This window comes from Myxocyprinus asiaticus, chromosome 34, assembly GCF_019703515.2.
Source record: "Myxocyprinus asiaticus isolate MX2 ecotype Aquarium Trade chromosome 34, UBuf_Myxa_2, whole genome shotgun sequence".
In the NCBI taxonomy this organism is placed as follows: Eukaryota; Metazoa; Chordata; class Actinopteri; order Cypriniformes; family Catostomidae; genus Myxocyprinus; species Myxocyprinus asiaticus.
Window position 1 is genome coordinate 5,819,648 of NC_059377.1, and position 65,355 is coordinate 5,885,002.

At 40.6% G+C, this 65,355-nt stretch overlaps 1 protein-coding gene across 1 annotated transcript; it reads left to right on the forward strand.

The window, feature by feature from the left end:
- Positions 1-48,732: 48,732 nt before the first annotated feature.
- LOC127425713 (uncharacterized) lies at positions 48,733-60,274 on the forward strand. Its single transcript, XM_051671969.1, has 13 exons — positions 48,733-48,861; positions 54,175-54,251; positions 54,340-54,841; positions 56,393-56,854; positions 56,969-57,095; positions 57,213-57,502; positions 57,632-57,839; positions 57,949-58,065; positions 58,144-58,278; positions 58,399-58,599; positions 58,708-58,923; positions 59,041-59,267; positions 59,439-60,274. The coding sequence occupies exons 4-8, from the start codon at positions 56,475-56,477 to the stop codon at positions 57,958-57,960; spliced, it is 1,017 nt and encodes a 338-aa protein (XP_051527929.1). The 5' UTR covers positions 48,733-48,861; positions 54,175-54,251; positions 54,340-54,841; positions 56,393-56,474; the 3' UTR covers positions 57,961-58,065; positions 58,144-58,278; positions 58,399-58,599; positions 58,708-58,923; positions 59,041-59,267; positions 59,439-60,274.
- The last annotated feature ends 5,081 nt before the right edge of the window (positions 60,275-65,355 follow it).

Genomic DNA, 65,355 nt, shown 5'->3' on the forward strand with positions numbered 1-65,355 from the left:
TGAAAAGTCCACAAATTGTGCTAAAACTGTGTTCAATAAGATGAACAAAATTACACAGATCGAACAATGTATGAATACTATAACTGAGTCATAAAGACAAGAAGTACAGGTGAAGGAAAATTTTGAATTTTGAGGGGGGACAGTATTCCGGTTCAAACTGATTACATTTTAAATGAACGAAGAGGATATATATATATATATATATATATATATATATATATTATTTTTTTACTTTTATCCACTGAATAGCCTATACGAAAGCTATGCGAGTTACACACATAAATGTAGTGGGATCTATTGTGTCTTTGGTTGTGTTGACTTTCGTGAATGGATAGAAATTACGAAATGCACGTAGCCAATGGGAATGCGTCTCTGTCAGTGTGCGACTCTGTGTCCTCACATCACCTCAGGCTCAGACTGAGAATTTACTTCAGGTAAGTTGACTGAGTCTAGGGATGCACCGAACGATAATCTGAACAGAATCCGCTACTTTAACAGATCCGATAACAGGAACTATTCACAAACGATTACATCGATAAAGCTGCGTGATCGTACGTAAAATTATCCAGGTGTCTTACCAAAGAGCTAGCGTTTACAGTAGATGAGACATGTATTGAGTGAAAACATAACCTCATAACCTCCCACATATGTGCTCAACAGGTTCATAATTAGCATGGGGATCCACAAGCATGTGACAGATTTACAAATGCATACATACATCAACAAATGCACACAACAAATCCTCACACGCTCAATTGACAAATCTACAAACCAGAAGAATGTACAAACATACTTCACTCACGAGTCACAGTACAATACACAAATAAACTGCAATATGTGTAATTTAGTGCACAAATAAATGCCGTTTGTACACACACGAGTGCTTCATCTTATGCTGGGGGCATGGTTTAGCATGGCTGACACCAGTTAAACAGCATTCATTTATTAAGCAGGAAAAGGAGAAATATCCAGTAGATTTGGCCTTTTATTTATTTTTATTTTTTTTTTAGGAAAGATGTGTTTAGAAGATTTCATTTCGGTGCATCACTACTGAGACTATTTTAAATGTCCTTACTCATTTTACTATTATAGCTTACTAAGCATTATATCCATAGTTATGTTAGCCTAAATGTGTATTGTATATAGAAACTATGTATGTCAATATAGAGATATGTAATCAAGCTTTTTAGCTGTCATTAATGCAGATTACAATGCCACTATGGACTTTTATGTACCATTTAATTTTTTTTAATTTTTTTTTTATTACACTGACCTGTCACAAAGTGTTATGTTTATATTGGGTAGTTTCCTCAATCAGTTTTTCCCAACAGTTTCTTTTTGTGGTCAAGTGTTTGTTCTAATGCTCTCCAGAGCCATAAAGAAAATGCATGGTTGCATCATTTTCATCTTCTGCAGTTTGCAATCTCTGGTGCTCCTTGCAATGCACTGATGATTATATTTTCATATGATTTATGCTACTGTCAATACAGTTCGAAAATAAACTCCTGTCTCCTCTTTCTTTAGTCAGTGTCAACTGCATCCTCCCTCTTCCCTACAACTTTACATGCGTAAAACAATGCACTAAACTGAGAGGTCTAAAACATTCTGCAGTTTCCTTTAACTTTTCTTTAACCTTTAACACATGTATTTAAAAGGTTTGTGTGACTGCACCCCATGTGTAGGTTCCTGCACACTGTATCTTTAATTTGTACCGAATTGCACAGGTAAATTCTGTTGAATGAAAGGTGTCTTATGCACATATAATTCATGAATGTTGTTCAGTGACTTTTCACCCACTCCACCCCATTAAGGTCCTCCCAGTGAATCTTGGCCATTTCCACCATTGGTTACACTCTCTCCTATGATAGAACTGCGGAGGTTATGTCAGTAATTAAAATAATCTCTGGCCTTTTACAACCTCATGAGCAAAGTGCGGATGTGGAAAATCGTGTGTATATTGAGAGAAATTGTACAGTGGGAGGAGTGGTGGAAAAATGGGAGAAACCCGGCAAAACCAGGAGTTTTGGCAGGTATTTGGCAGGCTTTCGCAAAATGTAATTTATGACATAATTGTCGTTTTTAGTTCATTTGTGTTGACAAAGTTATCAAAGACAATATCCCAGACCGTATCTTCCAAGCAGTACCTCAGTCTCTCATTACATGCGTCTGACCACTGTGAGGAGAATTTATAGTAAAAAAGGACTTAAATATTGATCTGTTTTTCACCCACACCTATCATATCACTTCTTAAGACATGGATTTAACCACTGGAGTCTTATGGATTACTTTTATGCTGCCTTTATGTGCATTTTGGACCTTTAAAGTTCTGTCCACCATTCACTTGCACTGTGCGGATCTACAGAGCTGAGATATTCTTCTAAAAATCTTTTTTTGTGTGTTTAGCAGAAGAAAGAAAGTCATACACATCTGGGATGGCATGAGGGTGAGTAAATGATGAGAATTTTCATTTTTGGGTGAACTATCCCTTTAATGTTTACTAATTAATTTAACTGCCATTAACTAATGATCTGTTAAAAAGTATGTACTGTAAATTCAAATATTTTATTAAACTTTTATTTATATATGACCTTGCACTTTTTAACATCTACAGATGATTTATACAAATGCTATATAATGATTAACACATCATTTGTTAATGTTCATTTGAAAGCTTACAAATGTATTAATCTTTTTAATAAATTAATCATAAATGAGTTCATGCAATTTTTTACATTTACAAATGTTTTCAGAAATTATTTGTATTTTTCACCACATCACACACTATTCATGTTTATAAATTATTCATTCATTTCCAGCTAATTCTGTAAAGGCCACACATTTACTGTTTGTTTGTTCATGTGTGCATGCTTTTACCATTTTTTATCTTTACAAAAAAATGTATTAATTGTTTGCTTGTATTTTTGCAATGCGTAACCTAAAGTTGAAACTATTCATCCATTGTAACTTTATAACGGTTTACAAATAATTATTTAGAACCTTAACCTCATGCGACCTCATGTGCACATGCATGGATGTTGTATTTTGGCTTTGCTATATGCAATGCACAATTTAAATTCATTTAAACTGACTGAATACTGTTCACAAGACTCTAGACTGTCATTTAAGGGTTAAACTTCTGGCGAACCGAGTCACATGACACAATAACATGACGCTGATGTCCATAAAGCTCTTCTACTGGCGCAGAGCCAACAAAAGTGCCACTGGTAAGAAGCCTTTAAGTTTTTTCATTGAAACCTGTTTGGGTGTAAAGAGTAGCGTCACTAGTTTCATTTGATATGCCACTTTAAAAAACTGTATTTTCTGTGCGTCACTGCTCTGATAAACATGATGTCCACACACAAGGATTTTGGGACTTTATTCCCTCAAAAGTTGAAAAAACATATGAGTTATTTTGAATAACTTTCAACATTAAGACATCTGTGGCTTTATATGGAGTTAGGATGAAAATAAGGTGCATTTCGAACTGTACTGGGAACAATGCAGACAGACAGCACACTGGAGGTTAAGTCATTCACTAAAAAGGGAGCAAGGGATCAAGGGAGCATCCTATAGCTCAGGGCTACTCAACTTCAGAAAGGTCAGGGGCTGCAAAGCTGTATCCCTGTATCCTCGAGGGCCGCACTCTTAATTTATATGATTATATATACATATATATATATACAGTACATATAAAATTATAAGTTAACATTTTTATAGTAAGAATGTTGGAATGTTAGTTAACGGGATAGTTCACTTAAAAATGAAAATTCTCTCATCATTTACTCACCTTCATGCCATGCAGGTGTGTATAATTTTCTTTCTTCTGCTGAAGACGAATGAAGATTATTTAGAAAAAAATCCTGGTGATGCTGGCTAATGGATAATGGATCATTTCTGATGTAAAGTCTGTAATGTCTCAAAAACATGAATAACCAACACTCCTGGAAACATAAACAATTTGATGAAAAAAATCTGACTTATAACTTGGTATTATTTAAAATTTCACAACATAGTCAAATGTGTCACAAAATGTGGACAACAATTTTTAGGAAAACTATTTGCTCCAGAAAAAGGATTTGTACTTGTTTATTAGGTACTACTAGTTACAAATCAAAAAGGGAAATGGAAAATTATGGGATGAAATTTGCCTCAAAAGGATTAACAAATGTATGCATACTTATCCATCAATTTGATAAATGTTGAAAATACATCTTACAATCCACAGACAAATGCCTTCCAACTTGTGTCTGTGACATTCAAAATTAAATGAATGTGCTGGGATTTGTACAAATAGAGACATACTTGAAAATACAAGTGTTCCCTTTTGTATAAATGTGTCACAATTTGTTTATGCAACCAAAGGAAGATTTTCCAAATCAAACACAAAATGGTCTTGTGAAGTATTGAATGTGCATTTGTGGATCAAGTGACACGCATGCATTCACTGATGTCTATTTGTGTTGATTCTGTTTGATTCATTTTAGACTTTTAGACTATTTGGGTCAACTATCCCTTTAGATATTTAAATACTGTTTTACTAAAGCATTTAAAGTTAGGTTTTAAGAAAGTGTGTCTGTTTTTTGTTTTTTTTAAAAGACTCAAATGCAAGTCAGTTCGCTGAAGAGGCATTTCATTTTATATGCACATACCGTATACAACATATGAAACTCAAGTGTCTTCCACATAATTTCATTGAACAACTAAGAATGTGGTACGTTTAAAAAAAATTTTGGGTACAATTTTATATATATAAAAAAAAATACATTTAAGGATAGTTTACACACATCTAATAAATGCATGTGTACATCTACAATTTAATTTCCATAGAAAAAAGGGAGAAAAATACTTGCACAATGCTAATTTTACAGTTAAATGACAACGTTTCGACTGTGAATGGGTCTTCATCAGGTCAAACAAAATGGAACATTTTGTTTGTTCTGTTTGGGTCACATTTCATTAAACTGGAATGTCAGCAGTGTGCCAGTATTTTTCTCCCTTTCTTCTACACATTTTATATACACACACAAACAATGGAATAGAACATAACAGCTGCTCTGTGGCATTTTGCTTGAGGTTCCCCTTCCTCATTGCCAGTGGCGTCTCAGGGTCATCATTTTTGGTGGAGCACAAACAACCCAATTTTACCGATTTTTGAAACATTGACGGATAATTCCAAATGCTCTCTGTCATTTTGACATTAAAAAGAAACAAGAAAAACATTTTAACCTGTGCATCAGTTTTGACTATAATCTCTGTCTCTCACATTCCCACTGAATGTGTGTGCCATGTTTATTCCCTGGTATTATGAAACGTATTAACAGGCACCATCAACATTAACAACTGAGTTTATGCATCTCGTTTGTGTTTGGATTTTGAGTAGAGTCCTAGAGGGTCTCTGATATCTTGACTGCATACTGTACATCAATGCATGATAATAAAGCACAAAAATGCATAATAACTAAAAGAAAGTGCATCATTTCAGCCAATAATACAGCAATCAGAGCAGAATTGTCAGAATAAGTGCAGTAACTGTATTAACTCAGCTTGAGAGATGTGCTTCTCATGTGGCACTTTATGTTCAAATCAGGGACAATGAAAAAGTTATGTAAACTTGTGCAAGTATGTCTGGTCTTTCACCGGCAAAGATTAAAAACCTCGTTTTAGCGCAGCGACTGATTGACATGGTAGAACCTTCACCCTAGATCGTTCCCTAGAACTCCTTGGTTTCACCACACATAAGCATGTTGAGTCAAAAAATTTATCATATAAGCCTGCTACCATGAATATGCCAATATAATGGATGCTACACCCCTGAATGAAGCTCTAGTTCTTCTAAAATAAAAATATTGAAGGATGAAGGACAAAAATAGATCATGACAGAAATTTCACAGAGAGTGATGGATAAAGATTTGCTTTCTAGCACAACCTGAACATGACGCCACACACAAACATCCCTAAAAATTTCATCTCGGCACAAAACACCACTAAAACATACACATCCTTGTCAAAAAGCTCAAGTGACAGTGAAAGAAAACCATAAATGGGCAAATCATTAAAGGCTGTGCATATTTTATCGTATGAACAGCATAACAAAACTAACCAAAACGAACAGACTCTGAATATTTAGCAGTGATTGTGATCTAATATAAATCAATGCATCAACAACACAACTCCTCAAAGCAATGGCATACAATTCATTGAAATGTTAAGTGGTGTGCTTTAATCCAACCAGCAACAAATTGGAATAAAATTATTTTTTAAAACTTACCACTGAATTTCACTACACAGGTCTGCACTCAAGAGCAGTAACTTCCGAGGCTCATGTCAACAGCTTGACATACATATGATCAAAGCTTTTGATTGGCTCAGGAGCAAAGGCAGACGAGCCCTTCAGGCCATCATTAAAGGCTTATTGCACATGTGCATGACGTTCTCCAGATCTCCATTGAATTGCATTGAGGATGAAGGGCTAGCCCCATGCATAGTAAACGAAAATGATTAGAAGGCTTTAACGCAACAGAACTTAATAATAATAGAATTTCTCGATAGAATTTCTACTTTTTTCTTGTTAAATGGACATAAAACAAGTTTAAGATGTGGAAATTATATTATTTCTTAAAATAAATTCATGATGATGCCATGCATTTTGCACAACAGCGCCACCTCTTGCGGGGCTCAGCCCTGCTTGCCCCAAATGCAGAGACGCTGCTGCTCATTGCTACTGCATGCTGTCATGTCAGTTGTCTGGGACTGATGGATACCTCTAACCAGTTCACCCAAAATGAAAATTCTCTCATGATTTACTCACCCTCCTGGCATCCCAGATGTGTATGACCCTCCGAATCAAAATGAGCCGATAACTGGGAGTAATATGATCCTAGAACTGGTGATATCTGCTTTTTGCCAACTCTTGTTTGCAATGAACCGATCCAACTAGTTCACAAATCAGACCAAATGCTCCAGTCACAATAGTTCTCGAGTCATCAGTACGAGTTGCTCCGACAGTTCTCGAGTCAACAGTACACTCACTGATCTGAGGGCAGCACAGCAGCTTTCGAGTCAACAGTACAATGAGTTGCTCCGACAGTTCTCTAGTCAACAGTACACTGACCTGAGAATCACCTCTTTCGGAGGTGTTCAGCATATTGAGAACCGATGAGCTGCTGACATTGAGCATATGTGTGATTAAGGGGCAAAATGTCTGTTTCTGGTGTATTTTGCTGAACAACAGAAAGTGCAACAAATAAAACACACTGGAAATATGTTTATGACTTGATTGTATTACCATTGTATCAACGTATGAAGATGATCCAGTCTACAGTTCTCGAGTCAACAGTACATTGAGTTGTTCGCAGCAGTTCTCGAGTCAACATTACACTGATCTGAGGACAGCAGTTCTCGAGTCAACAGTACACTGATCCGAGGACAGCAGCTCTTGAATCAACAGTACATTGAGTTGTTCGCAGCAGTTCTCGAGTCAACAATAAACTGATCCGAGGACAGCAGCTCTCACGTCAACAGTACACTGATCCAAGGACAGCAGCTTTCAAGTCAACAGTACACTGATCCGAGGACAGCAGCTCTCACGCAAACAGTACATTGAGTTGATCACAGCAGTTTGCGAGTCACCAGGACATTGAACTGAGAATCGCCTCTTTCGGACATAATAATGATAACTGCTCATCAGCTGATGAGCATGCCTGAACCGAAGACTTGAATGAGGGGGTGAAACGTTTCAGTCGAGAGATGTAAACTAATTTTACTATTGAGTATTGTGCATGCAGATTATATCTGAGGTTGTTATGAGCTGGATCATGGTTTATGTGAAAAAGGGTGAGTTGATTAAGACTTGTTTAATCATTTTATATGCTTTAGACATGTGTGGAACATCCACATTTGTATATCAGTGTCTGATTTATTGGGTGATTTAGGTGCAAAACTTTAATGTAGAATGTGTTCTAAGATCACTGACTGAAACACTGATGACAATAAACACCCTTAATATTATAACTTAATTAAATAAAATGTAATAATCAGCAATATGCGCTTACATATGGCTTTAGTGAATGTGTTTGTGCATGTATTCTACAACACTGGCGTATTTGCATTATGTATAGTGACGTCATTACGCGATGATGTAAATGGTGAATCGTTTTTTTGAACCGGTTCATTGAAACGAACCATCCGAAAGAACCAGTTCACGGAATAGAATCAGACTTCACATCACTAGTTGTTATGGCAGACCAGTTCACTGTTATTCATTAGAAATACAAATGTTATGTTAACCTTTAAAAAGTGGGCCTCATTCATGAAACATGAGCAGAACAAATTTTTCTGTAAACTGTTCTGATGTTAATCATCTCGGTTATATCCGTAACCTTGGTTTCCTGAAGGGTATGGGATGCTGCGTATGATCGCTATGGGACACTGTCCGAGTGTCACATGGTCCGAAGCCCTTATACAATCATCCCAATTTATTGGCTGATGGTGCTTAAGTGACACCCCTAGGGGGCTACGTCACAGGCTCCATAAAGGTGCTTGCTTTCACACCATTGAGCCTATGCAACTGCTAAAGAGTATGGCAAGCTACAATAAGCCAATAAGACATTCTTTGCTTGGACACAGAAACACCTCTGGTGTGGCCACCAAAGCACACAAACAACTGTTCTGACTTACGCCACTGGCTGGTATTTTCAACATAAACTTGCAGTGGCCAAACTGGGCAAAGCATATATAAACTTTCATGCTCCTCCGACTCAAATGGTGGAGGAGAGAAAGCCTGGAAATTAATGGTCTGCGAGCGAAACAAAGCAGAAATAACTTTGGGCAAATAGCCCAAACGAGGTCTTAACTCAACTTTTTAATACCCTGATGCAAAAAATGAACAGGATTTTCACTTCGCGCTGTACACCAAGAAGCAAAAACACGGCACTTAAACAGCCCTCTCTGTGATTGAGCTCTAGCATTTAGAATGGTATCAACCACAGCGGGGGATAACCCATCATTCAAAAGAGTGCCCCGTTGAGGGGCCACACCCATAACTTCTACAAGTCCGGCCAGGGGTGCTAAATGCTGCCCCGTGCCTGAGATAACATGTTCGCTCTGATTGGAATCTCCCATGGCTTCTTTTCCAGGAGAGAGATCAGAGTCGAAAACCATACTTGAGATGGCCAATACGACACCACTAACAGAAGCTGAACACGATCCTCCTGAACCCTCTGCAGAACTGCATGCAGCAGACTGATCAGTGGAAACACATAAAGATGTGCTCTCGGCCACTAATGCACCAGCACATCAATGCCCAGTGGTGCCGGGGGCGACAAAGAAAACCAGAGGGGACAGTGCAACATCTCACTCGAAGCAAACAGGTTCACTTCTGCTCTGCCGAACCTCCTCCAGATTTGTTCCATAATCTGAGGATGTAATGTCCATTCTCTGGGTGTCAGACCCTGTCTGGACAGTAGATCCGCCCCCAAGTTCAACCGGCCTGGAACATGTATGCCTTGTAGAGATAATACATTTTCCCATACCCACAGAAGAATGCGACGTGCCAGCCTGTGCATGGCACGAGAGCACACCCCTCCCTGGCGATTGATGTAGGACACCACCGTTCTGTTGTCTGACTGGATGAGGACATGACTGTCCTGTATCTCCGGAAGGAAAAACCTTAACAGCAGCAGCACCGTGAGCATCTCCAGCCAGTTTATGTGCCAATATTACCGCTGGCCCGTCCAGACTCCATTGGCTGGACGACTTTTGTGTACAGTACCCCAACCCGTGTAGGAGGCGTCTGTCATTATCACCTTGCAGCGACACACCTGTCCCAACGGAATGCCCGACATCAGAAGGTGGGTCTGTTTCCATGGTAGCAGAGTTTGGTAGCACCTATGCATCACTCTGAATGGACAAAGCACTGGTGTCAGTGGTTGAAGTCCTTTTGTGGAGTTCATCAAGCACTGAAAAGGTCTCGCATGCAACATGCCCAGGGGAATTACAGCGGACACCGCAATCATGTGCCCCAAAAGCCTGTGAAATGTTCACGTAGGTAGAACTCGTCCCACTCTGAACATCACTAGACACTGGCATAATGACAGAATTCGAGCTGGAGACAGGTGCGCCTGCATCCCTTGCGAGTCCAGCTCCACACCTAGAAACAGAGTCTGTTGCCCTAGCAACAGGATGCTCTTGTCAAGGTTTACACACAGCCTTAGATTTCTCAAATGGCTGAGATTGACATCTAGATGCTGGGCAGCCAAAGTCTCTGAGTGAGCTAACACCAACCAATCAGTACAGGTTACTTTATTTATACCCATAGGTAGATTTGGTTTGCAGTGGGTGAGTTCATACGTTTTGACACATTTTTTACAAAACAACACAAACAGTGTATGACATAAAAAAAAAAAAAACGACATGATTTAAAAAAAAACTAAACAACACAAACAGTGTACGACATAAAAAATAAAAAACGACATGATAAAAAGTGCTCCACGTTCCAATCAACATTTAAAAACAGTATATAAATAGTTAAATAAAATAGACATTGTGTCTATATCATCATATTAGCAATGTTGCTAGGACTTATTCAACTGAGTAATGGCTGCCGGAACAAAGTTGTTTTTATACCTCTTTGTTCTGCACTTTGGAACTATAAACCTTCATCCAGAAGGAAGAAGCTGAAATTCACTGTGCAAGGGATGGGAGTCATCATTTAATATCGAGCCAGCCAAGCGCCGTACCTGTGTGGTATACAGGGATGCTGGGTTAAGCTGTGACTCCCCAATCAGCCTACTAGACCATTTGACAATTTGACTAAAAAAATTTCTGTTCTTTAAGGATAGATTTCCGAACCATGACACTAAAGAAAAGGATAAAATAGATTCAATAAAAGCACGATAGAATAAGGTCATCATAGTTTTGTCAATGTGAAAATAGGACAGATTCCTTAAGCAAAACAAACGCTGGTGCCCCTTTTTACACGCGGCTTCACAATTTGCTTCAAAGTTTAGTTTTGAGTCTATAATTGTCCCAAGATATTTGTAGGATTGTACACATTCCACTGTCTGACCCTTAATGGATGTGACTTCATGTGTGTTTTTAAGACGGTCCTATTTTCCCACCTACTCTGACACATATTTGTGTAGAGAATAAATAATAGGGGTGAAAGCACACATCCTTGTGGGGAGCCAGTGGAAGTGCACATTTGGTCAGACATTTACCTTCACTCTTTGTATTAGTTAAAAAGTCAAGAATCCAGCCCACCAGATTGTTACTCAATTCAAATTGTTCTAAAAGCCTACTGGTTAAAATGTGGGGTTGAATTGTGTTAAAAGCAGAGGACAAAACAACAAATAGAAGTCTAGCATAAGACCCATTTCCCTCCAAGTGTTTAACAAGTAAATCAAGCAAGGTAACTGTAGCATCCTCTACTCCTCTGTGTGGCCTACAGGCAAACTGCATGGGGTCAAGTGCATGCTCTGTTTTCCTTAAGATTTCTGACCTTACTAGTGTTTCCAGGATTGTCAATAAAATTGATGTCAGAGCAATTGGTCTAAAATCATTAAGAGTTTTAGTGCAGCTTGATTTAGGAACAGGGATTACCACAGCATCCTTCCAAAGCTTAGGTATCTGCTGTGCCTGTAAAGACTTATTAAAAATGTAGTTGAATACAGGGCTCAGTTCTTTTACACAAGACTTAATTAAACGGCCACAGATGTTATCAGGTCCATGGCTCTTATGTACTCTTACCAAGATGAAAGTCTTTTCCACATCCTTTTGGTCTATATTAAAATGCTGATTATCCTCAAGTTTGTGCCTCAATTCCTGGATTTCATTACTAAAATCAAAAGTGTTAAAACGATTATAAAAACAATTAAGAGCATTAGCGAGCTCAGTGTTTGAATTGAAACCATCCAGGGTGATCTGACTTCTATTCTTTGGATTCCGAAGGCCTGTTATAGTTTTCATGCTAGACCAGGCTGGACCAAGGTTATTTGCAGCCATCTTGTTCTCTAGTTCAGATTTATAATTCTGTATTACTTTTAAGATTTCTATTTTCGGCTCCTTGGTAGCTATATGCAGATCAGAGGATACTCCTTGTTTAAAAAAAAGTTTATTTTTCTGTATGCTGGACTTAACGGATTTTGTCACCCATGGTTTGTTATTAGGGTAAATTTTAACTCGCTTACAGGGAATGATCATGTCCCTTCAGAAGGCAACATATGAGCATGTTACATCAACAAGTTCATCCAAGTCATCACCGCAGGATCGTTTAAACATATTCCAGTCCGTGCAATCATAACATTCCTGCAGACAGAGCACAGATTCATCAGTTAAGATCTTTATGTCCTTTGTCTGCACTTTCTCTCTCCTTAAAACTGTTTTATATATGGGCAATAGATGCACACAGTTATGATCCGAAGAGCCCATTTGAAGTAGTGGGAGTGATTTATAAGCATCTTTTACTGACCTATAACAAAGATCTAATGTCTTATCCCGCCTGGTTGGACAGGAAACGTACAGATAAAAAATTGTAAGTGTTTTTTTCAGGGACACATGGTTAAAATCACCCAGTATGAAGTTTGGTGCATCAGGTGAAATCGACTGCAGTTTTTGCACCACATCGAAGATAGTGCTGGAAGTAGAGGCGGCATTTGCCTTCGGGTGGATGTACACTACTGTCATAAAAAGTTGTGGAAACTCTCGGGGCAGGTAAAAAAGTTCAACATCTGACGTACAAATGCATTCTCTGACAGTCACAGAGCTACAGTATCGTTTGTTAAAATATAAACATACCCTACCACCTTGATTTTTCCTCATAACTTCAGCTTTTCGATCCAGCCAAAATGGCGCTCCAAAACCATCGATAAACAGATCGGTGTCCTGATCGTGCTCAGTAAGCCATGTCTCAGTGAAAGCCAAGATGCAGCAGTCTTTGAAGTTCTTCTGAAAATGGACATACCCCTGGAGTTCGTCCACTTTGCTCCTCAGGGACCGAACGTTCCCCATAATCACCGAGGGCAGAGGAATCCGGGTAAGCCGTTGTTTCCTCAGGCATAGTCTAACGCCTCCTCGTTTACCCTGCTTCCTCTTCTTATCCCTCGTTGCTCCTCCAGAGGTTTCATAAAAATCTTTCAGAATGAAGTCCGGTAGCTGTAGCGTGATGTTCATCACGTGGGCTGAACTCGCAAAGTTCAATTGCAGCAGCTCATCTCTGGTGTACTGCGTCCGACCCAGGTAGACAGCCCCATTGACAATGCAGGCATGCAATAAATTCCACAAAGCGGCAAGATAGGAAAGATCCATCTTAAATTAGCAAAACTAGGAGCACTCAATCATGTAGAAACCTTTAAAACAAATATAAAAAACATCAACACGAGGACGCCAAACTCTCACTGCTGGTCGTTGCGTGTGCATGCGCCCCCCCCCCCGTTCGTTGAGATAATTCAAAACACTGATGCCTTGAAGCCTCAAGGGCATCAGAGCTGCATCCATGCATTTTGTGAAAGTGTGTGTTGCCAGTGCAAGTTCAAACAGAAGGACGCAAAATTGGTACTCTGTTTCGGCGCAGTCTGAATATGGAAATAAGTGTCCTTCAAATCTATTGTCACAAAACAGTCCCCCAGCTGTACTTGTGACATTATTTGTTTCTGCATCAGCATTCTGAATTAACATTTCATCAGAGTGAGATTCAAACGTCTCAAACACAAGCCGCCTTCTTTTTCGGGACCAGAAAATAATGACTGTAAAAGCCTCATTCTCTCTGAGAAGGGGGAATCTCCTCTATTGCCCCTTTTTCTAAGAGAGAGTGAATTTCCCTAATCAAAAAAGGGGCTTCCTGAACAGAGGGAACAACCCATTGAATAATGGCAGAGCCCACCTGAATTGAATGACATAACCATGCTCTATCGTTCAAAGTACCCAGTTCGAAATGCCCTGCAACTGTTGCCAAGCCTATAGACGGGCAGAGGAATCAATGCATGGCTCTCGCCTGTAGCACGACATGTAACCACTAGATGGCATGCTTGGCTTACTTTTGACGACTGCCCCACAACCGGCGGCACAGCGGAGGGGAGCCTTTGTCCTCTACTTCTGTGGCTGGTTAAATGGGATTTAATAATGTATTCAGGCATAAATGATAGCGCCCTGAAATGCATTTACATCAGGGACATTGAATAAACCTTTTCCCTTGTATTTTGAATGGGGAAGAGGGTGTGAACATTGGGGGGAATGTTTATTTGAGAAAACTGGTTCATTCTTTATGGGGGGACAACGTGTGATACTTACGTTCACTGTGTGTTTTGTGTAAACTCGTGCTTGATGAACATCGAATTCTGTTATGCAGTGGCGAATTCTCAGGGCCAGGATTGATTATCTAAACAGGAAAGGAGGACTGATTTTTACTTCAAGCAAATTGCTAAGTGCTTTTTGGATTGCTATAGCAACATCAGGAGTTTTCTAAGTGTAAATTAGGCTGCTTGAGCATTCAGTGTCAGATCAAGTTTTGAAAAGTAGTGCTGCTTTCCATTCAACTCAGAAAGTCGGATTTTACAACTTCCTACTTGGAAAAGTGCAATGAAATGCATCTTTAAGTCAGAATTACAACTTGTAGGCTCGTGCAGAAATTCTCAGAACTTCGATTTTGCCGAGATGCTCAGGGAGATATACAAAGTAAGTGATAAACATTCACTTTTTTAAGTAATATCAATAAACGAGTTCATTTCCACAATACATGATTTTAAAGCTTGTTTAACGAACGCCTGCAGAAACAGGTGTATAAAACATTATAATCTCTTTAGATAATCGTACACCTGAAGCACAAATGCTAGCGCTGCAGCATTGTTTATCATTTGGGTTGCTAGGAGATACCTCTAATGAGAGTCAAACCCCTGCTAAGCTAACGGGAGCATTGTAGTTTTGTTTCCTTAAACGTCATCTTCCGAATATCGAAGAATGGAATGCATTTATGGTCGGAGATATCAAGTAGGAATATCCCACATCCAACTTGAATGGAATGCAGCATAACCATGAACCCTGATGAAACTAAATGTATTGCAAGCAACATTTAAATTGCAAATATTATTAGATAGATTTTTCCAGGTATTATAGACCTCCATGTTAGATTCATATGAAAAATTATGATTTTTGAATGTCTGTTCGGGGGACGTTCATTTCACAAAACAGTCATGCTGCAGTTAAAATTAGGCTTGCTTGAGCATTAAGTATCGTTTCAAGTTCTGGCTTTCGTGCGTGGACATTTTTTAAAAATGTCAATTGGTATTACTAGTTAGCTGCAACATAATGTATGATGCCCAAAGGCATAGAGTGTCTTATTCATTGTGAAACTGTGTTTTCTTAATGGAATGGATCACACTGACGGCCTAGACTTTAAATGCATGGTCCGCCACTGCTGTTATGCAGATTATGCAGCATTATCGAAACAGTCCAGTTTCGTTCACTGTATGGGGGCTCACCCTTCGTTACACAGCAAGCCCATCAGGCTCGTGTGTAGACCTTTTTTATTATACATTGAGTTATATTACGCATGCCCCGAGACCCTTTGTAGGCAGAGGCATACTCAAGCTGAAAATATTCAATGCTCGTTCACCAGTGCAAATTACAGGGGGAACTCAGCTAAATTGGTGTACTGAAAAACAGGTTAAACACTAAACCGGTCCCAGCATATAATGGGGGAACAACGTGTAGTACTTGCTTTTGCACAACAGATAGAAAATTTCGTTGAAAATGCTCAACATAATTTTTGTTTTACGTTATTCATGTGATACATGTTGGGGGAGCATTTGCTAACCTCGATTTGTAGAAGGAGGCACAAAGTCCATTGTCTATCACCATCGCAAACAAAAGCATCACCCTGACCAACTCATTCCCCAGCGCGAGCCGAGGGAAAGTCCAAACGGAGCCGGTGAACTTAAAGGCATTCCTTAATGCGACGCGCTTGGTTGGACTGCAAAACCATCATGTGTAGATCCAAAAGCTGTTTGAACAGAGCAACATCCATGCCGCCATTGAAAAATCGAGCAGAGATAATAGTACTCGTCTCTCGCCAGAACGCCTGTGTGATCCACGAAACAAGTTAAAATACCTTGCATCTCCTGATAGAATCCCCAAGGAATAAAGAGCACTGATGAAGCACTACACCCATCACTCAGTTGGGGAATATTCTCTTATTCTAGCCCCCTCGTTCTGTGGCCGGACTCACCAGTCCATGTGTGATCTCTTCCGCTGCAAGCAGTTCGTCTTCGAATGGGGAGGGGAGAAAGAGTGAGGCCAGGCTGCTCCTCCATTGGCTTATTCATGTGCATTCTCCCAGAATGACACAGAAAAAGACAATAGGGACAAAGGGGCCCATTTTGTTTCCTTACCTTCCAATGCCGAAATCTTTTATACAGTAATTTTTAATGCCGACGGCTCACGATGCACATCGTCTTTCGCATACGTTGTTCATCAGAAAATGGCTGCTGAGCTAGGCCTCAGAGCATATCCAATGAGACTTATGAGGATAAACACAAATAGGATTACCATGTCCGTTCACACTCCTATCTTCTCAGACACAAAGCCAAATTCCCAAATGGCTCCAGCACATGGAGCTCCAAATCTGCAGGTCACAGAACTGGAACAAGTGGGGTTAACGCCTCTTGGTGAGAAATTGCAAGCCTCGACAAAGCACCGTTGTCCTTGTCATTCCTTTGTAATGTTTGGAAAAAAACAAATTGAAATTGCTCTGAAATTTACGCTGTGCATGTCAACAAGATCCTTACGTGTTTGCCACTCAAAAGGGAGAAAAATAATCCTCGCTTCGACGTGAGTCGCTAGAAAAAATACACGGGCTTATACAATTCGTGCACTGAAGAACAGAAAATCTGAATCGATGGCACAAAAGCGAATGCCTTTATGGAGCCTGTGACATAGCTTCTTAAGGGGCGTCGCTCAAGCGCCATCAGCCAATAAATTGCCGTGATTGTATAAGGGCTTCAGACCACGTGACACTCGGACGAGGTCCCATAGCGATCATACGCAGTTCGAGTTCTCCGAAAGGGAATCTTGGATTCATGAAAGTTTTTGTATTTTCAAAACATTCGTTGGTACCAACTAAATTTACACCTGCTCCCGACCATGTGTAAATTGTGTGTAAGACATCCTAACGTGTTGTATTCTTTCAGGTAAACTTCCTTGAGTACATTTTGATAGAAGTGAAATTAAATAAGTAATGGAAGAAGATAAAAAATCTTTGTTTACTTTTTAAACCATAGCCTATAGACCTACTTATTTAGAAACTTTTCTTTCTTTTTTCTTTTTATTTATCCCCTTTTCGCCCCCAATTTGGAATACCCAATTCCCACTACTTAGTAGGTCCTCATGGTGGCGAGTTTACTCACATCAATCCGGGTGGCAGAGGACAAGTCACAGTTGCCTCCGCTTCTGAGACCATCAATCTTATCACATGGCTCGTTGTGCATGACACCGCGGTGACTCCCAGCATGTGGAGGCTCATGCTATTCTCCGCGATCCACACACAACTTACCACACGCCCCATTAAGAACGAGAACCACTAATCGCGACCACGAGGAGGTTACCCCATGTGACTCTACCCTCCCTAGCAACTGGGCCGATTTGGTTGCTTAGGAGACCTGGCTGGAGTCCCTCAGCACATCCTGGATTCGAACTCGCGACTCCAGGGGTGGTAGTCAACGTTAAAACTCACTGAGCTACCCAGGCCCCAGAAATTTGTCTTTAATGCATTCATTTATTTTTTCAAAGTATAAATCTGTTTATTGTTTTTCCAGCTAGTGACTGATTTTTCTCTAAGAAATAAATGCCTTCTAACATGACTGGTTGGACAGTACATATATACAGTATGAGCTCTATTATTTAGGCTTCATAATTTAGTATAGGTATTGGTAAATTGTGCTTAGCTGATAACTTATGGTCAATGCTAATGCTGTTGAACCCATAAATAAACACATCAACACACAATACAATGGGGGAAAAATAGAAAAAGCCCGCACAATGTCGTATAGCTTGCAAATCTGTAATATCTTACAGTGTTTTGATCAAAGATCTTCTTCAGGTATTCAATACATTTTTCTGAAGATTCATCTTGTTGCAAGTATATCACTTTTACCAAAATGATTTAGGCTCTACCCGAGAAGTTTCACAGATGATGCTGGCGATGCGCTGCGAACTGAACCAGAAAAGGTTAATGGAGGTGGACATCCTCCTCCCGGCATGAACTGAAAATTTTTTACACTCATGTCAAACCATTTTTATTGACTTCTTGAACTGTTTTACTCACAAAAGAGCGTCATATAATAGCAAAAACATGCAATGACAGTCCTCACTTTCTTTGAGATGCTGTACTTGCTAAATCAATATTTTACAATGTGGATGCATGGCTTCATTCATAAAAATGATTTCATTACTGTTCCACAGATGTTAAAAGCGTTAATAGTGAGTCTGGTGTCTTCCTTATATGGTGTTTTCATGGCCGTGGATTATAATAATTGTGAATGAATGTGCACACACCCCATCTTTACGAATGTTTTGAATTCACTAACATACACACATTTAACTAACAAATCTGGGGAGTATGAAGCGTTTGTGAATCCGGTGGGAGGTTTTCGGAAAAGTACATTTTATGCGTAAATTAATCTTAATTTACTCCTATATTTACGAACGTTTCATGAATGAGGCCCATTCTCAGGATGTATATGGCTGTGAGGTACAGGAGGACTAAAGAATTGGCAGGACACTGGAGACATTTTGGTTTCTGCATCACAAAAGGTTTGACACTGCTGTTGGACTTTTGTGCAACTGGTAAGGCATAACAAGGCTTCATGGCAACAACCTTGCTTCATTGTGTAACATTTTAAACATGTTTTTGTGTAGTTATTACTTATTTTAAATGTATCCGTCCAGCTCTTGCCATGGCTAGATGTATCTTTCAGTCCCAGACAACTGTCACGACACCATGCAGTAGCAATGAGGAAGGGGAACCTCAAGCAAAATGCCACAGAGCAGCTGTTATGTTCTATTCCATTGTTTGTGTGTGTATATAAAATGTGTAGAAGAAAGGGAGAAAAATACTGGCACACTGCTGACATTCCAGTTTAATGTTCCATTTTGTTTGACCTGATGAAGACCCATTCACAGTCGAAACGTTGTCATTAAACTATGAAGTTAGCATTGTGCAAGTATTTTTCTCCCTTTTTTCTATGGAAATTAAATGCATTTATTAGATGTGTGTAAACTATCCTTAAGTGTATTTTTTTTATACAAAATTGTACCCACATTTTTGTTGTGTTTCGTTGTAACATAAATTACAATTTGTAACCTTGATTATCGCCCCCTTTTTTTTCCCTAAAAACATACCACATTCTTCACATGTCGAGATTCACATGTTGTATACGGTATGTGCATATAAAATGAAATGCCTCTTCAGCGAACTGACTTGCATTTGAGTCTTTTAAAAAACAAAAAACAGACACACTTTCTTAAAACCTAACTTTAAATGCTTTAGTAAAACAGTATTTAAATATTTAATGGGATAGTTGACCCAAATATGAAAACTGTCATCGTTTACTTGCATCCCATGAAAGATGCTAATACAGAGACTAGAGGAGTCCTGGGTTTGGAACCACATGAGGGTAAGTAAATGATGACAACTTTCATTCTGTTTTCATCTTCACAAAACAAAGTCCTGGCAAAAGAAGACAATGTTAATTATTTATGTAAATGTTTATTGCAATTTCCTTTGAAGATATCACATCACAGAACAATAAAGGATCATATTCATTTTAAAATGTATCCTGTATTGGAGCTGGAACATGTGAGTTTGGGAGCAGGTGAGTCAAGTGTTTCAAGTTGATGGGCAATGCACAGTAAAAATCTGAAAAGGTAAAAGTATTTATGGTATGTGCTCTTCAGCTTATCATCTGTTATCATGATTCATGTTTTATAAAGCACTTGTAGCTGTGCTGCTGTTCTTCTGCATTTATACCTTGGGTTTCTTTTTATTGTTATTTTTTTATAACAATTTAAAAACAATACAGTACGATTTGTGCAATCTAATTGTGTTACATGAGACCAAGAAGTAACGGCTTCTCAAGTGAAACCTAAGAAAGGATGCAACAGTGCCATGTGTTTGGATACTACAACATTAAGGATAAAAGTTTCAGTGTGGATTGCACCAATAAGGATTAAATTAAGCAGAGTTTAGAGCTAATCCAGTGTTTGCTGATCCAAATTTTATTATAATTTGAGTTGTGTCGCACCACTTAATTTTAAATACGGTTCAACAAATCAGAGATTAAACTGTCTGTATCTATATCTCTCTGTATCTATAATCTGTAGATCGTTAGTACACAGGGCCGATAAAGCAGGTTAGGAAATGTCTCAGCAGCATGTACAATGTCACAAGCCTTAAATATGGCAGCATAATTTAAGAAAAAATGACAGCATGGGTATCGGATCGACCACCTCCCCTTGTGTCAACGCTACTGTTTTGGTCAGAAATAAAGAGCACGGGCTGCCGACTAATGCGAGTATGAGAGAGAAGTGAAGCAATAACAACCTGTCGCTTGTAAGCTCTCTCGTTAAATGCCGAATTAACGCTCTCCTTCTCTTCGAGAGATCTGTTTGTCCCATGTCTCCGCATGTAAACAATGGGGAAGCAGGTAATCGTGCTGCCAACAAGATGAGCCATCGTACTCGCAAATGTAACCCTGATTATTTTTAAACATTGTTTAAAGTTTGGTGCAACAGAATTCCTTGTTAGCACAACCCACTATCTGGCGCAACCCATTATCGGTCTATAAACGTTGTAAATATTAAAACAGCAGACTTTAAGTTGACTGGTGCCAGAAACAATGACACCGTCAGTCAGGTTTTGGAATCCTATTAACTAGAAAGCTACTGACATGTAACACAAACGCATTGTCACCAGGACTTGCACTCTAAAATGGGCTTTTTCGCATTTTAAAATATGACATGACATTATTCTTGGTTATATATGAGAAAAATTGAGAGAAACATTTAATCCTTTCTGCTGATGCTTGAAGTGTGGAGTGCTTGCTCATTGACCTTGTGAATAAACCACGCCCAGCCTGATGGTATTTCTGTAAAATGAGACTGCCATCTAGTATTAGCTGCTTTGCTCACACAAAGTTACATGTGGATCCTTAGATATTTGTGTGTGGATCGTGCAAGGCAAAACCAGCGGAAAGGAAGTCTCAAAATTCAAATGAATCAAACAGAATCAACACAAATAGACATCAGTGAATGCATGCGTGTCACTTGATCCACAAATGCACATTCAATACTTCACAAGACCATTTTGTGTTTGATTTGGAAAATCTTCCTTTGGTTGCATACACAAATTGTGACACATTTATACAAAAGGGAACACTTGTATTTTCAAGTATGTCTCTATTTGTACAAATCCCAGCACATTCATTTAATTTTGAATGTCACAGACACAAGTTGGAAGGCATTTGTCTGTGGATTGTAAGATGTATTTTCAACATTTATCAAATTGATGGATAAGTATGCATACATTTGTTAATCCTTTTGAGACAAATTTCATCCCATAATTTTCCATTTCCCTTTTTGATTTGTAACTAGTAGGGACTAACTAGTGTAACTAGTTTGGAACAGTGGGACTAAGTTGTGAAATACAAAGTTATAAGAAGTCTGATTTTTTTTCATTAAATTGTTTATTATGTGTCCAGGAATTTTTGTTATTCATGTTTTTGAGACATTACAGACATTACATCAGAAATTATCCTAAATAATTCAATTCGGAGTAATTGTCAGCATCATCCAATCACTGCCAACCATGTTAAAATAAAATTTTACATGAAAAATTCTGAATCTATTGGACAATACTAACCCCTAACTAAACCGTTACTAATCAAATAGTAAACCCTTACTAAACAATATCCAAACTCTTACTAAATCCTTACTAAACCCAATAAAAACCCCTTACTAAACTCTTACTGAGTCCTTATTAAAATACTACTCTTACTAAATCCTTACTAAACAAATACTTAAGTCTTACTAAACCCAAACTTACTAAGCAAATAGTAAACCCTTACTAAATAAAACCTAAACTCTTACTAAATCCTTACTAAACCCAAGAAAAACTCCTTACTAAACTCTTACTAAGTCCTTATAAAAAATACTACTCTTACTAAATCCTTACTAAACAAACACTAAAGTCTTACTAAACCCAAAGTAAACCCTTACTAAGCAAATAGTAAACCCTTACTAAATAAAACCTAAACTCTTATTAAATCCTTACTAAACTCATAAACCCCATACTGAACTCTTACTAAACCTTTATTAAATTACAACTGTTCCTAAACTCTTACTAAACCCTTATTAAAAACTACTTTTACTTAATCCTTACTAAACAAATACTAAAGTCTTTCTAAACCCAAACTAAACCCTTACTAAGCAAATAGTAAACCCTAACTAAAGAGCACAGTTTTAATAAAGTCCAACCCCTCATGCAGCCATCAGTTCCTCTGTTAACCTGACACAGAGAGCATCATCATAATATGAAATACATAATATTTTATGAAAGAGTTTTCAAAATCTGAGTCACAGTAGATAATATATTGTCATTTAGTGGCTAAATAAACTTTTTTTTTTTTTTTTTTTAGATGACCTCTCCAGCAAGACTCAGTTTTCTTCCCTCATTCCTCATTTCGGATTAAAATAATTTTCACTTTTGTCTGCTCTTAACCTATTTTTAGGTAATAGATAAACATACCACAATACACGTGAGACCTGTATTTTCTGGTGCTACTTGTTCCATTAAACCCTTGTCCTTAAACGGTCTCCAGATCAAGTCTGGTGCTTTGGCAGGTAGTGCTTGCATTGGGTACACCCAGATTCCACTGTCACTTGAAGCCATTGTTCCATTTTCCTGTGTGACTATATGACAAGCTCCAGACTTTCAGATCTGCTAAATTGGTGCTGTTTTCCACTGCTCAAAAAACAAGCTTTAGCCTCAAACAACATGTTATCATTTTCCATGATGTGACAGACATCTAGTGACACAGACACCCATCTTGAAGGTTCGGAAAGAGGACAGAATCAGCATACAGCATAGAAGGGTCAAAGTTATATGAACCAGTCAGGGCACCTGGAACAAGGGGTCAAATGATTCAGCGATGTAAAATAAAACATGAACACAGATTTTCTTTAAAGCAAGGAAGGACTTGTGTCTTAAAGATTGCATTGATTTTTAGAGCCATACTCTATTTTTAGAGTAGGGTCAGGGTAAAATAATCAGGTAAAATTTTACATGAAATTTTCACATGATGTGGCATTTTGAAAATTGCATGTTAGTAAGTTGTAAGGTTTACCATCAAATCAATACTTTTAAATTGAATCAAAGTGAATTACACTGACCCAGTGGCGGTTTTAGGGCTGGGCCAGTAGATACATGGGCAAGAACAATTATGTGAATAAGCTGGTTTTCTGCATAGTTGGTCATAAAATGTGATCTCATTTTCATCAAAGTCACAAGTATAGACAAACAATGTGCTTAAGCTAACAACACATGTTATGTTCTCCTGTACTGTGAGATAAAATATAAAGAAATAGAGAAAAAGGAGTGTGGATCATCTTGTTTTTGAGATAAGCTAACAACACACAAATAATTATAATATTTAATGTCTTTACTGAACACATCCCATTAAATATTCACAATGCTGTGGAAAAAGTAAGTGAACCCTTTGATTTAATAACTGGTTGTAAGGGGGTTGGAGGGAAAGGAGGAGGCGAGAACCGGCTTGAGAATATAAATAACAGTTTAATGATCAACTTAACCAAAAACACACAAACATAACCACACACAGGGCAGCTGCCTGTAATTCTCTCTCTCTCGAACTGTCGCACCCGGCCACCTTTATCTCTCGCGCACCCCATCAGGCTGATTGGGGACCGGGCGTGCGTCATTCCAGCCCGGCCCCGCTCTCCTCCGCTCTACACTGGTCGATCCTCCTTTGGCAGTTATAACCTCAACCAAGCATTTACGGTAGTTTTACGCCATACGTAGTGCTGCGTGTTCTTCCCAAACAATTCAACATTAGTTTAATCAGTCCACACAACATTTTCCAAGTAGCATTGTGGAGTGTCAATGTGGTCTTTGGCAAACTTCAGGTGCACAGCAATGTTTTTGTTGGAAAGCAGCATCTTCCTTCGTGGTGTCCTACCATTGACATTTTGCATGTTTAATGTTTTCCGTATAGTAGACTCATGAACAGAGATGTTAACCAATTCCAATGATTCCTTCAAGTCTTTTGCTGTCACTCTGTGGTTCTTTTTTACCTCATTGAGCATTTTGTGGTGTGCCCTTTGAGTCATCTTGGCTGGACGGCCACTTCTAGGGAGAGTCACCACAGTAATAAATCATCTCCATTTATTGACAGTTTATCTAACTGTGGACAGATGAATATCTAAGCTCTTCGAGATAACTGTGTAACCCTTTCCAGCTTTACGCAAAGCAACAATTCTTGATCGTAGGTCTTCTGAGATCTCACTTTTGAAAGTCAGGGTCCACGTCAGCAGATGCTTCTCGTGAATAGCAAAATCAAAATGTTTGAGTGCTTTGTGTAGGTCAAAGTAGCTCTAACCAACTCCACCAATCTCGCTTCATAAATTGAATGTCAGGTTTGCCAACTTCTGACTCTAATTAGCTTATGTTGATGTCATTAGCCTAGGGGTTCACATACTTTTCCAAAATACACTGTGAATGTCTGAATGATGTATTCCATATGTTCATGAACAATACAATAATTTGTGTGTTATTAGTTAAAACAGATTGTGTTTGTTAGTTATTGTAACTTAGATAAAGATCAAACCAGATTTTAAGACAAATGTATAAATGAATGTAGGTAATTCCAAAGTGTTCACATACTTTTCTTGTCACTGTATTTGCTTTTGTCTTAGCCCAGACCTCAGTGGATGTGACTAGGGTCATCATTTGATGACATATTGAAATACGCTACACTTTTTTTCTGTAGTCTGATGCATATTGCACACTGATGTACTGATGAAAGTTTTAGAGGGTGTTTTTAATTTAGAAGTTTATTCTAATTGCATCTAAGAAATCAAATAGTTGCTGCTGGAGTGTTCAAGGTTCCTATCATCATACCCAGGGGTGTAGATTCCGGGACCCCCCAGTGTTTAAGCCAAATCTATGCCCTTGATCAAGACTTTTTAAAAGATTAAAAAAAGGGAGCAAATATCCTTCTGTGCTCCTTAACCAAGATGATGGAGGTTAATGATTACTAGATACATATTTCGTCCATTTTCAACTGCTTCTCATGACCCGAATCTGTCATGTGTGCCTGACTGAAAAGCTGATAAGACCTACAGTAATTAAGCTGACACACATTTGCTTTTGACTAGACATCTGTTTGATATCTCACAAGGAGCTGAACAATACAGACTAGTATGAATATGTGTATTTGTCAGACTTGGCCATGTTGTTCACCTGCCTGGAAAGGGTGGTGAGTTTGTTTAGGAGTTCTCAAAGCCAACAGTGTCTGAGACACAGTTTCTGCTTATAAGATTCCTGCATGATTTAGAGTCGAGGACTTAGACACTTGACATTACACAGATCAGCAGCTGGGAATCAATGCAGTGAGTCATTAAAAACAACACTGTCTCTGTACTGAATGAAACAGCAATAAAAACTTTAATGACACCATGCTATAGCAGCACTTAAAAACATCTTTAAATGGATAAGTGGTTTCACCAGCCTGATAAAAATAACATGACTGTGGCGAATTTTTTGCAAAATGGTATTACATGGTTTATGGCACATATCGCGGCAGTTACGATATGAAATAACCACTAAGTGGTACTAAAAGCGAGTTAAATTTTCTCCCAAGCAGATGAGGTTTTTAAGGTTAATGCTCAATCGAGTTTTAAATCAACAAAACCTACCTCCCTACTCTAAACCTTAAACCTAAACCTAACCAATAGTGTCATAAAACCAAATGTGAGAAGAAAAACATAATTGCTGAAGGAACAATGTCATTTTGTGGTGCTTCTATGACACTTTCATGTTGACTCGCTTGCTCTTCAGGACTTGTTCCCTGGCCCTTTAAATCACAAGTGCAACACTCTATCAGTTGAGCTAATGTGCAATTTGATTGTGCTTGAACAAGCTTGTAAATGTAATCAATTATGTAATGCAAATGTTAAAATGTACAGTCGTCTTAGTACAATCATAATTTTTTAAATGACCTAAGATAGCATTGTGTGAGAAGCAGGGCAAAAAGTAAGTGTTTATGAACTGATAATTTGCCATTTTATTTGTGATTTGTGTGAATAAATGTCATTATTGTTATAGCACCTCTATTGTTCATTTCACCAGAAAACTGCCATGATACATAGAAAAAGCCATGTAAAAATCAATTTAAAACCCAAAAATGTAGTTATGGTAAGTCATAGGCTACTATGAGGCTAGGTTGGGTTTCTGACACAATATATGCATGAATGTGTAAATACTAAGGCTGTAGATTTAACACGTTAATTCAGTGCGATTAATTATATATAAAAAAGTAACGCTTAAAAAAAATAATGCATTAATCATGTCCCCAGACCGTAATAAGGAGTATTTCTTCCATCTAAGCCAGGGGTGTCAAACTCATTTTGGGTCACGGGCCTGATTGGGCCAAGCGACATTGTTTGGGGGCCGAAGTTTATATTTATAAATTATATATACTGTGTGTGTGTGTGAAATATATATATATATATATATATATATATATATATATATATATATATATATATATATAAAATCAGCAAAAAAGTAACGTCCTCACTTTCAACTGCTTTTATTTTCAGCAAACTTAACATGTGTAAATATTTGTATGAACATAAAAAGATTCAACAACTAAGACAAACTGATCAAGTTTCACAGACATGTGACTAACAGAAATGGAATAATGTGTCCCTGAACAAAGAGGGGGTCAAAATCAAAAGTAACAGTCAGTATCTGGTGTGACCACCAGCTGCATAAAGTACTGCAGTGCATCTCCTCCTCATGGACTGCTCCAGATTTGCCAGTTCTTGCTGTGGCATGTCACCCCACTCTTCCACCAAGGCACTTGCAAGTTCCCAGACATTTCTGGGGGGAATGGCCCTAGCCCTCACCCTCCGATCCAACAGGTCCCAGATATGCTCAATGGGATTGAGATCCGGGCTCTTCTCTGGCCATGGCAGAACACTGACATTCCTGTCTTGCAGGAAATCACACACAGAAGGAGCAGTATGGCTGGTGGCATTGTCATGCTGGAGGGTCATGTCAGGATGAGCCTGCAGGAAGGGTACCACATGAGGGAGGAGTATGTCTTCTCTGTAATACACAGCATTGAGATTGCCTGCAATGACAACAAGCTCAGTCCGATGATGCTGTGACACACTGCCCCAGACCATGACGGACCCTCCACCTCCAAATCGATACCACTCTAGAGTACAGGCCTCGGTGTAATGCTCATTCCTTCGACGATAAACGCGAGTCCGACCATCACCCCTGGTGAGACAAAATCGCGACTTGTCAGTAAAGAGCACTTTTTGCCAGTCCTGTCTGGTCCAGCAAAGGTGGGTTTGTGCCCATAGGTGACGTTGTTGCCAGTGATGTCTAGTAAGGACCTGCCTTACAACAGGCCTACAAGCCCTCAGTCCAGCATCTCTCAGCCTATTGCAGACAGTTTGAGCACTGATGGAGGGATTGTGCATTTCTGGTGTGACTCGGGCAGTTGCTGTTGCCATCCTGTACCTGTCCCGCAGGTGTGATATTCGGATGTACCAATCCTGTGCAGGTGTTTTTACATGTGGTCTGCCACTGCAAGGAAGATCAGCTGTCTTTCCTGTCTCTCTGTAGCGCTGTCTTAGGTGTCTCACAGTATGGACTTTGCAATTTATTGCCCTGGCCACATCTGCAGTCCTCATGCCTCCATGCAGCATGTCTAAGGCATGTTCACACAGATGAGCAGGGACCCTGGGCATCTTTCTTTTGGTGTTTTTCAGAGTCAGCAGAAAGGTCTCTTTAGTGTCCTAAATTTTTAAAAGTGTGACCTTAATTGCCTACTGTCTGTAAGCTGTTAGTGTCTTATCGACCGTTCCACAGGTGCATGTTCATTCATTGTTTATGGTTCATTGAACAAGCATGGGAAACATTGTTTAAACCCTTTACAATAAAGATCTGTAGTTATTTTGATTTTTACAAAATTATCTTTAAAATACAGTGTCCTGAAAAAGAGTTTACATGCAGCACCACAAATTGAAATGTTTATCTGTTCTGCTGTTGCTAATAAAATAAGAGTATGAATACTTCTTACCCAAGTTACAGGCTAAATCAACGTGAATGTTTTCAAACATTACTTATTTACACGGGATCCTGCCCGCGGGTATGTCTGACACCCTTGATCTAAGCAATTCAAGCTTGTAGTACCAACTGTTTCCTCCAGGGGGCAGTAAGCGAAACTCGCTGTATAGGCAACGCACAGCTTATACAGAGAACAACCACACTTACTGAGACGAGAGCAGACAACATAGGATGAGAACACATTCTTGCGTTCAAACACAGCTTGATGGAGTGCAGGGATTTAGTTTAACTTGACACAGCGACCTAAAAATGGTAAGTTTATGACGAGACGCAACCGAGACACTCTACAAGCATCTGTCTGATGCAGGTGCTGACTTTTGTACAAGAAATTGCTTGCTATGTTCCTCATTTGTAATAAGAATATGTAAATGTTGTACTGTATAATGCAAACGTCATATAATGTTATAAAGTCATGCTATAAAAAACTGTTTATAAAAGTGTTTTGATGTCATAAAATGGGTGGCGAAAAATAAGTTTTTATAAACTGATAATCTGCCGTTTTACTCGTGATTTGTGTAAAAGTGAATACAATTATTTGATGTTTTAGCACCTCTAGTGGTCAGTTCAAGAAACTGCCACAATATGTACAGCAAGCCCCGTAAAAAACATTTTGCAGTACAGTAGAACCATGTGCTACAAAAATTATATCCTCATGCTCACTTCTAATAACATTCATAAACCAGGATGCCCAATTGACAGATTAAATTTGTTGTTTACTACCCCAGAGCAGTGATGGGCAGTAGCTTCACTACAAATAGCGAAGCTATTAACTTAACTACATTTTTGAGTAGCAAGGTTGTAGCTTCACTAATTTTTAAATCAACTTGCTTTTTTCAGTGGCAAAGCTATGTTTTTGATTAGGTAGCGCGTAGCTTTGACAATGTTGTAAATGAGATGGTTGGTGGAGTTCAGGGTGCCCACTTGTCAGTGCCACCAGCAAGATGCCACCCTGGGAAGTAGTTTAAACGTAGCTACTTTTGATGTGTAGCTTGTAGTGTACCTTGCTACTTTCTCTGAAGTGTTACTTTTAGCTTAGCTTAACAAAATTTTCTGTTGAGTAGTTGGTAGCTTAGCTTGCTAAATTGTTTGAGTAGCTTGCCCAACACTGCCCCTGAGAGAACACATCTGGAAGAAGTATTTTTATGTTGTTTGCTCGTCTGTAATACACCTATATGACCTAATGTCAATAAGGATGTCTCAGATGTCAGTAAGACATTCAGCAGATGTCTTTGAGACATTTTAGATTTAGAATGTTTGTAAATCTGATCTTTTAAGATGTTTAGAAGATGTTAATTAGACTTTGATGCTTTCCAGATGAAAATGTAAGCATTAATAAACATAAGTATTTATATAATATTATATTATATGCCTAACAAAGTATTATTACATTTTATAAAATGTATTGTTCCTGTCCTGCATGCTGAATGATCAATAGCTATGTGTTATTCGTGATAAAGCACAGCTATGACCTCTTTACTAAGCTTCTGTTTGTACCACTGCTCAGCACCCTGACAGTTATTCTTGTTGCATAGCAATGTTCTTTTTAATCTTTACTGTCAGGGACTATCCACATTTTTCCTGATCAACCACTAAGCGATGCCATGATGATTCTGATCAAGTAACTTTCCACAAGAAACTACCAATATTAGCTTTGCAGACAGAGAACAACATTTATTTTAAGTGTTTATGAGTAAAAATGAGTTCAGGCTCAACTTGTGCAGTTGTTGGCTGTCATAACAAACCGAAGTAGTTAATCTTATCAACGTAACTAACGTCATTTAAAAAAATGGTCATCACGACTATCTAAAGTATCAGCACTATGGAGCCACATGCTTTTTTGACAAATTTTCGAAAATGTATTACACTTGACATCACAATATCCACTAAGAGCATACGCAGATGCGATTGAAAACACTTGAGACTGCAAATAAAAACAGACATGCGTTATGAGTCGTGGAACACTTTCGTGTTCAAAAAGGTGGATTGCTGTCTTCACGTCGTGTCAAAATTACTGTAATTCAGTCATTCCAACTCTCTGAAAGATTTAGCATGTTAATGAGGTTATTGCCATGAGCACCAAGTGTATATTAGCTAGGTGTACCTTGGTCACTGGCCGAATGGTGTAACAATAATTAACTAAATCTCAATGTGTTATTGGGCCTCCTTGGCCGAATGTCTTAAACGGCTAGTGACCTGACTCATAATGTGTACCTGGATCTGGAAGGCCCAGAGCTTTTTTAACTAGAGATTTAGCCTAGCTATGTGTGGATTTATTTAAACTTATGACCCAAGATAGCGATGTGTGCCAGTGCCGGATTTGGCTATGGCCTACCTTGATAAAGATGCCCTTCTATGTAGTGATGGGATTTTCAACACCAAAGCTTCGAAGCTTGTGTTAAAAAAACAACACATTTCACATTGAAGCACTTTATCGGAGCTTGATTCATTTTGGAAAAACCACATGATGATCTGTGATATCCGAAGCTTCATTCGGCATATAACCACGTGACTGCTTTGGTATCTGGTTAAAAAGAAGCCCAAATCCCAGTACAAGTTTGAACCCAATACAGTCACATAAACACATTTCACTCCTCTGTTAATGAAATGTTACTGCCCAGCCTGCATACATATTTATATTCCAATCTACATGTTAATAATCAGTTTTTAATTAACTCTCATACATTGTTTTTATTTTTTAACATTACACAGTTAACATCTAAACTCATATATTAAGCCTTGAGGCTTGATACTTCACTTGGTTATTATTTATTTATGACGACTTAAAACACAAAACACGAAAAATGAGATAATTTAGTTGATAGTAATTTTATTGCTTCAAAATGTTGTCAGCCACAGCAGGTTACTAGGTTTTTTTGGGGGGTTTTTTTACCACCAGATGGTTGTTAATTGACCTTGTACAGAAGCTTCAAGTAATTAACCCAGTTTCAATACATTTGTAATTGCTTCAAAATGTAATTGCTTCAGAAAGCTTAATTTAGCCATCACTACTTCTATTTGTCATGGCCCAAGCAGACCTTACCATGCAAGCTGTTAGAAGAAAAACCTAGCAACCACTTGAGCAAACTGCATTTCAGAGAAAACTCTCGCAGCGTGCTGCAGTGAAACTGGCGTACTTGCAAACTGGGTAAATTTAAATTTTAGGCAAAGAGAGAGTACGCTAGTTGATTGGCTACCTCATTACATGTCAAAGGACCTTTCAGCTTACACCATGTGAGCCGATTGGCTCGACATATCACATGCGAGTGAGCTGACTGGCTAGCAGATAACAAGTTCAAAGATCAGCTTTCACCATTCAGAGTTTAGTGCATGAATCGAGTCATTTATGAGATGGAAACTCTGAGATTCTACTCAGAGCTGTTCACGTCCTGGGACCTTGGAAGTTATTTGTATCTGTGACAACGCTCATAATGCAAAAACTGCTTTGTTGTTGAACAAAGCGAAATATTTATTACAACATTAATTCATTAAATCAGCTCTATATTTTGTTGCAAAATTTTTAAGAACAAAGAAAGCACTCCAGGTAACAATGGCATAATAAAATGGTTTATCAGTATTGCAATATTGGTTCTTTTAATTTATTCTGTCAAGTCGGAGCTTTCATAGAATATTGAGTTTACAACTTGTAAGTTCTACGAAGACATGAATGCTTACAATAATTCCGACATGACGTGAACGCACCATGTATCTTCTAAAGGAAGTATTTTAAATTAATGATTTTACTTAAAAAATAATAATAATAAACATTTGTGTCCTTAATATTTTGAGTAAGTGGTAACCGTTTTATAAAAGCAATAAGGCACATGAGGCTGTGCCATATTGTGAATATAGTCCCAGCTGAAGGGGTTGAAGGTTTTACTCTGCTTCGCGTTGAACGGCATTTAGCTGTGACCACTATATTCACAATAAAGCATGGCCTCTCGTACCCTACTGCTTAAATAAACCAATTATTTCATGTGTTATCTGGAGAAAAACATTTCAAATAGCTGACATAATTTTTTATTTTTTATTTTTTGTTATACAGGCACTTCTAGTAGCCCATTAGTAATTACTGGCCTATTCTTGTTAACTGTTTCTATTAAGTCTCGTTGAGAGTCAGTAAGACACAATAGCCGCTTTACCACTATCGGGCCAGTGCGAGCCAGAGCTATCAACTGGTCAGCGCAAGATCAAAATCAATCTGCATTCCCACCATCGGGCCAAGAGCCCCACAACGTTGCCCTAAAACCCACCCTTATTACACAACCCTGGTGCCAACGTCACACACCCCGCCCATTTCACAAACAAGAGGGAAGCTCAAGCTGAGGTATCAGACTCTGGAGAATAGCTAGCCCTTGAAATGAACATAGTGGAGACTGAAGCTGCCATTTGTATGCTTTTTATTGGTCTTTGCTTGGTGAAAAGCGAGACCTGATACTCCTCCTTTGACAGTGACCCCGTCTCAATCCCCAGCTGGACTTCTATGGCCCAAGGGTAATCGGTGGGCCAAAGGCACTAAGCCATTGGCCCCGAGCAAGCCAGAGGAGGCTCGATGAAGCCTCAGAAGTGACAGTGAACGCAACTTGCACGCACTAGCACACCCTCATTTGGCCCGACAGTGGAAACGCATTGAATGCGTCACCAGTATGATTTCAGCTCAAAGAAAATGTCTGTCAAAATCTGTTATTTAATTCCAGGAAATAACAACATTTATTGCATGAATACATTCTTTCAGAAATACAATGTTTACACATGTTCCCATGCACACTGACAAGTTAATTTGACTAAGGGCCTGGACTCTTCTCGAGGACAAACAAACAACAAAAAGTATATAATAGAATGTACTGTTGCGCTGAACTTCATCAGATAAATAGAGAGTATCCTGTTGTTTATGTGGTCATGCTAAACATATGACAAATGATTATTACAACCACAAGAGCTTAAATTATTTGTGAAAGCCCAGAAATGTGATTTACAACACAAGATACAATTTGTTATGGAAAACAATTATATGGTTTCCATTGTGTTTCATATCAGTTTAATCTGTGTCTGTAAAGGCAGGTACTTTCTGTGGAACATTATCTTTGACTCATCCCCGCTCATGGATTATAAATGGTTTGTTGCTACAGCACCATCACACACACACACACACACACACACACACACATTTAGTTTTCCCTCTGTCACAGTCTCATTTCAGTATCGGTAGCCCACGCTGCAGGGTGCTCTTTTCCACTTTAAATTTAGCTTTCTGTTTATTTTTTGCATTAGTCACAGTTTATCTGTAAGAGGATGTAGAGAGGTCATTTGGGCTCTTGTAAATAAAAACAGGCTGTGGGTTATCACTTCGTACTTGAATATCAGTAGAGTTTTTTCTACAAATAACCTTTCCAAGACAGTCCCGTGACACATACGTCCCTGTAGTGACTTTTTGCCTGCATCATGAAAATGTCATTGTCATGCCGTTCTCATCTCAGTTCGGATGATTCCTTCACAGGCTTGTCAATCTTCCTACTGTACACTACATGACTCAAGCTCATCTCCTTTGATGTTGTGAGTCGGCAACTGGTCTGCGACAAGAAGTCTCAGATCTCACGACGAACAGTGTTCTGTGCACACTCCACAAATAAAATGAAACTTCACCCACATCTCCCTACCCGTTGTCTTTATTATTTTCAGCTGTTTTTATTATTTTTTTCCCTTTACATATTAGAGCAAATATGCGTAAAAAGGGCGTGAGCCATTCTTTCATCTTTGTTGAAAGTCGGGAGAAAAGTATTGGGTAGCAGGACACAAAAATTATAATAAAATAAAATAAAACATCACCCACATCTCCCTACATGCTGTTTTTATTATTATCAGCTGTTTTTAATATTTTTTTTTCCTTTGCAAATAGTGCCAATAAGCGCAAAGACTGGAGAGAGCCGTTCTTTCGTGTTTGTTGACATTTTACCAAAAATAAACTGCGGGAGTTTTTGAATGAATTTCATTATCTTAATTTTAAGATGCATTTTTAAGATGCATTTCGGCAGTTCCGTGTGGATTTAAAGGGAAATAAGGGTACGATCGGAAAATGTAAAAAAGTGAATGTATGAACATGCACAATCGGGACACATATGAGCAGCACGTACACTAGAAGCTCAATTACTTAACTAAAATAACTCAGAATTCTGCTCTAAATGTGATGTTTGCGTATAATTCAGAGAAACTGCACCGGTTTTTAGCACTTTTCTTTAGTAAAACAGGCATAATTACTGATGTATGTCCTCATGAAATCAGAGACTCTGTCCTCCAAATTCGAACACAAGTGGTCAAAAGAGATGACCAGGTGTAACGGTGATGTCTCGCTTGTACATGTGTGATCGGATCACCCAAAACGCATTTTAATACCAGTATACACATGGCCTGTCGGGGACGAATGGTCATGTAGTTGATACACTACAGTCCTGAAGTGTTCGCACTAGCACAATGAAAAAGAGGATTGTGAGTCGCACGGCGCCAACTGCAAGTCGCATAGTGTAAGCTTGGTTTTAGACTTAATAAAGGCCTGAGAATATACTATACATATGTGTAGGTTATGTATTATGTGTAGTGTTTGACTGCCAGAATGTATCAAATTCAGATCAAAAGTGTGAAAGTTATGAATCCCGTTCTATCATTTGTTTCATCATCATCATCTCTTTGAATATATTTTATTCTATCATTTTCTTATTCTATTAAAATGCTTTGAAGATTTTACACAATATGGGCATTTTGTGGTTAATTTGTGATAGATATACGTGTTGGGTCGCTTAAGACCCTAGGTACACTTAAAAAAATATTTTAGCCTACTTTTAAGATTTACGCATTTCAATTTCATAACAAAATTCCATCCAATTGAATTGTGTAATTTTTAACTAAATAAAATACAATTCATATTTTAAGTTTTCTTAATTTAAATTGATGGAATTTTGCTATGAAATTGAGATGTGTAAATCTTATAATTATTTTCTTTTTAGCGTATGTAATTACGATTGGCGAAGCACCTATGCATTTAATTTCACCCAACACTAAATATGTCATGACACATCATGTGACACAATATGCAGAAAAGCTGATGAGATGGGGTAGCTATTGTGAGGGCAAGATTTTTAGTGAATAGCTACTTAAAATTCAATCTGTTCCTCTCACAAAGCTATCATATTTCTTCAGAAGTCTTGGAATGTAGTGCATGAGTCGTATGGGCTATTTTTATGTCACTTCATTCTTTTTGTTGTTTTTTGGAGATCAGCTGTGCCCACTCTCTTTCAAACTTGCTAAATCTACGGAAGTAGAGGGTTTAATGATAGCAGATCTTTAATTTCCCTTTAAAATGTACTAGAAGTCACTCAAATTCCAGTGGCACCACTTGTGTGGCAAATAAAGCCTCTGTTCCCTAGAAATGAGGAAATGGCATTACTTAAACATCGTGAAACATGAGTGAAACTGTAATAAAGGTCAGCAAGTATTTGCACTAACAACAGTAACTTTCTATGGAGCTCAGAGTCCTCAACTACAACACCTGTGAGCACCTGTGAGTCTTATTAAGATTATATAACTCACATGTATCATAAAAAAAGAGTCTTTTTCTATATGAGAAGAGGCTACTATAAACAAATAATGATTTATTACAGGTTTAATGTATAATTAAGATTAACCACCATTTGATATTAAAATATTTGTTGTATTGTTACAAGTGACAAAAAGGAATATTTTTGGAGGGTTTGAATCATAAGATTATTTTACAGACTTTTCACACATTTCTAATTTTGTCATTGCTCTGAGCATTCAAATGATTGCTTAGCAAATTTATTTTAGTTACAGAAACTTAATTTGCTTCCATCAGTGGCATTTAAACATTTAGACAGTGAAATCCCAGTGGGATTGGTTGTTGAAAACAGCATCTATTGTTTCTATTTTAAGTGCTGTCAGAAGGTTCTGTATTTATAGACATTTCAGTACAGTTCATTGACTTATCTTTCCTACATTTGTCCACTGACACTTAAAAATAACATTTTTAAAAATAAAGCATACTGTTCTGTCTTAATCTTTTATCTTAAACTGTTTCCAAAAGTGGAGACTCGTGGTTTTACATTCAATAGATAAAGATAAAGTGTGAAGCTAAATATTTCATCTTGAATAGAAGCAAATGTAAAAGTGCATCCATCTACAGCTGACTGAAGACAGCATCCATAAAATAAATTCTGCACTCTTTTAATATGAAGTTCCCTTTGTAAAATAATGTTGTTTCATCTCATGCTATCTTACACTGCTAGTTTTTATGTAACCTGTCGATTTACAATTTAACATGCTACCCTATAGGTCACAATAGGTCAATGATTAGTGGTGCTTGCCAACCCCTAACCTTAAACTTAGGTGTGTCTCATCCTGCACCATTTGGGCTATGCACATAAATAATACCTTGAAATGTGAGGCTTGTATAGAAGAGGTGTGCTGTTACTTTTTCTAAGTGATTTTCTTCAGAAAATGTAAAAAATCTAGATTACTATAATTGACAAACTATTCTATTCTTTTCTATTCTTTACCCTCTTTTGGGAACATCAGTTAGCATCGGTTAACAGTGTTCAGTGTCAAATTGCATTTAGAGAAAATAGCATTAAGAAGTGCTTTTTTTTTTTTTTTTTTAAAGATCTGTCTATGTTTTGAGGGTAAACTTTGTCCCACTTGTTACAGTAATGAAACACCTTATATCTCAAGAGATGGACATATCACAAAACAATACATATTTCTGATACTAATGTAGGTTTAATATACATAATATAAAAACACGCACATTGTGCATGTTTCTGAAATTCCAAACTTTGCATATGTTAAAGGTTCAATGATGTAATTAAAAGTGTCTGGGTCTATAAAACAAAAAAAAACAAAAAAAAAAAAAAAAAAAAAATGCTATTCATCCAGAAAATTACTTGAATTCACCTCTTTATTGATGAACATGTTTTTAATTTCTAGAACATTGAATTTTCACCTTTTTTTTTTTTTTTTTTTTTGAGACTTAAAGTAAAAAATATCTAGGAGGTGTAACTGTCATAAATACATAACAGGCAAAAAGGATGCCTGGGATGCAGTAACAGAGATGAGACTTTTTTGCATATAGTCAGTCATCTGGCTCTTTATGCCTATAGTCAAATCATTATACTCAATATAGCAAGGTAGAAAAGAAAGTCTCTCCTTTCAGTTTTGAGGTATTGTTTAGTTTTGTGCACTAGCATGTGCATTAATTAGCCTGAAAGATCCTTTTAAAAAATCAAAATAAATTTTAATTGAGTGAAAGAAGCTAAATTTATATAACCATTGTTGTTAGATTTTATTGCTGATTTGCATATACTTAATGTTGACGATTTTGGGTGATTTTGGTATTTCCCCATTCAAGCAGTGCTATTGCCTACACAGAAAATGCATGTGTAGATGACTGCAATGTTAATTTTCTTTGGTTATGTTTGGAATGGAATAATAGCTTACTACATATTGAATATCGTATAATATACGATGTATACTGTTTGCTATTTTTTTTTTTTTTAAGTGAAACAGTAGGCATTATTCCAGGTTAAACATTTAACAAACATGACCTTGTAAAGTTGTATGTGAATGGCACCTAGCTATCATCTTAGAAATAAATAATTTGCATTTTAATACAGTTCTGAGTCAAAAGGTCTTAACAGCAGTCAAAAAATCTAATTTTAGTGAAGGTTTTGCTATTACAGGCACAGGCAAAAGGAAGCATTAGATGCTTTAATGGAGGCCATAAAGTGATATCAACGAAGATGCAACAGTTGCAGAGATCAAAAAAAAAAAAGAAAAAAAAAGAAAAAAAAAAGAAAAGTGGTTTGATATTAAGGTTAACACAAAAAAAGAACTAGTGCAACAAATAAAAAAAGAGATGGGTGTGTAGATCAGCTGGAAAGTCCATGTAGATTTTTAGGGAAGGATATAGTCAATGGCCACAGTCCTGTAAGAGAAAAGTCTGGAAGGATGTTAGATATTGAAACAGTTTGGGAAGTCACTGCCAAAGGAGATGTGGACAGGAGGCTGCAGTGCATGACATTATTCATAGTCTGCTTGAGGATGTAAATATTTGGTGAAGAGGTTGGACTCCAAATTGGCAGGGGCCAGAGGCAGTTATTATTACTGGCTGCAACTTCTTCATCGTCCTCTTTGCTTTGGCAATGAATATGTTTGTCAAGTCTGCTGAACCTGAGTGTAGGAGCCCCCAGAGTAATTTAGGATTGCAGAAACCACTGATTCAAGCCTTAATGGATGACCTGATAGTAACCAGTGTGTCAGTGCCAGGAAATAGGTGGATCCTTCAAGAGCTGGAGAGGGGCTGGAGAAGATGATTTGAGGGGCTAGGATGGTAGGAATCCAACAAAATTTAGGTCACTGATCTTGAAGAAAGAGAAGGTTGTGGACCAACAATTTCAACCATCTCAGACAAGCCAGGAAAGAGCTCAGGCAAATTGTTCAACAGCTGTCTTGAAGACACAACACTAGTCCAAGCCACCTGCAATAAGCAGGGGCACTGGATTAGATTGGTCGGCATGTCAGGGCTTCCAGGTAAGTTTAAGCTACCAACATGGAATTCTGCCAAGGATATTGTGGCAATTCCTGATGTATGAGGTGCCCTTCTCAACATTTGAGAGCTTGGAAAATAAGGTCAGCAGCTTTCTCTGAAGGTGGCTGGGTCTGCCAATTAGTCTTAGTAGAATCACCTTGTAAGCAGTGACACCAAGCTATGGTTGTCTCTGTATCATGGACAGATCTGTGGAATGCAGAACCTCATCATCAGTTTTCTGGTCCACGCAGTGTGCAATGTGTTTCCCAGTCCCTTAAACCTCTTTAAGTTAGTAAAGTGGAGGGGAGGACAGGTACTGTTGGCGGCATGTCTAGGTGATAAGATCCATTGCAGATGGCATTAGAACGAAAATCAAAAGTATGTCAAGCAAGTATGTCCCTCCTAACAAATGGTCACTTGTGATCATGCCTGATAAAGCATGGCTCACTTGCCTGGGTAAAGTTTCTGTTGCTCCCAGATAGCAGTGGCCCAGGAGAGCACCTTTCCATTCAGTAGATTGATGAGGTAGGTAATCATGGTCAGCGGTTTCATGTCGAGAGCGCTGGTTGAGAAAGCCTTGACATCCACCTGGATTGTCATCATACTACTGTTGAGCTGGAGGGTGAGGCAGAGAATGGATGACTGTATGGTGGCTCTCTTCATCAGAATACAAATGTAAGACACCACATGTTGAGTGTAACGTGGTCCAATCCCCAATTGACAGGAGAGGCAAGACGCCACCAAAAGTCCAGAAAACATAGCCCAGCCAGACGCTGACAGCCAGATGGAACAAAGCATGAGTACCACTCAAGTCAAAGCACCAGATGCAAGTTTGACTGTAAATGGTGGGGCCACAATGGGCATATGCCTTCTGGTGAAAATTCTCAATGTTAAGGAGAACTGGGATGTGCTGGAAGAACCAAAAGAGAACGACAAGCAAGTGTAACGAGGTTGGCAGCCTGAGGAGCCACAGAAAGATCTTCCTTATTTCCTATTGATCTGTCACTCAGTCGATGTTCAGCTACAAAAACACCAGTGAGGAGTTCAATGTTTTTAGAGCAGGTGACTAAATAAAAGTGAAGACTGAGCTTTGCATACGAAAGGTGAATCTTATGGAATTACCCACCTCTTTATACAAAAGATCATGTAGCCATTCTTCTTGATGTATTACTCTATTTACTCTACCCATCACTAGATGATATATTGTGTATATGTACAGTATCTTTCAAATAGCCTACATAATGTATTTTAAGTTACAATAATGTTGTTTTGTGGTTTGACTGCTTGAATTAAACCAATTCAAGGCTACATACAGAGAAACTGCATTACAAACATTGCCATTTCTAAACTTCAGTTTGCGCAGTGACACCAGTTTCATACACCGAAAGAATGACTCTTATGAACTGGTTATTTTGAATCTACAGTGTGAAACATACAGCGTGACCAGTGTAGACTGATTCCTGAATAAATTACTCTTATGAACTGGTTATTTTGAATCTACTGTGCTGCACAAGACATACAGTATGACTAGTGTATTGCCCATTATTTCTCTAAGTCTTGAAAATCCAAAGTACAGGAGCCGGGATACAAGTTGGGGATCCTAAAGCCTGTTTACGCAATATACCTATTACCGCCGAGGTCAAGGGCTGTTCTGACTGGTTCCCAACCACCCCTTGGCACCAATTTCAGATATGTCGGTCCCTGGGGGGCCCCGAGGCCATTAGAGGGAAAATATATCAAGATTTTGTGTCCCAAGCAAGTCAGAAGACACGTTGAAAGGAAAAGAGCAGGGTAAAGGTCACAGAGGTCACCTGTCAGTGAAAAGAGTACATTTGAGGCTGCATCGTCGTCCAGGAACATGCCAGTGACACCAAACTTTACACACAATTTCGGTGTCATAGCAAGACAAACATTCTACAGTTTGGTGGACCTAGCCCCTCCAGAACTTACGTTAGGAGGGTAAAACCCTTACCGCTTTCTCTCTCTCCGGACGGATGCTTGACCACACCCCCACTGCCACATATCCCCACCGCCCGACTCAGGACCGGGCGCTCCTCCCCCTCCACCACCTGCGAGAGCACGGCGCCCAACCCCTTGTCTGAAGCGTCCGTCTGTAAGACAAAAGGGAGAGAGAAATCATGTGAATGTAAAAGCGGCCCCCCGCAAAGCGTGGCTTTAACTTGCTTGAACGCCTGCTGATACTGCTCTGTCCACTGGACCGGGTTTGGAGCTCCCTTTTTAGTGAGATCAGTCAGCGGGCTGGTGACGTCCGAATAATTAGGTATGAATCTCCTCTAATAGCCAGCCAGCCCCAGGAACTGTCTCATCCCCTTTTTAGTCTTGGGCCTCGGGCAGGTTGCAATCACTGCCATCTTATCAATTTGGGGACACACCTGCCCGTGGCCCAAGTGGAACCCCAGATACCGTACCTCCACCTGTCCAATCGCACACTTCTTTGGGATTGGCGTGAGTCCCGCTCGTCGCAGCGATCTCAGAACCACCCTCAGATGCTGCATGTGCCGCTGCCAATCATTGCTGTAAATCAGGATGTCATCTAAATAGGCAGCAGCGTAAGCTGAATGCGGTCTGAGGATTCGGTCCATGAGACGCTGAAACGTAGCCGGGGCCCCAAACAAGCTGAACGGAAGTGTCACAAATTGGTGTAATCCAAATGGTGTGGAGAAGGCTGTTTTTTTCACGGGAAATTGGTGTCAAGGGGATCTGCCAATAACCCTTCGTCAAATCCAATGTCAAATAAAATCGAGCAGTGCCTAACCGATCGAGCAACTCATCAACGCGAGGCATTGGGTATGCGTCAAATTTAGACACCGCGTTGATTTTTCTAAATCCACACAGAACCGTACAGACCCGTCGCTCTTAGGCACTTGAACAACCAGGCTGGACCAATCGCTGTGGGATTCTTCTATTACCCCCATATCGAGCATTGCATCTAATTCTTCCCGAACAATTTTCTTTTTGTGCTCGGGTAATCGGTAGGGGCGGCAACGTACCACGACCCCTGGCTCGGTCTCGATGTGGTGCTGAATGAGGTTCGTACATCCCGGTAGAGGGGAGTACACGTCCGCGAACTCCTGTTGCAACTTGGCAACCTCTGCGAGTTGACTCGTGAGAGGTGGTCTTCACAAGTGACCGGGGTGTAATGATTATGTATTGAATTCACCTCTGGCCCGAGCTCCGCCCTCTCCAGAACTACCGTAGCCAACATCACAGGGACCGCCTCCCTCCACAATTTCAGGAGGTTGAGGTGGTATATTTGACGTGCGCCCCCTCTATCGGTTCGTTTAACTTCATAATCGAGCTCCCACACTCGTCGTGTGACCTCAAAGGGTCCTTGCCACTTGGCAAGTAGTTTAGAGCTCGATGTGGGAAGCAATACAAGCACTTTATCTCCCGGTGCAAATTCCCTTAGCTGAGTTCCCCTGTCATACAGTCGGCACTGCCATTCTTGAGCTTGGAGCAAATTCTCCTGTGTTAGCTGCCCCAAAGTGTGGAGTTTTGCTCTAAAATCAAGAACATACTGAATTTCATTCTTACTATTTGAAGGTCCCGCCTCCCAGGTTTCCCGCAAGACATCAAGCACACCACGCGGGCACCGCCCGTACAGCAGCTCAAATGGGGAAAACCCAGTGGAGGCTTGTGGGACCTCCCATACTGCGAACAACAGGGGGTCGAGCCACTTATCCCAATTTCTAGCATCCTCGTGCACGAACTTACGAATCATATTTTTAAGGATTTTATTAAATCGTTCCACCAGTCCATCTGTTTGTGGATGGTACACGCTGGTGCGAACCGATTTAATGCCCAATAACTCGTATAGCTCGCTTAATGTCCGTGACATAAATGTTGTGCCTTGATCGGTGAGGATTTCTTTCGGAATCCCCACCCGGGAGATTATTTTGAAGAGCGCCTCCGCTACACGGCATGCTGAAACGTTGCATAGAGGCACAGCTTCCAGGTATCGTGTTGCATAGTCCACTAGGACCAATACAAAGTGATGTCCGCGTGCTGACCGCTCTAATGGCCCAACGAGGTCCATTCCAATTCTCTCAAAGGGACCTCGATCAACGGAAGGGGGTGCAATGGCACTTTTGGGGTGGCCAGTGGATTTTCCAGCTGACATTCGCGGCATGCCGCACACCACCTGTGGACATCGCTACCAATGCCCGGCCAATAAAAACGGGCTATTAGACAGTTCAGTGTTTTTCTTTCCCCTAAGTGACCCGATGAGCTGCCTGGAACACCATTTCCTGATGGATCCGCGGTATCAAGAGCTGGGTTGAATCTTCTTTTGTTTGAGCGTCCTGCGTCACTCTATAATTGCAAAATAGGGATATGAAAGTGCGACATTTGGCTGGAGTTGTTGACTATCGACCACTCTCACTTGTATTGTTGTATTTGGTATTGTTCTATGGGTAACCAAGGTTAGGTTTAGGGGCTGGTGTGGGTAGTGCTCTAAGGGTAACCAAAGTTATGTTTAGAGGCTGGTGTGGGTGTGGTTGTAGAAATGAAAAATATAGTAATTCTGACACATCCAAAAAAAAAAAAAAGAGAATATAGGAGAAACACAAGTAACTCATAACAATTACATCTCATTAAGACCTCTCAGGTAGAGGGTATCCAAGCGTTTGATCCATGTCCTCTCAGCTCTGAGATGGTCCTGTAATGACCAGAGGGGATTCGTTTGGAGTCCCGTCGCCCTGAGGGCCGCAAGCCCATGAACCAAAAAATGTTGAACCACATGTCTATGCTTCTCAATTTTGTGCACAATATTGTGGGCATGCTGGTAGATGCGGACATGTAGCTCATTTTTGGTTTGGCCCACATACTGTCTGCGGCATTTGAGACAAAAAATTAAATAAACACAATTAGTTGTTTGGTGGGACAAAGGCTGTAGCAGCTGAAATATTTGTTTTGTAGATTTACTCATCACCCAACGTAAAGAAATGTAATATTTACATTTATCCCTTCGGCCTTTTGGTAAAGGTGAATATAATTTACTATGAACTAAAGTGTCCAAAAGATTTTTGTTGCATTTGTAGGCCGCAATGGACTTATGGTGTTGGAGATAAGGTGTGGGTGTGAGAAATTTAACGAAATTAGATTTTAACGCTAAATTGAGTTGAACACTTTGGCTAGAAAAATGTGCCACTAAAGGAATGATTTTGTTTCTGGGATGTGGGTCCATCGTTGGGAGCACTTTGGGTTGGTTAAAAGTTTTGAGTTTTGAGCACTTTGGGTTGGTTAAAAGTTTTGACCTCTTATAGGTCAATCATAAACTTAATCTTAATGGAACTCTGATGTGTGTTTAAATGTTGTGTAAACGTCATGAATTCGTCCTTGGAGTATGTCCAAACACCCCAGATATCATCCAGAAAACGAAAATACGCAACAGGTTTTAAAGCAAAGGAAGAGAGGGCCGATTCCTCCCAGTCAGCCATAAAGATGTTGGCATACGAGGGGGCAAATTTCTTCCCCATTGCCGTGCTTTTAATTTGTAGATAGAATTTCGAATCAAACTCAAAATCGTTTTTTGTTAATTTAATTTCTAACAACTTCAAATATATTCATCCGGCCATTTTGGGTCCGGGAATTTACTCATGCATTTCTTTATAGCTTCCAAGCCGACTTCGGTCTCAATATTAGTATACAAACTGTCAATGTCAATAGTAAAAAGAAAAGCATTAGGAGGAATATGTAAATGGCCAATTTTAGAAATAAAATCATAAGTGTCTTTTAGATAACTGGGATGTTTCTGTGAAATGGGATTTAAAAAAATGCTCAATGTACTCATCAACAAAATACGTTTCACTATTACAGTCAGACACGATAGGTCTGCAAGGGGAAATTTTAAATGGAACACTCCAACTTTTGGGTTCTTTATGTATTTTAGGCAATAAATAAAATCTCCTGGGTCTCGGCGGACCGTTTCCCAGGACATACTCTTTTTGGCGTTCACTAATAATATTCTTGGAGCACATTTCTTCTGATATCTCTGAAACTAAATGAATGGTCTGTAAATAAATAGGTTTCTCCAATGGACGATAATGTTCAACAATTGCTAGCTGCATCTGTCACCCCCAAATATACTGGTCTCTATCTAAAATGACAACCGCATTCCCCTTATCTGCGGGCTTGATAACAATATTGTTGTTTTTTTGAAGTTCACGCAACGCCTTCTTTTCTCCTCTGGACAAATTAGGTTCAGCTCCATGACCCCAGTGCAAATGGCGATATGCATAATTACCTGTTTCGGGAGACTTCCAGCATGCCGAGTAATGTGAAGAATGTCCCCTATTATCTCTGTATGGAGGCCCCTAACAACGGCACAGATGAGCCCTTAAAGGGGTCACTCCCGACCCCCAAGGCCAGGTAACAACCAAGAACTTCCTACCCTCAGGGGTCGACGGACGCGCCGGCACGTCCTGCTGTGTTTTTTCCTCATAACAGCAGAAACAACTTAAAATATATCATTTTTGGGCATACAGATAAGTGTAAGACATCATTAGAAACTATAAAGGGTCTACTTTTATTTGTGTACACTCACAATAACAACAAATCCTTGTGCTTATTGTAAAATAAAGAAAATAAACAGGGTGCGCTTTCAGCCGTCTCTGTCTCCGCGAGCATCTTTCTGAAACACATCACAAAAATGAACTGAAACTCCGCGAATACTTATCAGACAAACATGAAACATATGTCTAAAGAAAGCTTAAAATGTCTACTTTTAAAAAAAACAATTCAAATTTAAAACAAATATTCTCCTGCAGCGTAATCTGTATTACCTTATCTCTAATGTGATCACACCCACCAGCAGAGCACGCTATTCATACGGTAATGTGCTGAGACGATCAATGCAAACTGTAAACGCCCCCAACAATGCCTTAAAAAACATCAAGTTCATTCACTTTCCTGCACGTTTGGAAGATGGCACACTACACAGGTGAGAAAGAGTTCACATTTTCACCAGAAGAAGAGCGGGACTCCGATGATGTTTGAAGAGCGACTTGATCCAGCCGAGGATACAATTTCGGATGAGTAAGTCTTTACTTACATTAGTTGACATGCTATTTTATATGAACATGTACATATTTTACTAGTTGGACTATTTCCAGACTTGCCAGCCAGTATTCAAAGTATTGAAATTTGAAATATTTCCTAATAGGCAAGTTTTAGTTACATTTAAATGTTGTTTCGGCTAAAGCAGGCATTTCAGTTGTATGCTGTATGATATAAATATGATATGTAATATGATATAAAAAATAATATTAATGTTTAGATTATATTTTAACTAGTGTTTATGCTGCCTCGTTATCATCAACGAAGCTTGTGCTTGCAAATATCTGTTTGTGTGTAAATGTGTAAAATGTGCTTTAAATATGCCCATATTAGAAAATCAACATATTAGATGATTTCTGAAGGATCTTGTGACACTGAAGACTGCAGTAATGATGCTGAAAATACAGCTTTGATCACAGGAATTAAATTGCATTTGACAATATATTCAAATAGAAAAGTTATTTTAAATTGTAAAAATATTTCACAATATCACTGTTTTTGCTGTATTTTGGATCAAATAAATGCAGCCTTGGTGAGCAGAAGAGACTTCTTTTAAAAACAATAAAAAATCTTACAGATCTAAAACTTTTAAATGGTAGCGTAGGTCTAAAGTTTTTAAGTAAATTCTTTATGTAAAGAAAATGTATAGTCAGATTACTTATTTTAACTTAAACTTGATTTTGATCATTAAGTCTCCTCACTTTCATTCTCTCTCAGTCACATTCCTCATTGATAGGCCCAGGGGAGGGGTCTTTGTCTCCTCAGGTGTGAATCACATCAATATTCATGATCATCCAAGCCTCCTCGCATATGGCCTTTCTAACACTAAAAGTGTCTTACAAAAGTTAAATGACTATATTGTTTTGTATGAATGAGTGATCAGGATGGTTTTCACATCATTTTTGTAGCAAAAACTCGAGGCTACAAGATCCAGTTCTCAAAAGTCTTGTGAACAAATGTTTAGTATGTAATATACAGCCTTATTTCAGTGACTTAAAATTTTAGTTTTTTCAAAAACCACGCATAAACATTATTTTCTCAAAAATACAAACATGTACATACATGTTGTTCACATATTATTGTAGCTCAGTTTGTGCTGAATACAGTGTTATCAGACTTTAGCCATTAATATGTTTTTAAGCAACTGAAAAAAGCACAAATGTCAAGGCATGTCAAAACTTCACCAGGGCCCAAAACACCCTCATACCCCAGAGGGTTTGGCAAACAAAGAAATAATTTTAGTTTTAACAGTCAAAAACAAAATAAAATTTAAACAAATATCTTCTTTCTTATATCTTATATGAAGATTAAATAAATAAGTGTTATACCATTGTATCGTTTGGAGGATTTCTCATAAGGCATTGTTGCCGAGTACCTCTCCATCGTGGACTTCTTGTGGGTTGATTGTTGAGGTGAGATAGATGTAGGTCATGGTGGATGACATGCTGCATATTCCAAAGGGTGGAAGCAGTTAAGGTGATGAAAAAAGTTGCTTGTGTTTCCGTATTTGGCCGGGACATTCTTTTTTTTTTTTTTGCAAAGCTTACACACAACGGTGTTCTGATGTTGGTCAGATGTAAAGAAACCAAAAAACTGCCACGCTGGCGAGCTGACATGTCCTCCTCATTGCCGGCAGGCACAGCACTCATTTTCGCATGTGTTCATGTGTTCTGATGTCACACGGCGCAACCGAACCCCACAGCAACGCAACTTGTTATTGGCTGTTTGCTTGTCACTCGTGGCACGCTCCTTTATCAAGCCATATGATAGGCTGTTTATGATCCAGGGACAGCGCACACTTGAGGGTTGTACATACAACCAAACTTCATGTCTATTTACATTTTAATGCATTTAAGTGAAACTATCAAGCGTTATATCGAACATTTTTTATATCGCTATCGAAAAAGGTGTACCGTCGATAAATACCGATACCGTTTTATCGCCCAGCCCTAGAAGAAATGTTCTCTTTAATCTCAAGCACTTTATAAAAAAAAAACACAAGGTGATTTTCCAGGTATTCCAGTAATTAAATGTTTAAAAGCTGAATTCATGCATTTTAAGCACTTCAGTGACCTTGTGCGAACCCTGTAAACAGTGTAGAAAAAAGCACAGTAGGGGTAAAATCAAGCAATAGAAAGATTATGTTTGACAGGTCATTTCTTTTATCACTTACAGAAAAAAATGTTGCAAATTTCAAACTGAGATTTGCCAAGATATGGTTCATCAATTCGATATATCCTCCCATCCCTAGGCTCAACAATGAGGATGTTTTCTGCTCGGCCAGTAGTTCAGATTTCTAACTTAACCTGTCCATGTTTTTAATGGCCCCCATATCAAAAAATTATTATAAAAAATATATATATGAAAAAAAGTTTAAATCATAATTTGCAACGTAGATCAAAAAAGTCAAAGTGTTTGAGTTTGCAAGCCATAAAACGGCCTTACAAGATTAACAAGTGTTAGATTTAGCAACAACACAGCACTGGCTTGATGGGGCAAGTGACCGTTCTGTCAACTGGCTGGAAACACTCTCATGCTGGCCCCAGGCCAGTGGGCTTTCCTGTTTGTAGAGCCCTCGTCAGTACTTTGATATTTTCCATCCAATCCATTTCCCTTTCTTTTACTCTTTCCATCCTTTTAGCAATAGTCCAGATTTCTGCAGGTTTTAAGCAGGTTAAGATTGGGGAGAGAGGTGGACGCTGGTGGGATTTTCATGATTTAGGCGTCCACACTCGCCAGCTCATGGAACATGTCAAAGAGTCTAAAACAGGTAATGCCAAACTGTTAAGATCTTTTTCATGTAGCTTTCTTATGTTTCTAGGACTGGGTATCAGCACGTTTTCTGATTCTGAGATATCAATTCAATTAAAAACCTTTAACTTGGTGCATTATTAAAATATTGTTTACATTTTACAATTGGGGCCCAAGCTATTAAATGTATTTATTGCTGTTTATGTAATCTGAGGTAAGTATTAAATTGCATTGCACATAAATTTAGGGGCAACAAGTGGGCAATATTTAAAATTTAGCCACTTTCTCCGAAAGTGTCTTTCAGAATAGGCTAATTCATGTTTGGATTTGGAGGGGAGGGTCTCTGTTTCATGATGACATACAGTACATCAATCACTATTCCAGTTTGTTACTGCATGAAATTAAAACAGAACAGAGTCAGAAAAGACAAAGATAGCGCAGGGGAAAAAAACGTCATGGTTACTGGTGTAACCTCCGTTCCCTGATGGAGGGAACGAGACATTGGTGTCGATGTAGTGACACTAGAGGTCACTCTTGGGAGCCCAAGACACCTCTGATCTTTGATAAAAGGCCAATGAAAATTGGCGAGTGGTATTTGCATGCCACTCCCCCGAACATACGGGTATAAAAGGAGCTGGTATGCAACCACTCATTCAGGTTTTATGCTGAGGAGCTGATATAAGGTCCGGCCATTTCAGCGGGTAGTTCAGCGTTGTGGCAGGAGGGACCAACGTCTCGTTCCCTCCATCAGGGAACGGAGATTACACCAGTAACCATGACGTTCCCTATCTGTCACTCACTCGACGTTGGTGTCGATGTAGTGACACTAGGGGTCCCTATACAAAACGCCACAAGGCTGAACTGTGTTACATGAACTGGTGGTGTGTGGTGGGCAGGCTTGCTGTGTGCCTCATAGCCAGCACACCAGGTCGACACGTAACCTCCCCCAACACAGTTATGAGTGTCGAACGGCCCTTTTTGGGGACAAGTCGTCTACCCAAAGATAGAGATAGGCTTAACCCAGTCGTGGCCTCTTTTCCCCTTCTCTTTTTCCACTCCCTAAAAAAGAAGGGGGATTATCCGACTGGGCCGCCAGGTCTAGTCGGGGGGTGTCCCTCCCAAGGGGAGGACACTGCGGAGACCACACCTCGCCCCAAGAGAGGGGGTGATATTTAAGTGGAAGAATACGTCACATAGTCTTTCCAACCATGTGGAGAGCCTTCAAGGTAGATCCTGCCCAATGGGGGAGGAGTTACTACAACATGGAGACTGGGGCAGAGGGGCTTTGCCCAAGGAAGACGCAGTTTGCCAGCAGCGAAACAAATTAGCGGAAGATATAGATCGCATGGGGTTAGCCTTACAGGGAACCGCCACATGCGGATCACCTACCCCAGAACCGGGCTCTTAGTTAGCGCATGTACTGGGCCGGCAGCGAGTCTCTCCGAAAACTCGACTGCCACAGGGCTCGGAGGAAGTCAACCAGGGAACAAATTTTGTGAACACTACTGGGAATTAACAGCATACGTCTTCAGCTCAAAAGGAGGTGGAAGGCGCTATGTGCAAGTGATACACCCGGCCGGCTATCCCGGGCTTATCCACTTGTTGAGTGCCACTACCTGGGACGAAACTGGTTCCACCCGGAGGTTGTAGAACCTTGCAAAGGTGTTGGGTGTTGCCCAGCCCGCTGCTCTGCAAATATCTGTTAGAGAGGCACCTCTGGCCAAGGCCCAAGAAGCCGCTACACCACGGGTAGAATGGGCTCGTAGCCCTACCGGGGGCGGCATGTTTTGGGCGAGATATGCCATAGTTATGGCGTCAACGAGCCAGTGGGCGATCCTCTGCTTGGAGACAGCGCTTCCTTTCCGCTGTGCACCAAAAGCAGACAAAGAGCTGCTCAGAGATTCTAAAGCTCTGCATGCGATCCAAATAGATGTGTAAAGCACGTACCGGACACAGCGATGACAGGGCTGGGTCTGCCTCCTCCTGGGGCAGCACTTGCAGGTTCACCACCTAGTCCCTAAAGGGGTGGTGGGAACCTTGGGCACATAGCCCGGTCGGGGTCTCAGGATCATGTGAGAGTAACCTGGACCGAACTCCAGGCACGTTTCGCTGACAGAGAACGCTTGCAGGTCACCTACCCTCTTGATGGAAGTGAGCGCAGCCAGGAGGGCAGTCTTCAAGGAGAGTGCATTAAGCTCAGCTGACTGCAAAGGCTCAGAGGGGGCTCACTGTAGACCCTGAAGAACTACAGAGGTCCGATGAGGGAACGAGGTGTGGCCTGGAGGGATTCAGCCTCCTGGCGCCTCTTAGGAACCTGATGATCAGGTCGTGCTTCCCTAAGGACTTACCGTCGACTGCGTCGTGGTGTGCTGCTATGGCAGCAATGTACACCTTCGAGGTGGAAGGGGACAGCCTCCCTTCCAACCTCTCTTGCAGGAAGGAAAGCACTGATCTGACTGCGCATTTCTGGGGGTCTTCCCGATGGGAAGAACACCACTTAGCGAACAGATGCCACTTAAAGGCATACAGGTGCCTCGTAGAGGGAGCCCTAGCCTGAGTGATTGTGTCTACCATCGCAGGTGGGAGACAGCTTAGGTCTTCCACGTCCCGTCCAGGGGCCAGACATGGAGATTCCAGAGGTCTGGGCGCGGTTGCCGGATGGTGCCCCTTCCCTGAGAAACAAGGTCCTTCCTCAGAGGGATTTACCAAGGGGGAGCTGTCACGAGGAGCGTGAGGTCCGAGCACCACGTCTGGGCAGGCCAGTAGGGTGCTACCAGGATGACCTGCTCCTCATCCTCCCTGACCTTGCACAGGGTCTGTGCAAGCAGGCTCACTGGGGGAAACGCATATTTGCGAATGCCAGGGGGCCAGCTGTGTGCCAGCGCATCTATGCCGAGGCGGGCAGTGGAGAGGATTCTTGGGAGGCGAACAGGTGCACCTGTGCATGTCGAATCGACTCCAAATCAGCTGGACCACCTGAAGGTGGAGTCTCCACTCTCCCTTGAGGGTAACCTGTTGTGACGGTGCGTCCGCCGTAGTGTTGAGGTTGCCCGGGATGTGAGTGGCTTGCAGCAACTTGAGGTGCTGCTGACTCCAGAGGAGGAGATGGCGGGTGAGTTGTGACATACAACAAGAGCGCAACCCACCTTGGCGGTTGACATATGCTACCGTTGTCGTGTTGTCTGTCTGAACTAACATGTGCTTGCCCTGGATCAACGGCCAAAACCTCCGCAGGGTGAGCAGAATTGCCAGTAACTCGAGGCAGTTGATGTGCCAATGCAGTCGCGGACCCGTCCAGAGGCCGGCGGCTGCGTGCCCATTGCAAACAGCGCCCCAGCCCATTTTGGAGGCATCTGTCGTGACCACGATGCGCCTGGGGACCAGTTCTAGGGGAACACCTGCTCGTAGAAACGAGAGGTCGGTCCAAGGGCTGAAAAGACAGTGACAGACCAACATAATGGCCACGCGGTGTGTCCCGTGGCGCCATGCCCGTCTCGGGACTCGAGTCTGGAGCCAGTGCTGAAGCGGCCTCCTATGCATCAACCCGAGTGGGGTGGCCACCGCCGAGGATGCCATATGCCCCAGGAGCCTCTGAAAAAGTTTCAGTGGAACCGCTGTTTTCTGTTTGTAGGGGCTGTAAATCCCTTTCTTCATCTCGGCTGGAGGGACAGGTTCTATTGCGTCCTTCCGTAGGAGGGTAACGATCTCTGCGCAAGGTAGCAGCGTTTTCGTCTTTCAGCAAGGTGAAGTGGACACCGCTGAACCTGGGCGGATGCCCGGCGAAGTGAATCGCGCAGCCGAGTCGGACGGTCCGGACCAGCCCTCGTGACGGATTGGAAGGCACAAGCCATGCATCCAAGTTCTGCACAAGTGGGACCAAAGGGACAACGTCATCGGATGTACCGGCAGGTGGGGCCTCGCGGCAAAGCGGAGCTCGAGGTGCCACACCACGTCGTGGCCGTGCTGAGTCTAAGGACATCGAAGCACTTACCTGGCTCCTTGTGACCACCCCCGGAACAGCCTGGGATGGGGGAGGAAGAGGCATGTCCTCGTGACCCGTGGAGACTGTCATAACAGGGGCAGATTTGTGCCACAGCTGGGTGCTCAGGGGCGGGAGACCACCGCTGGAGCGCCAACCTGCCAAATGGAGTGGTGGACGGTGGTCGTGATGCCAGCCGTACACACCGGATACATGACCCAGAGAACAAGGAAACCACTCTTGCTGAGCTCTTGAGTACTGCAGCCACTTGGGCATGCAGCACAATTAAATGCAAAAGGTAACAAAAAGATGAAGATCTGCTTACCAGCTCCAGAGCAGCAGGTTTCGTTGTCCCTGGGTCGCCCGTCTCAAGGGCGCTTTGAAGCCTTTCACGGGTTCTGGGCGGCCACGAGACGGGTGGCGTCTGCTTCCTGCGGTGGGCTCCACGCCGGTGCCGGGCCGAAGGGGCGGGCTTTGGCGGTGCCGGTGCAGTCACCGCAGGGGGACGCCCTTGGCGATGAGTAGACGGGGTGCGGGATCTTGAGCCGCGCCGGGGCAGGATATGCCGGCTAGCATCCATCTACTGCTCTACAATCGAGAACTGCTGGGCAAAGTCCTCGACGGTGTCACCGAATAGGCCCGCCTGGGAAATGGGGGCAGCAAGGAATCGTGTCTTGTCGGCCTAACCCATCTCGACCAGGTTGAGCCAAAGGTGGCGCTTCTGGACCACTAGTGTGGCCATCGTCTGCCCGAGAGACCGTGCAGTGACCTCCGTCACTCGTAGAGCGAGGTCGGTCGCCGAGCGCAGTTCCTGCATCAATCCCGGGGCGGAACTACACTCGTGCAGTTCCTTTAGCGCCTTGGCGGACTTGCAGGAGAGCCATGGCGTGCAGGGCGGAGGCGGCTTGTCCAGCGGCACCGTAGGCCTTGGCCGTCAGAGACAACGTAAACCTACAGGCCTTGGACGGAGGCTTTGGGCACCCACGCCAGGTGGCGGTGCTCTGCGGGCATAGGTGCACCGCGAGCGCCTTTATCCACTGGGGGATTGCCGAATAACCCTTGGCCGCCCCACCATCAAGAGTAGTGAGGGCGGGGAAGCTGAAAAGATCGGGACCGGGCAGTAAAAAGTGCCTCCCGCGACCTTGTCAGCTCTTCATGCACTTCCGGGAAGAAAGGAACGGGGCGGGGCATGGCTTTGAGTGGCGCCGCGAGCCCAGGAACCAATCACCGAGCCGCGAGGGTTCAGGGAAGAGGGTTCTGTGAAATCCACTCTAAAAAAACATAAGGGTGAGTGAGTGTGGGGGGAATGGGGGGTGAACTATCCCTTTTAATTACCATTTCTTATCTAAGCAGGATTGAGTATGAGTATCGTCAGGATCCTCAGTCTACTGAGAGCCCTACAACAGAATGTATCACCTGAAACTCAGATGGTGAGTCTAGCAATCACATGTGAATGCACACTTGTCATAATTGAAGACCAAAACCCAGCACTTTTTGTTTTTCAAATTGCTTTTATAGGTGGTGGTGATCCTTACAAGCAATCGAAAGGATAAGTATGATTGTGTGAAGAAGTACCTGTGTGTGTATCATTTATCAGTTAAATCTTTATCTTTAAAAGTGATATGATAGGTGTGGGTGAGAAACAGATAAATATTTATGTCATCTTTTTTTTACCGTAGATCTCCAATTTTACATTTAAAAGTCATGTGTGGCACCTGTTCAGTTTCAGTTTTATATCTGAAAGTCAAAGTGGACAATTTATAGTAAAAACAGAAAGGACTTAAATATTGATCTGTTTCTCACAGCTGCATCTGTTTCATTCTTTCCAAGATTTAACAACTGGATAACTTTTATGTTGCTTTTATATGCTTTTTGGGACTTCTGAAGACATGGATTAAACCACTGGAGTCGTATGGCCACCATTCACTTGCATTAAAAGGAGCAACAGAGCTGAGACTTTTTTTTTCTTTCTTTGTTCTGCAGAAGAAATTAAGTCATACACATCTGGGACGGTATGAGGGTGAGTAAATTAAAGAATTTTCATTGTTGTGTGAACTATCCCTTTAAGACAAAACATTTACATTAGCTAATTCTGGTGAAGACTAAACAGTTGCTGTAAAATAGAAAGTCATGTTAGGTTCTTTGTACCAAATAGCTTTGTAGTGGCAAGTCTTAACCTGTGAGTTGCATAGCTCTGCAAGGGTAATTCATTACGGACTTGTTTTACTGTAGAAGCTGGCAATTCATACTTCTCAATGGCAATTTTATTTTAGTCTGTCTAAAGTCTTATTATAAGACAACAATGGTAAGGATAATTCCCTACAAAATCAGGAAAAACCAAGGCTAAGAGATGTCTGCAGTTGGACATTCTGGTTAGTCTGCAAGCATTTGGTGACTATTCAGTGTACGGATTTGTGAAGAACACGCTGCTGGCTACCAATTGTGTACTTTTTAGTCAACATATAGTCAGTTAGTAATATCTGAAGTGGCCCTTTGTCTCAGGCATGGCTTACCTGGTTCTAGTGTATTTTTGTGTGTTTTTCATTTTTATTTTTCTTAGTCTGAAAATTAGTTTTGTAATGTGTGCGTGACCACACACAATATTGAAAAAGATACACCTCCCCCTCTCCTGCATTTTCACACATTGAGGTCTCATGAGAGAATGGAAATCTGGCCAGGTATCAACTGAATTGTTTAAAACAATTTTATTTTAAAACGTACTCTCCATATGCTGCACATATTAACACATAAAGACCTGCAAAGCTATTTTTAAATTAATATATCCATATAGATTTATAAAGATTTAAGGCTCAAGTATCTCTGCAAGTTGGTGGCTGGTAAATTCAGAGGCCTGCAAAGCAAAATGATGAAAATTTCCTGCCAGTTTACTGTGTTTTCCCTAAAATTAAAAATACGTTATACATAATATTGTGACATTGTGAGGTAGTATTGTGATATTGTTTTCTAGTCGATAAATTGTCTCTTGATAAATTTTATTCAATGTACTGTATAATGTTTTTTCTTTGATAAGGTGTTGGTAAGAAACAAGGTATCTGATGATCTGAGACGCAGAGTTCACACATCTCAACCCCCATCCCAGGCACACACACAATGGAATTGGGCAGGCCACAGATTTTGTTTAGGCTAATGGCCTTGTTCAGCTGCTACTGCAGCTGTGCTGTTTATTTAGTTGTAATTTTGATCAAACTCAAATGTAAAAACTCTGTTAACAATGTTTTAAATTGCATTAATTTATACTCTTGCATCTTTAGCACACCAAAATTTCCTACTACTCTGCTTCTGTGGCAGAGTCACACAAGGACCTGACCTCAGACCTTTACTTAAACTTTATTTCTGGAGCACATTTCCACACAGCTTTAGCTGAAGTAGGATTTGATTTTGGGATAGGTCACAAGGAGTATTTTGATGTAGACTTTGTAACAGTTTATACAAATTTTGTATTACAAAAGCTGACCTTTTCAGTTGACTAGTTTTGAAATATGAGGGAATGTTTAATTTGGGATTGTTTACCTATTTACTTACTTATATAAATGTTGTCATTATCCTGAAGGTCTGCTGATCACAACTTTGTGCACTGTTTGCGTTGCCACAAGCCACAGGACAACATCTCTGTACACCTGACTAGGGTGTGCATGAAAAACAGCATGCCAGAGGAAAGAGCAGCTGAGGTTCAGAAAGCCAAGGAATCTTCGAGGGAGTGGGTCCGGGCCAACAGGACCTGGGATTACACCGATCTATGCAAGATCGTGTCCGACAGGCGCTCTCGTTTGGCGATGGTGAAGGAGCTGCCTAAGCGTGGTTTCTTCATCACCAACAAGCCCCATGATTCCGACATGGTCTTTGATTCGGATGGTGATTCCATCACCGCCACCATTGCCGCGACCACCTCTGCTTCCACCTCAGCAACCGCCACTGCCACCTCTGCCCCCTCTTCACCAAAGGGGACTGATCCCAGAAACGCGTCCTCTTCATCCTCTTCTGATCAAGAGACAGCAGACCCTTCCTGGCAAAGGTAAGTACAGTAAATCACATACATGTGTCATCTGCAAGTTGATTTTATTATCGCAGATTACAAAAATATTTTTTACTTACAATTTCATTCTTTGTTTATTATTATTATTTACAGAGATCTTCCAGCCTCGACCTCCTCTGTGTGGATCAAGATGAAAGAAGGGGGTCTGTATCAGAAGTTTTCTGGGAGTGTCAAGCTCCTTGTAGACTTCAAAAAGTCTACAAGGAGACTTCAACAGGAGGTAAGATCTCTTTTCACATCAATTCTCAGCTCACCCATTTTCAACAAAGTTCCATATGTCTATTTTCTTTTTATGATGTTAATGTTGACAATTCTCTCTAATTATCCTTCTTCAAAGGTTGACAATGTTTCACGCTTCCTGCGCTATTTGCAGCCGGTTGGGGATGAGCCAGCTCTGGAGTTTCTCACCAAGAGCACAGAGACCCATGATTTCCTGATGGCCCTAAAGAGTAAGGATATGAGTGTAGCCACCGTGCTGAACTACATCAAGAACATGATCAGGTTCTTGGATTATTTGAAGACGAGGCTGGATCTGGACCAGAAAGACCTACAGCTCCGTAAAAAGTGCCAGATTTACAAGGAGATGCTGGTTTCAAAGTCCAATTCACAGGTGGTGTGCAAAAGAAAGTAAATGCCTTTGCTATTCATTTTGTTTTGTCCTTTTATTACTAATGTTATTATTGTTTACTACTACAATCCTGAGTGTGGTGTTTTTAATAACCTGTCTCTCTTTTTTCTATTTTTTGTTTAATCTAGGTACGATCGATTTGTTGAGGGCTCACACAGCATCAAAGATTGCCAGGAGGTTTTGAGGGTTTCGAAGGCAGACTTCCTGAACATCTTCGGGCAGTTCATCTCAGGCGCCGAGTTGGACAATAGGGACAAGACGATGTACCGCTGCTACTGCGAAGCGATCGTGGTCTTCTGTCACTTTCAGCACCAAGGAGCTGTGGAAGGCTTGACTGTAAGTTCATCTATTCAAACAGCTTGAAGGAGTTTGTCCCTATGATATGCTGTAATGGTTATTTGGAAATGTATGCAATAGTACATTTTAATTTTTCAATGTTTTTCAGGTGTCAGAGTGAGTGAACAGGAAGGCAGCTGATGGCAGGCTTGTGGCTGGCATCAGTAAACACAAAACAATGACCATGCATGTCGCTGCATTTGCCTTGACCCAGGAGGAGGAAGCTGTAAGTTTTAGTATGATTCAAAGTGTATATTGCTTACAATATTTTACAGTCAAGTAACTGTCTTTCTTGTTTCCACGGTGGTTTCAGGTGTACTATGAGAGCATTCGGCCTGGATACAACAATGGTACATCTGACTTATAACAAGTTTTTTATTTCATCCACTGGCGAACCTGTTCACAGTGTCTCACAAGACACGCATCGCCTCCATGAAATGTATGTACCAACATAAATCCATGTGCTCATATTTAAATGTTAACATTTTCTTATATTTTACCCTCCTATCAGACAGTCACATCACAATTGACATTTCATGTCACATTTTTCTTACTGCAGCTACAAAATTCAACCTGCCACCAGCCAGGAGGTGCGGATAGCTGTGGAGACGAAGGTAGCAGAACTATTAACTGTGAACCAACAGGAGGATGTGCACCATTATCTGGCACATAGCAAAGCCGTGGCTGACCAACATTACAGAATCCGAGTGCTGCAATCTATAGCAGCCACAGCTACACTGATGGAATCTGTGTTTTCAGAGTATGTTTCTTCATCCTACATTGATATTACACATCACAATTACATCTTACAGTAGTAATGTAATATTATCTGTAATATTTTAAACATTATTTTCCTTTCATTTTACAGCTCTTCTCCAGATCACATCCCCGATGCCATCCTGGCTTGCCCTTCACCAAGCATGGCACACAGTCAGCCCAGGAAAGACTTTTCCACATTTTTCGCCAGATTCCCAGTTTCGCTAGATGGCCAGCCAGAGGGTCGATGCAGGGTTTCCTGAGGACCGTGGTTTTTATGATAAGTGGCAAGGATCCCAGTATGCCCAAAGAGAGAAATATCTGCTGTGTAAGTACTCCAATCCATAAATACTGCATTGACGATCAATAAATCATTCAAACTAGGCCATTTATTTAGTGTGACAAATTATTTGAATAAGTGAAATTGTTTTATTCTTTCTTTCAGCACACTTCACACACCGCAAACCATCAGCTGGGAAGGTGGGAAGGTGGCAAGGCTAATTGAGAAGGAGGGGTGGAAGGCCAACCATCCAAAGCCGGAAGAGATTGTACAGTTGTGGAAACCAGCTCCAAAACTCACCATTGAGACTGATGAAGCCATCCTCAATAGCGTGTCTTGGCAGACCTGGAAAGGGGTGGCCATCAAAGATTTTGGTGAACCGAAAGGGCTAGGTAAGAAAGTATTTTTCTTGTAAAGGCAGAAAACACTATCACTTAAATGAGCATTTTTGCAACCTTTAGCTTCACCAAGAACAAAAAATACTGAAAAGTTATTAACCCAACCAGTAATGTTTTAGTTATTATTTTGATCTAACTCAAAATTTCATGTTCTCTTGATTACAGGAATGGTTGCAACATGTCGATTTTCTAAAGGCGACACTGTGTGTGATTACCATGGAAAAGTAATCACAGCTGCCGAGGGGAGCAGAACTGAAGTTAGGGTTATTATATCATTATATCCACCCTCATTTGCATATCGAATCTGATTGGCTGTAATCTTTCACAGATAAATCTTAAGAACAATTGGACCAATTTTGCCAAGCTTGGTGTCATTGAATTCAAAATTCCGTCTGCTTTCATGTGATGAGGAAGATGAACAGAAAAAGAGAGGAATACAAATGCAGCACTTAAAAAGAAAAACAGTCATTTGCATGTTGCAAGTGGTGGAAAAATCACCTGCACGCCTTTATGGTTTGCATGAAGACGACTGTAAGGACATGTGTTAAAGAATGCATTTCACTAGAATTAATTTATTTTTCCTGCGCATACAAGCAACACATAGGCTAGCAGAATATTAGCTTTGGGCAACAATAATAACATTTAATTTGATTTGTAAACAACCCTTTGCGATTTAAATACTGTTTAGATAGCGTGATTTCAGTTTTGTATCAATATCACTCCTAAATGTTTGTAGGAATTGTTTGATGGGATAAACTCAATCAATTATTATTATTTAATGACATTTATTTTACCATGTTTGTGAGGAATTTGTTTTGTTGCCGAGACCAGACTTGAGTCCAGTTAATATTAAAGAAATTGTGCCAAAAATAAATGAATAAAAAAAATAACAGAAGGACTTGGAAAAACTTTCTTTAAGAAAATAAACAGCATCTAATCTTGCCATAATAACTCAAATGTCATAGGTGTTTTGCATTTTGAAATGAAATCTGCAAAATCCAATAAAGCCCCTTCATGGTTAAATAACTGACTCATGGATTACAATAATAATCCAAAAATTAAGATTTTCCTATGCATAACTTTACATTGCAACTCTCAATGTGTCCACTAGATAGAGCCGGAGACTCATTGCATTTTAGAAATGAGTTCACAAGTGAAGTGATGATGAATTTTATTATTACAGGAGGAGCTTCAAAAACTATATAATAACAATAAATAGCAATCAGTGAAATGGCTGAGGTTGTGGTATGTTGCAGCAGCAGCATGTTGTCACAAGGGGGGGGTGGGGGGGTGGGGGCACAAAGAATGCAGCCAGAAAGTGAATATTCTGAAAAAAACCACAAAAAAACCATGACAAACAATTATTGTCATTCCGCTGAAATCACAAAGTACACAGTCACAGAGTTGTGTGACAGGAATGGTGAAACAAACACTTATGTAGTCGAGCTTAGATTGAAGATGTCATTTATCTCAAATACTGTCACAGTGCAACTTCAGTTCATCTTGGCATGAAATTAAAACATTAGGTTGCGTGAGGTAGCGGGAGCAATCTTCGTGGAGACGTGGAGCACCGATTTACTCAACGGCTTGTGCCACTTTCAACCTCAACTCTCCCGACGGGATGTAAGTGTGACACCTGTCGTCGACTCTAGGCGCTTGCAAGACTAAGAAAAAGCAAAATAACATCCAATGAGTTAAAACTGTAACTACGTTGTTTTGCGATATCTTTTCATGTTTCAAAAACTTTTTTAAGACCAACTAAAGAAAAGGCAAGGAATCAACTGAAGAGAACAATACTTCAATGTGCTCTCTAAATGTAAATGTCTAGGGAGCACACGAAGAGTTACATTTATAGCAACCCTTCAAAGTTTAAAAATGCAACTTTCTTAAGGCTTGAATACCTCTACTCCCAACCACCAGCATGTGGAAATAGCTTTTACCTTCTGATCAGACCCCTTGTATCAGCTATATTCCTCTACTACACTGCTGCATCACTTGCTGACAGATGAAGCAGCACATACCACCACCTATACTGTCTACTGTTCAGTGAATATTTAGCGATCTAACATAAGCTGTGTGCTACTGAAATTAGGCATAATCTTCACTCTACTTAATAAGGGTGACCATATTTTTAAAAGCTCAAAACGGGACACTTGTGTGTGTGCGTGTGTGCATGCGTATGTGCCCGCACACAAGTGTGTGTAATAATTGTTCATGAGTCCCTGCTTTGTCCTGAGCAGTGAAGATGTTCACTTTTCATGAGAAAAAAACCCCAACCATTGTCCTACCTCTAAATGACGTCTATTCAATGAAGTTGACATCAGTCTTGAAATCCAGCAGCACACAGACCAGCTATCGGTTGTGACTTCCATACTAAATTTCAGCAACTGTATATGAGTTATCAATTTATTTTAAAAGAAAATGCATAAAAACATATATCAACTGCATACATGTCCTTTAAGCGCCTGAGGTGGTAAAGACGCTGATGGGCCTTCTTCACCATGGTGATAATGTGGCAGGTCCATGACAGATTGTGTGAGATGTGTATGCCAAGATAACGGAAACTGTCCACTCTCTCCACTGTGGCTCTGTTGATCATAATGGGGTGGTAGTTCCTCACCTGCTTTGTGCTGAAGTCCACTATCAGCTCCTTTGTCTTGCTGACATTCAAAAGGAGGTTGTTCTCCTGGCACCAGTCGTCCAGGCCTTTGATCTCCTGCAGATAGGCCCTCTCGTCGTTATCAGAGATCAGGCCCACCACAACAGTGTTGTCAGCAAACTTGACAATGGTGGTGGAGTTGGAAGTGGCCACACAGTCATAAGTGTACAATGAGTGCAGCAGGGGGCTTAGAACACAACCCTGGGGGGCTCCAGTGCTGAAGGTGAGGGGGAGTGAGACATGTCTGCCCACCCTTACTGCTTGTGGCGTGTCAGTCAGGAAGTTGGAAATCCACTGATGCAGAGACGGGCTAAATCCTAGGTCCTCCAACTTGGTGGTGAGTTTAGAGGGAATTATAGTATTAAAAGCTGAACTATAATCAACAAACTGCATTTTAACATAATTTCCCTTCCTCTTGTCCAGATGATCTAGGACTGTGTGGAGGAGATGTGTGATGGCATCATCCATTGAGCGATTTGGACGGTAAGCGAACTGTAAGGGATCCAGGATGTCAGGTAGTGAGGAGGTGATGAAGTCTCTGACCAGTCTTTCAAAGCACTTCATCACAATTGAAGTCAGTGCTACAGGACGATAGTCATTAAGGCAGGAAGGTTAGGGTTTCTTCGGAACAGGAACAATGATGGACTGTTTAAAGTAGGTTGGAATTACTGACTTTTCCAGGGAGAGGTTGAATATCTCTGTGAACACCGGTGCTAGCTGGTCAGCGCAGGTTCTGAGGACCCGACCTGAGATTCCATCTGGTCCTGCTGCCTTCCTGATTTTCACTCTCCGGAAAGCCTTTCTCACATCGCACACTGTGATGGTGAACGCATTTCCAGCGTTAATGCTCTCCGCATACAAGCAGCCGTTATCACTAATGGCGCTGTCAGCACCGTTAGCGCAGTTAACTGCAGCTTCGAAGCGAGTGTAAAAAGTGTTCAGCTCGCCTGCGAGAGAAGCATCTGCGTTCACAATTTTGGGGGATGATGTTTTATAGTCCGTTATCATTCTCAGTCCATGCCACAGGCTTCTAGAGCCACCCTGTTGAAACTGTGACTCCAATTTCTTCCCATAGTGCCGCTTTGCCTCCCTCACCGCTCTGCGTGTGTTGTAAGATGCGATTTTGTAATTGTCCATGTTCCCAGTGGCGAGCGCCACTTTGTAGGCAGCGGTGCGGGATGACAGAGCATCGCGGATGGATTTATCCACCCACGGCTTCTGGTTGGGAAACATCCTGATGGTGGTTTTGCAGACTGTATCATCTACCAGTTTCCCGATCAGTCCCATGACTGCTTCCGTAAACATGTTGATGTCATCAGAGCTGCGCCGGAACATGTCCCAATCTACGTCATCTAGAGCGTCTTGCAGAGTGGCCACTGATTGGTCCATCCAGCGCGTGACCTCCCTCTGAACCGGAGCTTCTCGTTTCAGTTACATATATGTTTGAGAGAGAATGGGTTGGTTTTGTGGGTGTTAAGAGTAAAAATTAGCAATTATTGAACCAAAGAGATGTAGAACATCTGATCCAATATCAATAATGATGTTTATTTTTGTCCAGTTTCACGGGCTCATTTTATCTTATTTCAGTGGTAATGATGAGGGACACAAACACTAAATTGCTTTAATTAGTTTATGCACAGAATAATAGAAGACATTTGATTAAACACAAAGGGTACTCAGAGAAAACAATTTATGAATAGACATTTTAATAATGCTCTAAATGATTTGCCAAAAGGTTGCATGATTTGCCTGACTTTATCATAATCTTACTTGAAATAAATGAGAACATATAAACTGAAAAACAAACACATGATCACTTTTTATCCACAGCGTAACCCATCTTGCACAGCAGTCTTTTTGTCATCCAATGTGATCCATCCCTCTGTAACACAGGAAACAGTTAAATGTAACATTTTTAGGATCAGTATCCTAACTGCAATTCTACCTGCTTATTATAAAAAAAAAAACATCCTCTCACTTTCAACTGCTTTTATTTTCAGCAAACTTAACGTGTAAATATTTGTATGAACATCAAAAGATTCAACAACTAAGACATAAACTGAACAAGTTTCACAGATATGTGACTAACAGAAATGGAATAATGTGTCCCTGAACAAAGAGGGGGTCAAAATCAAAAGTAACAGTCAGTATCTGGTGTGACCACCAGCTGCATTAAGTACTGCAGTGCATCTCCTCCTCATGGACTGCACCAGATTTGACAGTTATTGATGTGATGTGCTGTTACCCCACTCTTCCACCAAGGCACTTGCAAGTTCCCAGACATTTCTGGGGGGAATGGCCCTAGCCCTCACCCTCCAATCCAACAGGTCCGAGACGTGCTCAATGGGATTGAGATACGGGCTCGTCGCTGGCCATAGCAGAACACTGACATTCCTGTCTTGCAGGAAATCACGCACAGAACGAGCAGTATGGCTGGTGACATTGTCATGCTGGAGGGTCATGTCAGGATGAGCCTGCAGGAAGGGTATCACATGAGGCAGGAGGATGTCTTCCCTGTAATACACAGCATTGAGATTGCCTGCAATGACAACAAGCTTAGTCCGATGATGCTGTGACACACAAGCCCAGACCATGACAGACCCTCCACCTCCAAATCGATCCCGCTCCAGAGTACAGGCCTCGGTGTAACACTCATTCCTTCAACGATAAATGCGAGTCCGACCATCACCCCTGGTGAGACAAAATTGCGACTCGTCATTTAAGAGCACTTTTTGCCAGTCCTGTCTGGTCCAGCGAAGGTGGGTTTGTGCCCATAGGGGATGTTGTTGCCGGTGATGTCTGGTAAGGACCTGCCTTACAACAGGCCTACAAGCTCTCAGTCCAGCCTCTCTTAGGCTATTGCGGACAGTCTGAGCACTGATGGAGGGACTGTGCATTCCTGATGTAACTCGGGCAGTTGTTGTTGCCATCCTGTACCTGTCCAGCAGGTGTGGTATTCGGACGTACCGATCCTGTGAAGGTGTTGTTGCACGTGGTCTGCCACTGCGAGGATGATCAGCTGCCCTTCCTGTCTCCCTGTAGCGCTGTCTTAGACATCTCATAGTACAGACATTGCAATTTATTGCCCTGGCCATATCTGCAGTCCTCATGCCTCCATGCAGCATGCCTAAGGCACGTTCACGCAGATGAGCAGGGACCCTGGGCATCTTTCTTTTGGTGTTTTACAGAGGCAGTAGAAAGGTCTCTTTAGTGTCCTAAGTTTTTGAACTGTGACCTTAATTGCCTACCATCTGTAAGCTGTTAGTGTCTTAACGACCGTTCCACAGGCGCATGTTCATTAATTGTTTATGGTTCATTGAACAAGCATGGAAAACATTGTTTAAACCCTTTACAATAAAGATCTGTAAAGTTATTTGGATTTTTACAAAATTATCTTTAAAATACAGTGTCCTGATAAAGGGA

What these genes read in the sequence shown, in the direction of transcription:
- LOC127425713 (XM_051671969.1), top strand. Translation starts at nt 56,475, where the DNA reads ATGAAAAACAGCATGCCAGAGGAAAGAGCAGCTGAGGTTCAGAAAGCC. An exon ending in GCAGACCCTTCCTGGCAAAG is followed by an intron (nt 56,855 to 56,968) that starts GTAAGTACAGTA and finishes TATTATTTACAG; the next exon opens with AGATCTTCCAGCCTCGACCT. An exon ending in CAGGTGGTGTGCAAAAGAAA is followed by an intron (nt 57,503 to 57,631) that starts GTAAATGCCTTT and finishes TGTTTAATCTAG; the next exon opens with GTACGATCGATTTGTTGAGG.